At 46.7% G+C, this 70,891-nt stretch overlaps 2 protein-coding genes and 1 pseudogene across 4 annotated transcripts in view; 2 read left to right on the top strand and 1 right to left on the bottom strand.

Annotated features, from left to right (window-relative positions):
• The window catches only part of DUSP26 (dual specificity phosphatase 26), an 8,751-nt gene extending 8,151 nt beyond the window's left edge, over window positions 1–600 (top strand). For both annotated transcript variants that reach the window (XM_001169283.8, XM_009455170.5), the window contains exon 4: window positions 1–600. This exon is cut by the window's left edge and continues 284 nt beyond it. The gene's annotated coding sequence lies outside the window, so the exon portion shown is untranslated.
• Window positions 601–24,741: 24,141 nt separating this feature from the next.
• Window positions 24,742–44,235, top strand: RNF122 (ring finger protein 122). 2 transcript variants are annotated; one of them, XM_001169238.6, is made up of 6 exons: window positions 24,742–25,237; window positions 33,186–33,342; window positions 40,569–40,614; window positions 40,873–40,914; window positions 42,487–42,569; window positions 43,120–44,235. In XM_001169238.6, the coding sequence occupies exons 1-6, from the start codon at window positions 25,213–25,215 to the stop codon at window positions 43,232–43,234; spliced, it is 468 nt and encodes a 155-aa protein (XP_001169238.1). In that variant the 5' UTR covers window positions 24,742–25,212; the 3' UTR covers window positions 43,235–44,235. The 2 variants fall into 2 exon arrangements, with proteins under 2 accessions (XP_001169238.1, XP_009453444.1); XM_009455169.5 differs by lacking the exon at window positions 24,742–25,237 and adding an exon at window positions 25,557–26,356.
• A 7,623-nt stretch (window positions 44,236–51,858) lies between these two features.
• On the bottom strand, window positions 51,859–51,979 carry LOC112204281 (small nucleolar RNA SNORA70; annotated as a pseudogene).
• Window positions 51,980–70,891: the final 18,912 nt, after the last annotated feature.

The following is a 70,891-nucleotide window of genomic DNA, read 5'->3' as shown; positions in this document are numbered from 1 at the left end:
AGGAGGCCCAGATCACCCATCCTCCCCTGGGGTCAGGAGAGGCCGAGTCCCAGGCCACTGTCACTCTTTGTGGGAGGGGACGGGGAGTGAGGTTGGGCAGTGTGGTGGATGGGCACCCAGGAAGGGTTGACCAGGGAAGGAGGCAGCTAGGCTGTAGATGGCAGATGGTCCTGGGATTCGAACACTGCTGGGATCTGGCCAGGGTGCTCTCTGGGATTCACAGTCCCTTCCCTTCTTTGTGCCCAAGTGTTCCCCTCTCTCCCTCACCAAAACAAAAGGGCCATCTCTGCCCTGCACTTGTGCAGAAAGTCAGGGATACGGCAAGCATGAATGCAATGGTGTAGAGTTGTGTGAAACCCCTAGCATAGAGACAGACAGCGAAGAGATGGTGTGAAAAGCTTGCAGAACCAGAGAGAGAACCCCACAGACTTTCCACTCCAAGCACAGGAGGAGGTAGCTAGCATGTGAGGGTTGGCACTAGGCCCACGGCTGCTTCTTGGGGCCAAAAACATACAGAGGTGCATGGCTGGCAGTCTTGAAATTGTCACTCGCTTACTGGATCCAAGCGTCTCGAGGATAAATAAAGATCATGAAAAAGAAGAGAGTTTCTTGAAGTCATTGACAGTTTGAAAGAGTTCTAGGCCTCTCTCCTGGGAACCCCAGCCTTGCTGGAGAAAAGAACAGTCCTGACTCCCTCGTATCCTCCACCAGCCTTCAAACCTCCACCAGTTCTTCTGGTGCTATTCTCCCAAGTCCAATTTCATGCTCCTACAGCGATATATTGGGCTGTTGTTTCCAGGTAGTCCACAAAGGGGCAGCAGAGGACCAGAAAGTTCAGGTTTGCAACAAGCTCTGCTGCTGTTCAGAGGGCACACCCTGTACCTTCCCAGCTTTGAAGAAGTCTCTAGACCAGGCGCAGGGGCTCACGCCTGTTATCCTAACACTTTGGAAGGCCGAGTGGATCACCTGAGGTCAGGAATTCAAGACCAGCCTGGCCAACACGACGAAACCCCATCTCTACTAAAACTGCAAAAATTAGCCGGGCACGGTGGCTCACGCCTGTAATCCCAGCTACTTGGGAGGCTGAGGAAGGAAAATCGCTTGAACCTGGGAGGTGGAGGTTGCAGTGAGCCGAGATCGCGCCACTACATTCCAGCCTGCGCGATGGGAGCGAGACTCCATCTCAAAAAAAAAAAAAAAAAAAAAAAAGAGGTCTCTATTCACACACCTGGGTGTTAAGAAATATAATACCGCCAGGCGCGGTGGTTCATGCCTATAATCCTAGCACTTTGGGAAACCAATGCGGGCCAATTGTTTCAGCCCAACAGTTTGAGATCAGCCTGGGAAACATGGCGAGACCCCATCTCTATAAAAAAATTAAAAATTAGCCAGGCGGGGTGGAGCAGGCCTGTAGTCCCAGCTACTTAGGAGGCTGATGTGGGAGGATCGCTTGAGCCCAGGAGGTTGAGACTACAGTGAGCTGTGACGGCATCAAGGCACTGCAGCCTGGGCAACAGACCAAGGCCATGTCTCAAAAAGAAAAGAGGCTGGGTGCGGTGGCTCATGCGTGTAATCCCAGCACTTTTGGAGGCTGAGGCGGGCGGATCATTTGAGATCAGAAGTTCGAGACCAGCATGGCCAACATAGTGAAACCCTGTCTCTACTAAAAATACAAAAATTAGTTGGGCGTGATGGTGCACACCTGTAATCCCAGCTACTAGGGAGGCTGAGGCAGGAAAATCGCTTGAACCCAGGAGGCGGAGATTGCAGTGAGTGGAGATCACGCCACTGAACTCCAGTCTGGGAGACAAAGCTAGACTCCATTTCAAAAAAAAGAAAAAGAAAAAGAAAAAAAGAAAAGAAAATACAGGGGGACCAAAAAAAATCACTTAATATAGCTGTATATCCAGTCCCAAAGTATAGAACTCAGAACATTAAAGTTGGTAGGTGCCTTCATAGATTATCCATTTCCACTCTCCTCAGTCATGGTCTTGCTCTGTTGCCCAAGCTGGGTTGGGGTGATCTCGGCTCACTGCAACCTCCGCCTCCTAGGTTCAAGCGATTCTCCTGCCTCAGCCTCCCAAGTACCTGGGATTACAGGCGCCACCATGCCTGGCTAATTTTTGTATTTTTAGTAGAGATGGGGTTCCACCATGCTGGCCGGCTGGTCTCGAACTCCTGACCTTAGGTGATCTGCCCACCTCAGCCTCCCAAAGTGCTGGGATTACAGGTGTGAGCCACTGCACCTGGCCACTTATTCAGTATTTTTGATAACAGTCATCAAGCATTTGCTCGAACATCTTTGAGAATAGGAAACCACTACATAATTTCCACACCATCCCACCAGCTCTAAATTTTAGAAAGCTCTGCCTTGCATGCACATAATGCAATCGTGTTATGGTGGTGCTGAGAGGAGGTTGAAAGATCTGACCAGTCAGGATTCCTGGGCTGACTGTAGCACACGCCAATTAGGGGAGGTGACTAAGTCACTTACTTCTTCCCCCTCTGTTTACTGGCAATTGTACAGCAGACTTCCATGGGATTGTTGTGATCATTTAATTACATAAGAGGCTGGGTGTGTGGTGGCTCACGCCTGTAATCCCAGCACTTTGGGAGGCTGAGGTGGGCAGATCACTAGAAGTCAGGAGTTCAAGATCAGCCTGGACAACATGGTGAAACTCTGTCTCTACTAAAAAAAAATACAAAAATTAGCTGGGCATGGCGGCAAACACCTGTAATCCCAGCTAGTCAAGAGGCTGAGGCAGAATTGCTTGAACCCAGGAGGTGGAGGTTGCAGTGAGCCGAGATGGCACCACTGCACTCCAGCCTGGGTGACAAGAGTGAGACTCCATCTCAAAAAATATATATAATATAAAATAGATAAGAGATATAAAGCCCAAACACATCAGTATTTCATAAGTGTTCTTTCACTAGTTCAACTATCGTGGAAGACAGTGTGGCGATTCCTCAAGGATCTAGAACTAGAAATACCATTTGACCCAGCCATCTCATTACTGGGCATATACCCAAAGGATTATAAATCATGCTGCTATAAAGACACATGCACACATATGTTTATTGTGGCACTATTCACAATAGCAAAGACTTGGAACCAACCCAAATGTCCATCAATGATGGACTGGATTAAGAAAATGTGGCACATATACACCATGGAATACTATGCAGCCATAAAAAATGATGAGTTCATGTCCTTTGTAGGGACATGGATGAAGCTGGAAACAATCATTCTGAGCAAACTATCTCAAGGACAGAAAACCGCATGTTCTCACTCCTAGGTGGGAATTGAACAATGAGAACACTTGGACACAGGAAGGGAAACATCACACACCGGGGCCTGTCGTGGGGTGGGGGGAGGGGGGAGGGATAGCATTAGGAGATATACCTAATGTAAATAACAAGTTAATGGGTGCAGCACACCAACATGGCACATGTATACATATGTAACAAACCTGCACATTGTGCACATGTACCTGAGAACTTAAAGTATAATTTAAAAAAAAAAAAGAGTGTGCATCGAAAAAAAAAAATGTTCTTTCTCTTCTTCCCTCCCCATGACAGCCCTTCCCATGGTTTGAAGCCAGCTGTCAGGGTTCTCCTGTGTCCTCCTACTTTTAGCCTAACAGCCATGATTGTTTTCAATCGCCTGCATTTGACATATTTTAAGTTGCCAACATTGGCATTCTTTTCCAACTACGGCAACTGAAATTCCAGATCTCACAGAGTGTATAGTTCTCAATGCTCCAGGCTAGACCTATAAGATAGGAGGCCAGCAAGATCTATTTACTGGCTGTGATCTCAAAATGTGGTCTTGGTTAAGGGACACATTTATTAACTGGCATTTAAAAATGCCAGTTATCTAAGGGAGAGAGTGAGGCCTTCATTAGAAATGTTGAGTCTCGGTCGGGCACGGTGGCTCACGCCTGTAATCCCAGCACTTTGGGAGGCCTAGGTGGGTGGATCACTGGAGGTCAGGAATTTGAGACCAGCCTGGCCAACATGGCAAAAACCCATCTCTACTGAAAAAATACATATTTATATGTAAGTTTGGCATGGTGGTGCGTACCTGCAATCCCAACTACTCAGGAGGCTGAGGCAGGAGAATCACTTGAATCAGAGAGGTGGAGGTTGCAGTCAGCTGAGATCGCACCACTGCACTCCAGCCTGGATGACAGAGTGAAACTCTGTCACAAAAAAAAAAAGAAAGAGAGAGAGAGAGGGAAGGGAAGAAAAAGAAAGCAAGAAGGAAGGAAGACAGAAAGAGAAAGAAAGAAAGAAAAAGAAAAAAAGAAAGAGAAAGAAAGAAAGGAAGGAAGAAAGGAAGAGAAAGAAGAAAGAGAGAAAGAGAAGGAAGGAAGGAAAGAAAGAAAGAGAAGAAAAGAAAAGAAAAGAAAAGAAAAGAAAGGAGGGAGGGAGGAGAGAAGGGGAGTGTTGACTCTAATTAAATGCTTTGATTCGCTGTCAGACCATGGGCCAAAGGACTTAAGTATAACTAAAAAGAGCCCTCAAATCACTCAGGCTCTTAGAAGGACTGACTGTAATTATGATCTCACCTCCTTTTTCCTATTGCTCTTTTTATTTTTTTAGAGATAGTCTTGCTCTGTCACCCAGGCTGCAGTGTAGTGGCGTCATCATAGCTCACTGCAGCCGTGAACTCCTGGGCTCAAGTGATCCTCCCACCTAAGCCTCCCAAAATGCTGGAATTACAGGTGTGAGCCACCATGTCCTGCCAGTTCTCATTTAGAAAATATATACTTACTAATGTAACCTAACAGCCATAACAATATCTATCCAGTCTGAATGGTTTTAGACTCTTTGCATGCTGAATAACTTCAGAATTTAATTCTAACTTCTAGTAGGGAAGTATTGCTACTAAAGTATATTTGAGGCCTGGCGCAGTGGCTCATGCCTGTAATCCCAGCATTTTAGGAGGCTGAAGTGGGCAGATCACCGGAGGTCAGGGGTTCAAGACCAGCCTGGCAACATGGCAAAACCCCATCTCTATTACAAATACAAAAATTAGCCGATGTGGTGGCACAAGTCTGTAATCCCAGCTACTCAGGAAGCTGAGTCACAAGAATTGCTTCAACCCAGGAGGTGGAGGTTCCAGTGAGCAGAGATCACACCACTGCACTCTAGCCTGGTCAACAGAGTGAGACTCCGTCTCAAAAAAAAAAAAAAAAAAAGTATATTGGACCAAAGAACAACTTCCAGATTATCCTCATAAAACAGTTTATACATTTTTATTATTTAACAAAGACATATTATGGCTATGCCCAGGCATTCTTCTGTCTTTATAGATATCAACTCATTTAATCCTCATAAAAGCCCTGTGAAGTAGGTATAATTGCAATTGCTTAGGAATGGGCAGTTAAGTTTGCCTAATTTGCCCAAAGACACAAAATAGTAAATAGAAGAGCTAGGATTTAAACTTGGGTTCTCAGACTCCAGAATATATATATAAATATATATATTTATATGTATTTATATATATTTATATTTTTATATATTTATATTTCTATATAATACATAAATTATATATATATATATATAATCATCCTACTATGCTTTGCCTTCAACTCCACCATCTCAAGTTGTATTTGTGGTGTGTGTGTGTGTGTGTGTGTGTGTATTGGGGGAGGGAGAAGAGGACTTGCTACTCAGACTTCAGACTGGGAAGCCCCACTCTTACTAGCTCCGAGAGCTTACATCTGGAGATATCAAGTGACTGAAGATTTCCCTATCTTTTCTAGAGATTGCCACTCTTCTAGAGGGATCTATGTAGTTCAAGGGGAAGAACTGAGAGGCCACAGCCTGGATGTCACATAGATAGAATCAGTCCTATCCTTCCAGGGGGCCAAGGGTGACACCTGTCACAAATGAGTCTTACTCCCCCCTCCAAAACCAAAATTAAAAATCCAGCCAGCCTCCCCTATCCTGCTCTTGAGCAGTTAATCATTTGATCCCAAACTTATTAATAGGAATAAATGTGCTCTTGTATTCAGCCTGTGCTTCCAGCCCATGGAGCCTCAACGCTCCAAAATTGAGATCCAAGTCAATCTTGTCATCCTACCCCTTCTTCTCTTATCACCTCCAGCCACCAACTCTGCAGTGTTCACTCAAATCCTTGAGCAGACCCCTGGAGCCTTTGCTTTCTCTGGGGAGGTGGAGGGATGTTTGCCCAGTCCTTCACCCCTGTAACTAATCCCAGCTGGGAAATTCCACAGGGATGCAGCTAAGGGAAAACTACTGATTCTGAGCCCCAGTGTGGCAGATGGAGCTGGAAATACACAGGTAGGCAGCTCAGAATTATGCTGGCTATAGTGGGTTCAGCATTGCTGCACCAAAAGGCCCCTGCTAGAAACGGATCCCTTAAAGAAAAGGAGGACTGAATAGAAGAAAAATGGTCCAGATTATAAGGAAAGATAAAGCCTGTTTATCATAAGTTTCTGTCCTTATTACTTTTTTTTGAGTGGGATGAAGAGGCAAGAGATTCAAAAGTTTATGAGAAAGCCCTGTTCACACCCAAATCCCTAGAACTTGCGAATCTGTCCCCTTAGCTGACCAAAGGGACTTTGCCCTTGATTAAAATGACAACCTTGAGATGAGGATATTACCCTGGAGTATCTGAATGAGCCCAATCATAGGAATCCTTCAAAGTAGAGAACCAGCTGGGTGCAGTGGTTCATACCTGTAATCCTATCACTTTGGGAGGCCAAGGCACGAGGATAGCTTGTGGCCAGGAGTCTGAGACCAGCCAGGGCATCTCTACAAACAAACAAACAAATAAACATTTTAAAAATTAGCCAGGCATGGTTTTAAAAATTAGCTAGGTTAAAACTATTCCTGGCTAATTTTTAAAATGTTTATTTGTTTGTAGAGAGGGGTCGAGTCTCCCAAGGCTGAGGTGGGAGGATCACTTGAGCCCAGGAATTCGAGACTACTGTGATCTATGATCCTACCACTGCACTCCAGCCTGGGCAACAGACCAAGACCCTGTCTCTATAAAAAAAATAAAATTAAAATTAAAAAGTGGTGAACCTGTTCTGTGGTGAGAAGTTTGATGTGAGAAGGGCTGGACCCCCATTTGCTGGCTTTGATGAAGAAGAGGGGCAGTGGCTCACACACATAATCCCAGCACCTAGGCTGAAATGATCTGTCTGCCTTGGCTTCCCAAAATGCTGGGATTACAGATGTGAGTCACCTAGGCTTACCTAGGCCCCATTTGCTGGCTTTGATGAAGAAGAGGGGCAGTGGCTCACACACGTAATCCCAGCATGTTGGGAGGCTGAGGCAGGTGGATGGCTTGAGCCCAGGAGTTCAAGACCAGCCTGGGCAACATGGCGAGACCCTGTCTCTATGAAGGAAAAAAAAAAATGTTGTGCAATGGAATACTCTTCAGCAATTAAAAATGAATTATTTAATAAAAAAGAAGAGGGGCATAAACTAAGGAATGTGGGTGGCCTTTAGAAACTGGAAAAGGCAAGAAAGTGGATTCTTCCCTCAATCCTCCAGAAAGGAACACAGCTGAGATCTAAACTCTAGCCTTTTTCCTATCTTGCCCAAATTCCTTTCCCTTTTTTTTTTTTTTTTTTTTTTTTTTTTTTTTTTTTTTTTTTGAGATGGAGTCTTGCTCTGTCACCCAGGCTGGAGTGTAATGGTGTGATCTGGGCTCACTGCAACCTCCACCTCCCGGATTCAAGTGATTCTTGTGCCTCAGCCACTCAAGTAGCTGGGACTACAGGCATGCGCCACCATGTGCCACCACGCGAGGCTAATTTTTTGTATTTTTAGTAGAGATGGGGTTTCACTATGTTGGCCAGGCTGGTCATGAACTCCTGACCTCAAGTGATCCACCCGCCTCAACTTCCCAAAGTGCTAGGATTACAGGCGTGAGCCACCGCGCCCAACCCCAAATTCCTTTCTTAGGGGCCCCAGGATTCACCTTCTACAAATCGTAAAATCTCATCAGGTGGGTTTTATTTAACCCTATATAACATGGCTTACTTTCCAACCTGACTCTGGCACAACATCACATGAAAGGCAAAGAAGGAAACAGTCAGGTGCAGAGGCTAACGTCTGTAATCCCAGCACTTTGGGAGGCCAAGGCAGGCAGATCGTTTGAGCCTAGGAGTTTGAGACCAGCCTGGGCAATATAGGAAGACAAAAAATACAAAAATTAGCCAGGCATGATGGCGCATACCTATAGTCCCAGCTAGTTGGGAGGCTGAGGTGGGAGGATTGCTTAAACCCAGGAGGCAGAAGTTGCAGTGAGCCAAGATTGTGCTACTGCACTCCAGCCTGGTCAATAGAGTGAGGTGATGTCTCAAAAGAATAATAATAAGAATAATAATAATCTCTATTAACTAGATCTTTCCTCTTCCAGACCCTCCCAATCCTGAAGAGATTAGCTAGAGTGTAGCATCTTTTAAAGGTCTAAATAGGAAACATTTGTCATTTATTGTCTCTAAGGGCAGCCACCTATGAGACTTCATCTACATAATAACTCTCATCTCTGCACACCCTTACCTATACTCAGACACCACTTTCTGTTGATTCCAGGTCTTTAGATAATAACTCTTTCAACCAACTGCCAATTATAAAATCCTTGAATCCACCTGTGACCTGTAAGCCCTGCTTCGGGTTGTCCTGCCTTTCCAGACTGAACCAATGTGTACCTCACATATACTGATTGATGTCTTATGTCTGTATAAATCCAAGCTGTAACCCAATGACCTTGGGCACATTTTCTCAGGAACTCTTGAGACTGTCCCTTTGGCCATGGTCATTCATATTTAGCTCAGAATAAACCTCTTTAAGTATTTTACAGAGTTTGACTCTTCATCAACACAGCCCTACTGACAGGCTTGATTTTAGCCCAGTGAGATCTGTGTCAGACTTCTGACCTACCTAATGAAGAGAATAAATTTGTGTTCTTTAAGCCATTAAGCTTGTGGTTATTTACTACAGCAGCAATAGGGATCTAATATGAGCCCCTTGACTAACCATGAAGACCTTTCTCCATAGAAATCTAGACAAATGACAGAGCTCATCTCTAACATGGTTTGAGAAATTGGTCATTGGTGAAGCAAAAGTACATGGAGAAGGATGTATCTGGCAAAGGCTTTAAACCAGGGGTTGCAAACGAAAAGCCCAAGAGCAAAGCCTACAGAAGAGGGTGTTTTGTTTTCTGTACACTGCTTCAATAACTAGAAAACTTAATATGAAATTTGGGGTTCTGGTTTCTCTTAAAAAGCTGAAAGGGAGGCCAGGTGTTGTGGCTCATACCTGTACTCCCAGCACTTTGGGAGGCCAAGGCAAGAGGATCACTTGAGGCCAGGAGTTCAATACCAGCCTGGGAAACAGAGACTCTTGTCTCTACAAAAAACAGAAAAATTAGCGGGCATGGTGGCACATGCCTGTAGTCCCAGCTACTTGGGAATCTGAGGCAGGAGGATGGCATAAGCCTAGGAGTTAGAGGTTGCAGTGAGCTGTGATCAAGCCTCTGCACTCCAAGCTGGGTGACAAAGCAAGATCCTGTCTCAAAAAAAAAGTTATTCATCTTAAGAGTTCATCTGAGTTCTTCATCTTAAGAACTCAGGCTAGGCCAGGTGAAGTGGCTCACCCTATAATCCCAGCTCTTTGGGAGGCCAAGGTGGGCAGATCACCTGAGGTCAGGAGTTCAAGCCAGCCTGTCCAACATGGCGAAAACCCGTCTCTACTAAAAATACAAAAATTAGCCAGGCATGGTGGCACACACCTGTAGTCCCAGCTACTTGGGAGGCTGAGGCATGAGAATCAATTGAACCCAGGAGGCAGAGGTTGCAGTGAGCCGAAATCACGCCACTTCACTCCAACCTGGACAACGGAGTGAGACTCCACCTCAAAAAAAAAAAAAAAAAAAAAAAAAAAAGGGAACTCAGGCTAGTTCACCTTCTCTCATCTTCTCCCAATCCCCACTCCTCTCCCAGCCATTCTAGGAATGCTCTTAGTTTTTGGACAGTGGTTTCTGGACTTCAGAATGGCCTAAGATTTTGTTTTCCCTGATACAGCAGACACTTAAGCCCCCAGCTGGATTCCCACCCAGCAACTGGAGCCAGGCTGGGAGAAGGTAGCTAACACAGGCAGGCCACTCAGGAAGGAACTTTGGAAACAAGTGGATAGAGGCCAAGCCCTGTCCTTGGGAACCAGAGAGGGAGATGTGTTTATCAGTTCCCAGGCAGGCTTCTTTCTGAAGGTCTGCCCAGGAAAAGGCCGAATGCCCCCTCCTCCTGGGTAACCTTCCCTGAAGCAGTTTGTGTTCTGGAGAGATACCGAGATGAATTCAGGCCCCTCCTCTCTGGCCTCCGGAGTTTACTCACAAACTGAGTTTGGGCTGGGTAAATTCATATCCTCAGTCTATAGCCTTGACGGAGCCTGAGCTCTTGATTCCAGTCCAAACCAATGGCAGCCTACAAGAGGACAAGGCCAGAGGGTGAGTAAAAACATTAACCTGGGGAGAGAGGCAGAGTCTGCTCCAACAATCTGCAAGTCCAACACGAGGAGAGAGGTGCAGCGCAGAGGTCGGTGGGGGCATGCATACTAGCAACCCACAACACTCCATCCCAGCCCCACCGCACTTTGGCCCCTGGTCCCAGAAGGAAGGGGACCCTCGCTTGCATTAGGAGAAAGGAGAGGTATGCCCCTTCCTCATGAGGGGTGAAAGGAAGTGACGTGAGTCTGGACAGCCAGAGCATTTTCCTCGGCCAATGCAGGCCAAGTACAAAAAGCTCACAGCAGCCAAGCAAGACAAGGCTGTGATCCAACCCAGTTCAGGGCACACAGGTGAATGATCACAACCTCAAAAATACCAGAACTGGAAGGAATCCAGGAGAACTTCTAGTTTGGTGATTTTTGGACAGTGCTTGGCAGAGCCCTAGTATTTTAAATAACTTTCAAAGGGGCCACTGATGTGGAATGGGGACAAAGAGAGAAATCCCACTGTGATTCAAACAAAGCAGCTCTATTTTTATTTTTTACTGTATTTTTAAAATTATTTTAGAGACAGGGTCTCACTTTGTCACTTCGGCTGGAATGGGAGTGCAGTGATATAATCCAAGCTCACTGTAGCCTTGACCTCCTTGGCTCAAGCAACCTTCCTGCCTCAGACTGCCAAGGAGCTGGGACTACAGGTGCTCACCACCAAACCCAGCTAATGCTTTTATTTTTGTAGAGATGGGATCTCACCAAGTTGCCCAATCTGGTCTCAAACTCCTAGCTCAAGCCATCCTTCTGCCTCAACCTCCCAAAGTGCTGGGATTACAGGCATGAGCCACCATGCCTGGATATTTTTATTTTTTATACATACAGTTTATACATTTCACCTCAAATATTTAAATAAGTTAATTAAATTAACTATATTACTGCACATGAGCCGGGTGCAGTGGCCCATACTTGTGTCCCAGCTACTCAGGAGTCTGAGGTGGGAGGATTGCTTGAGCCCAAGAGTTCTAGGCTGCAGTGCGCTATGCCAATTAAATGTCTACACTGAATTTGGCATCAATATAGTGACCTCCCAGGAGCTGAGGGCTATCAGGTTGCCTAAAGAGGGATGAACTCACCCAGGTCAGAAACGGAGCATGTCAAAACTCCTGTACTGATCAGTAGTGGGATCATGCCTGTGAATAGCCACTGCATTCCCGCCTGGACAACATGTTGAGACCACACCTCTTTTTTTAAAAATGACTGCATTAAAAGACTAAGCTACAGGTCATGCGTAGTGGCTCACACCTGTAATCCCAGCTCTTTGGGAGGCCGAGGGAGGCAGATCACTTGAGGTCAGAAGCTCAAGACCAGCCTAGTCAACATGGTGAAACACCATCTCTACTTAAAAAAAAAAAAAAAAAAAAAAAAAAAAAAAAAAAAAAAGGCCAGGCGCGGTGGCTCACACCTATAATCCCAGCACTCTGGGAGGCCGAGGCAGGCGGATCACAAGGTCAGGAGATCGAGACCATCCTGGCTAACACAGTGAAACCCCCGTCTCTACTTAAAAAAAAAAAAATACAAAAAATTAGCTGGGCATGGTAGCAGGTTCCTATAGTCCCAGCTACTCGGGAGGCTGAGGCAGGAGAATGGCGTGAACCCGGGAGGCGGAGCTTGCAGTGAGCCGAGATCGCGCCACTGCACTCCAGAACTCCAGCCTGGGAGACAGAGCCAGACTCCGTCTCCAAAAAAAAAAAAAAAAATTAGCTGGGCATGGTGGTGGGCACCTGTAATCCCAGCTACTCTACTCGGGAGGCTGAGGCAGGAGAATCGCTTGAACCAGGGAGGTGGACGCTTCAGTAAGCCAAGATCCCGCCATTGCACTCCATCCTGGACAACAGAGTGAGACTCCATCTCAAAAAAAAAAGGTTAAGCTGGCCGGGCACGGTGGCTCACGCCTGTAATCCCAGCACTTTGGGAGGCCAAGCCGGGTGGATCGCCTGAGGTCAGGAGTTCAAGACCAGCTTGGCCAACATCGTCTCTACTACAAATACAAAAATTAGTGGGGCATGGTGGTGGGCGCCTCTAATCCCAGCTACTAGGGAGGCTGTGGCAGGAGAATCGATTGAACTTGGGAGGCAGAGGTTGCAGTGAGCCAAGATGGCACCATTGCACTCCAGCCCAGGCAACAAGAGCAAACTCCATCGAAAGAAAGAATGAAGAAAGAAGGAAGGAAGGAAAGAAGGAAGGAAGGAAGGAAAGAAAGAAAGAAAGGGAGAGAAAGAGAGAAACAAAGAAAGAAAGAAAAAGAAAGAAACAAAGAAAAAGAAGAAAGAAAGAAAGAAGAGAGAAAGGAAAAGGTTAAGCTACAAAAAAAAAAAAAATTGAAAATCACCAATCTTATTCTTCACTTTATAAATGAGAAAACTGAGATACAGAGGCGAATAACTGGAAGTCACAGAGAAAGTAAGCAAACCAGGACTCAAGTATGGAGAAATTTCTAGGCATCCACCAGATTCCATTCTCCCCTTCTTCCTTTTATTGAAACACCTGCCCCAGGCTTTAACCAGACACATAACTATTGGGCTAGAGACCACAGTCCACAGCCTCCTTTGCAGTGACTAAGTTCTCAGCAATGTGAATAAAAATAATGCTCTGTTTCTTATAAGGAAAATGCTGTTTCTTCGCTCTTTGGTATCCTTCCTTTGGGTTGGGACATAAGATATCTAACTGTTGAGATAAGATAAGACCTTATGAACAAGGAACACGTCTCAGGACACACCCACATAGAAAAAGAACCTGGATCTCCCGAAGGCTTTGTGAATCAGAACCACCTCCTTGCCCTGCACTTTCTACTTTCTTTGGAATATTTATGAGACAGAAATAAACTGGATTGTTGGAGCACTCTGGTATTTTTACGTCTCTTTGTTACAGTAGCTATATCATTTATCAATTGCTAAGTAACAAATTACCCCACAACACAGTAGTTTGAAACAAAAAACATGGGAGGTCCAGGCAGGAGGATCACTTGAGGCCAGAAGTTCAATGCCAGCCTGGGCAACATAACAAGAACCCATCTCTTCAGGAAAAAAAAAAAATTAAAAATTAGCTGGGCATAGTGGCTTGCACCTGCAGTCCTAGCTACTCAGGAGGCTGAGGCAGAATGTTTGCTCAAGCCCAGGAGTTTAAGGTTGCAGTGAGCTATGATCACACTAATATACTCCAGCCTGGGCAACAAAGTGAGACCTTGTCTTAAAAATAAAAATTGGCCAGGCACAGTGGCTCACACCTGTAATCCCAGCACTTTGGGAGGCCAAGGCAGGTGAATCACCTGAAGTCGGGAGTTCGAGACCAGCCTGGCCAGCATGGTGAAATCCTGTCTCTAATAAAAATACAAAAATTAGCCGAGCGAGGTGGCAGGTGCCCGTAATGCCAGCTACTTGGGAGGCTGAGGCAGGAGAATCGCTTGAGCCTGGGAGGTGGAGGTTGTAGTGAGCCCAGATCGTGCCACTGCACTCCAGCCCGGGCAACAGAGCAAGACCCCGTATCAAAAATTAATAAATAAATAAATAAAAATTAGGCCTGGTGCAGTGCCTCACATCTGTAATTCCAGCACTCTGGGAGGCCGAGACTGGTTGATCATTTGAGGCCAGTTCAAGACCAGCCTGGCCAACATGGTGAAACCCTGTCTTTACTGAAAATACAAAAATTAGCCTGGCACGGTGGTGCATGCCTGTAGTCCCAGCTACCTAGGAGGCTGAGACATGAGAATCGTTTGAACCCAGGAGGCAGAAGTTTCAGTGAGCTGAGACTGAACCACTGCACTCCAGCCTGGGCAACAGAGTGAGACTCTGTCTCAAAAATATAAATTATACAATTAATTAAAATTAAAAAAATTTAAAAACATTTCTTGTCTCATAGTTTCTGTGGGTTAGGAACTGAGGAGCAGCTCAGCTGCCTCAGGATCCCTTCTGAGGCTGCAGCCAGAGTATTGGTGGGGACCACAGCCATCCAGAACTGCTAGCTCAGAACTAGAATATTCACTCCCACGTTCATCCACTCTGGCTGCTGTCAGGGACCGCAGCTCTCATCACGTGGCTTCTCCACAGGTGAGTGTCTTTATGAGGCGGTTCTTGGCTTCCCCCGGAGCAAATGACCAGAAATAAGGAGTGGCCCAGAAGGAAACTGCAGTGCATTTTTATAACCCAGTCTCCAGTCCCAAGTCAAGCACTGTCACCTCCCTTTCATTCTATTTGCTAGAAGAGTCGCCAAGTTCTTTGTAATCCCATCACCTTGGGAGGCCAAGGTGGGAGGCCAGGAGTTCAAGACCAGCTGGGCAACATAGCAAGACCCTATCTCTCCAAAAATCAAAACAAAATAAACAGCTAGGCATGGTGGTACACACCTGTAGTCCTTGCTACTCGAGAGCCTGAGGTGGGAGGATTGCTTGAACCCAGAAGTTGGAGGAAGCAGTGAGCTAGAATTGAGCCACTGCACTCCAGCCTGGGTGACAGAACGAGACACTGTTTCAAGAAAAAAAAAAATTAAAATTAAAAACAAAAAATACGGCCGGGCACCGTGGCTCATGCCTGTAATCCCAGCACTTTGGGAGCCTGAGGTAGGCAGATCACTTGAGGTCGGGAGTCCGAGATCAACCGACCAAAATGGAGAAACCCCACGTCTACTAAAAACACAAAATTAGAGGTTGCAGTGAACCAAGATCGCGCCATTGCACTCCAGCCTGGGCAGCAAGAGCGAAACTCCATCTCAAAAAAAAAAAAAAAAAAAAAGAAAAGAAAATTAAAAAAAATTAAAATAAATTTCTTTTTTAAAAAAGAGTCACCAAATCCTGCCCAAGCTCAAGGGGGTGAGAACTAGGCTCCACTTTTTAAAGGGAGGAGTATCAAAGAATATGTGGACATATTTTAAAACTACCATAGTGGCTCAGCCTGTATCCTAACTATCATTATTATTTTTAACTCATCGATTTTTTTTATTCTTTTTTTGAGATAAGTTCTGGCTCTATCCCCCAGGCTGCAGTACAGTGGTGCCATCTTGGCTTGCTGCAACCTCCACCTCCCAAGCTCAAGCGATCCTCTCATCTCAGCCTCCAGGGTAGCTGGGGCTACAGGCGCATACCGCCATAGCCAGCTAATTTGTGTGTGTGTGTCTTCTTTTGTAGAGATGGGGTTTTGCTATGTTGTCGTCTGGATTCAAACTCGTGAGCTCAGCTGGGTGCAGTGGCTCACACCTGTAAGTTCACCACTTTGGAAGGCCAAGATGGGCGGATCACCTGAGGTCAGGAGTTCAAGACCAGCCTGGCCAACATGGTGAAACCCTGTCTCTACTAAAAAAAAAAAAAATACAAAAATTAGCCGGGCATGATGGCGGGTGCCTATAATCTCAGCTACTCAGAAGGCTGAGGCAGGAGAATCGCTTGAACCTGGGAGGCAGAGGTTGCAGTGAGCCGAGATCATGCCACTGCACTTCAGCCTAGACAACAAGAGCAAGACTCCATCTCAAAAAAAAAAAAAAACAAAAAACCCACACACTGATGAGCTCAAAGCAATCCACCCGCCTTGGCCTCCCACAGCACTGGGATTATAAGGATGAGCCATGGTGCCCAGCCTAATCCATAACTTTTACAGAATTTTTTTTATCCTGCATCCTAATTAATACGCTAAATCTACCAACTCCTATCCCAGTGCATATTCTGAGCCATAATGCTTCATGATGTAGTTCAAGGACAATAATAACTAACATCACTGGGGGCTTTTTATGTGCCAGGCACATGCCAAGCATTTTCAAACATTTTGTCCCTCATGAGAACCTCTGTGGTAGATTCTATGACAAGCCTTAATTTTTTTTTTTTTTTTTTTTGAGTTTCAGCCCAGGCTGAGTTCCAGCCCAGGCTGGAGTGCAATGGCACGATCTCGGCTCACTGCAACCTCTGCCTCCTGGACTCAAGCAATTCTCCTGCCTCAGCCTCCTGAGTAGCTGGGATTACAGGCATGCACTACCATGCCTGGCTATTTTTTTATTTTAGGTGGAGACGGGGTTGCACCATGTTGACCAGGCTGGTCTCAAACTCCTGACCTCAGGTGGTCCACCAGCCTCGACTTCCCAAAGTGCTGGGCTTACAGGCGTGAGCCACCGCGCCCTGCCGACATGCCTTAATATTATAGGTGAGGAAACAGGTTTAGCAGAGTACATACCAGCCCAGGCTCCTACACCTTACTTTGTCTCAAAAAAAAAAAAAAAAAAAAAAAAAAGTCTCACTGTGTTGCCCAGGCTGGAGTGCAGTGGCATGATCTTGCGTCCGAAATTGGTGGGTTCTTGGTCTCACTGACTTCAAGAATGAAGCCGTGGACCCTCACAGTGTGTGTTACAGCTCTTAAGGTGGCGTGTCTGGAATCTGTCCCTTCTGATGTTCAGATGTGTTCGGAGTTTCTTCCTTCTGGTGGGTTCGTGGTCTCGCTGGCTCAGGAGTGAAGCTGCAGATCTTCGCGGTGAGTGTTATAGCTCTTAAGGCAGCGCGTCTGGAGTTGTTCCTTCCTCCCGGTGGGCTCGTGGGCTCGCTAGGCTCAGGAGTGAAGCTGCAGATCTTCGCGGGGAGTGTTACAGCTCATAAAAGCAGTGTGGACCCAAAGAGTGAGCAGTAGCAAGAATTTATTACAAAGAGCAAAAGAACAAAACTTCCACAGTGTGGAAGGGGACCGGAGCACGTTGCCAATGCTGGCTTGGGCAGCCTGCTTTTATTCTCTTATCTGGCCCCACCCACATCCTGCTGATTGGTAGAGCCGAGTGGCCTGTTTTGTCAGGGCGCTGATTAGTGCGTTTACAATCCCTGAGCTAGATACAAAGGTTCTCCACGTCCCCATCAGATTAGTTAGATACAGAGTTTCCACACACAGGTTCTCCAAGGCCCCACCAGAGCAGCTAGATACAGAGTGTCGATTGGTGCACTCACAAACCTTGAGCTAAACACAGGGTGCTGATTGGTGTATTTACAATTCCTGAGCTAGATATAAAGACTCTCCACGTCCCCACCGGACTCAGGAGCCCAGCTGGCTTCACCTAGTGGATCCCGCACTGGGCTGCAGGTGGAGCTGCCTGCCAGTCCTGTGCCGTGCACTCGCATTCCTCAGCCCTTGGGTGGTCGATGGGACTGGGTGCCGTGGAGCAGGGGGTGGCGCTCGTCGGGGAGGCTTGGGCCGCACAAGAGCCCATGGAGTGGGTGGGAGGCTCAGGCATGGCGGGCTGCAGGTCCCGAGCCCTGCCCCGTGGGAAGGCAGCCAAGGCCCGGCGAGAAATTGAGCGCAGCGCCGGTGGGACAGCACTGCTGGGGGACTCAGTACACCCTCCGCAGCCACTGGCCCGGGGGGTGCTAAGTCCCCCATTGCCCGGGGCCAGCAGGGCTGTTTGGCTGCTCCGAGTGCGGGGCCCACCAAGCCCACGCCCACCCGGAACTCCAGCTGGCCCGCAAGTGCCGCACACAGCCCCGGTTCCCGCTCGTGTCTCTCCCTCCATACCTCCCTGCAAGCTGAGGGAGTGGGCTCCGGCCTTGGCCAGCCCAGAAAGGGGCTCCCACAGTGCAGTGGGGGACTGAAGGGCTCCTCAAATGCCACCAAAGTGGGAGCCCAGGCAGGGGAGGTGCCGAGAGCAAGCGAGGGCTCTGAGGACTGCCAGCATGCTGTCACCTCTCAATCTCACCTAGCTACAACTTCCACCTCCCAAGCTCAAGCAATTCTTGTGCCTCAGCCTCCCAAGTAGCTGGGATTATAGGTAGCTGGGATTATAGGCACCTGCCACCATGCCTGGCTAATTTTTGTATTTTTAGTAGAGACAGGGTTTTTTCACCACATTGGCCAGGCTGGTCTCAAACTCCCAGTGGGTGATCCACCCACCTCGGCCTCTCAAAGTGTTGGAATTACAGGCATGAGCCACTGTGCCTGGTCCCAAGCCTTACTCTTTTTTTTTTTTAGATTTTTTAAAAAAATTATTATTATACTTTAAGTTCTGGGGTACATGTGCAGAATGTGCAGGTTTGTTACACAGGTATACATGTGCCATGGTGGTTTGCTACACCCATCAACCCATCACGTATATTAGGTATTCCTCCTAGTGCTATCCCTCCCCGAAGCCTTACTCTTAATCACTGAACTAGTGCTGGGGAAAATGTGTGCTTTATGGAGAGAGACTGAGATTGGCTGGAATTCTGGCACCAACACTTAAGAATTATCTGATTCTGGGCAGGGCATCGTGGCTCACACTTGTGATCCCAGCACTTTGGAAGGCTGTGGTGAGTGGATCACCTGAGGTCAGGAGTTCAAGACCAGCCTGGCCAGCAGGGTGAAACCCCATCTCTACTGAAAATACAAAAATTAGCCGGGCGTGGTGGAGGGCACCTGTAGTCTCAGCTACTTGGGAGGCTGAGGCAGGATTATTGCTTGAACCCAGGAGGTGGAGGTTGCAGTGAGCCAAGATGGTGCCATTGCACTCCAGCCTGGGTGACAGAGCGAGACCCTTTCTCAAAAAAAGAAAAAAAGAATTATGTGATTTTTCTTTCTTTTATTTGCTCATCTTTGTTAGGCAAGAATTATGTGATTTTTGGTGAAACCTAGTCTTCTTGGGCTTTGATTTTACCTTATAGAAAAATAGAAAAAAGATAATCCCTTAATGGTTATGATAAGGAATAAATAAAACTATCCAAAGACCTGAGCACAGGGCTTGGCACAGATAGGGGTGGTCAGTAAAAGGTGGTCTTCTCCTCTCCTTCACTTTTTTCTCAAATCTCCACTCTCATTCATACATGAGATGGTTCAGCTGTGGCCAGACTGTTGGCTTCGTTCCAGAAAGCAAAACGTAGCAGGACTATGCGGAATTCCTGGGAAACCAGGTACGCCTGAACTCCATAGTCTTTGTTTCCTCCCAGCCTCTGCTGACACTTAGGAAAAGTATCAGAGCATTCCCTAAAGAAATGCTTTAATTAATAAAAGCCCCTGGCACCATCCCAGAACTGCCCCAGCTTCTGGAGAGAGAAAGTGTTTTCCTCCTTAGTCACACCAATGCCTTTTTCTCTGATTGCACTTTCCACGTGGTTTTCGAGCTGACAGGAAGGGTGGGAAATTGCTGCTTTGCTTTCCTGGAGAACCACAGACTAGGACCTGGGGGCATTGCTGGGTAGATTATGAACACCTTTGGCCAAGAGTTGCATCAATCCCCTAAAAAAACCTAGGTACTGGCCAGGCGCGGTGGCTCATGCCTATAATCCCAGCACTTTGGGAGGCCGAGGCGGGCGGATCACCTGAGGTCGGGAGTTCGAGACCAGCCTAACCAACATACGAAAAATACAAAATTAGCCAGGCGTGGTGGTGCATGCCTGTAATCCCAGCTACTCAGGAGGCTGAGGCAGGCGAATCACTTGAACCCAGTAGGCGGAGGTTGCGGTGAGCCGAGATTGCGCCATTGCACTCCAGCCCTGGGCAACAAGAGCGAAACTCTGTCTCAAAAAAAAAAAAAAAAAATTCCTGTTACTGAGACTTCTAGGGTATCTGGACAGAGGAAGGCTAGATTTTCTAAGAATAAAAATTGCAGCCGGGGAGACAGAGCAAGATCCTGTCTCAAAAAAAAATTAAAAAAAGAAGAAGAAAAAGCGAAGGCTTCATTTGCCCAATATACAATGCACGACTCTCAACACCTTCAAAGAATTACATGCTCCTCCCATGAAAACGCTTCTTTTTTTTTTTTTTTTTTTTTTTGAGACGGAGTCTTGCTCTGTTGCCCAGGCTGGAGTGCAGTGGCGCGATCTCGGCTCACTGCAAGCTCTGCCTCCTGGGTTCACGCCATTCTCCTGCGTCAGCCTCCCAAGTGGCTGGGCCTACAGGCGCCCGCCACCACGCCCAGCTATTTTTTTGTATTTTTAGTAGAGACAGCATTTCACTGTGTTAGCCAGGATGGTCTCGATCTCCTGACCTCGTGATCCGCCTGCCTCGGCCTCCCAAAGTGCTGGGATTACAGGCGTGAGCCACCGTGCCTGGCCTGAAAATGCTTCTTATACAAAATTTAAAAGTTTGGGAAAATATTGTGACAATTTGTCTAATTCTGAAACATGACATGTTTACTTGGGGTTATTTATCGGTTTTTTGGTGGGGGGGCAGGGAACTGGGTCTCACCCTGTCACCCAGGCTGGAGTGTAGTGGCACAGTCTCAGCTCACTGCAACCTCTGCCTCCCAGGCTCAAGCCATCCTCCTGCCTCAGCTTCCTGAATAGCTGGGACTACAAGTGCACTCCACTATGCCCAGCTAATTTTTGTACTTTTTGTAGAGATGGGGTTTTGCCATGTTACCCAGGCTGGTCTTGAACTCCTGAGCTCAAGTGATCTGCCTACCTTGGCCTCCCAAAGTGCTGGGATTACAGGCATGAGCCATGGCCCCCAGCCATTTATCATTTTTTACAACCATCCATGGTTAGCATTCTCTGCTACATTATCGGGTCACACTTGGAGGCCCATGAAAGAGGATGTCTTACTAAAGATGAAAGGAGGTGATTCAGGCCTTTTCCCCCATGCACCTCCACAGAATTGACTGCTTCTCTCCAGAGTGTTTCTCTAATGTTCACAAGGCCTTAAAATGAGGGGGTTCACGGAGTGTCTAAGAGGAAGCTGGAGTCAGGCAGTGGGAATAAAAAGAATCCCTTGACTCCTCAGAAGCTTTCCTAGGCCAGGCACGGTGGCTCCTGCCTGTAATCCCAGCACTTTGGGAGGCCAAGGCTGAGGGATTGCCTGAGTTCAAGAGGTTGAGACCAGCCTGGGCAACATGGTGAAACCCCAGAAAATTAGCCAGCCATGGTAGTATGCGCCTGTAGTCCCAGCTGGTCGGGAGGCTGAGGTGGGAGGATCGCTTGAGCCTGGGAGGTGGAAGTTGCAGTGAGCCGAGATGTCACCACTGCACCACTGGGTGACAGAGCAAGACCCTGTATAAAAAAATTAATTAATTTTAAAAAAAAGTTTTTCTGGAAGTTTAGTATTATTTTTTCCCTTTCCATGGAAGATTTTAAAACATATTTCTTTCTTTTCTTTTGTCTTGCTCTGTTGCTCAGGCTAGTGTCTAGTGGCACAATCATAGCTCACTGCAGCCTTGAACACCTCAGCCTCTGGAGTAGCTGGGACTACAGGCATGTGCCGCCATGCCCAGCTGATTTTTATTTTTTGTAGAGATGGGGTCTTGCTATGTTGTCCAGGCTGGTCTCCAACTCCTGGCTCAAGCTCCTTCACCTCAACCTCTCAAAGTGCTGAGGTGTGAGCTACCACACCCATCCTAGAAACATATTTCTACCTCATATTTATCAAGTAGCTTTGAATATATGGCCCATCATCTTCTTTACTGTTTCAGTTTCTTCCTCAATAAACCAAACTAGTCTTCCTGACTCATGTGGAGCTGAGTCACCTGGTGGTGAGGGTGGAGGAGTGAGAGATCTAAATTTGGTTGACATGATGTGAGAAATCAGCTTATCTTTCATAGAACCCTTCAGTCCAGGAAAATGCTGGGACTGAACCAATCATTTCAAAGATGCCCAGAACCAAAGCCCTTCTACCAACATATAACTCCCAATGTCAGCCATCAGTTGAGGTCCTGTGGCCACACTGGCCAGGAGGGACGAAGGGAGGAGAGTGTGAAGGGATACACCAGTTTTTCGAAATTGGAGTCCTTAAGTGCCTCTGGAGATCTTATTGAATGCTTAAAATATCAGGCTTAAAATATAAATTGTTGCACCTGTAATCCTAGCTGCTCAGGAGGCTGAGGCAGGAGAATCACTTGAACCTGGGAGGCGAAGGCTACAGTGAGCTGAGATCAAGCCACTGCACTCCAGCCTGGGCAACACAGAGCAAGACTCCGTTTCAAAAAAAGAAGAATTTCCATCATTCCTACCTTTAAGGGTGTTTTCCTTCCAAGAACCTCTAGTCCAAAGGAGAGTGGGACGGGAGGTGTTCCTCACTTCCCATCAACTTTCCCTTCAAAGGCTCTCCTTCTTTCACAGTCTGGTGCTGGAGGCAGTTAGCAGGAGAGCCTTAATAAAATTAGGATTACCCATCACATCTCTCCCCTGAGCCAATGAATAGAAAGAACAATAGTTACCATTATGCACACTTTTTTTTAAAGACTTTATTTTTCAGCGTAGTTTTAGGTTAACAGCATAATTGAGAAGAAGGTACAGAGTTCTGATACAACCCCAGCCCCACACATGTATAGCCTCCCCCATTAATCCCAGCACTTGGGAGGCTGAAGCAGGCAGATAGCCTGAGCTCATGAGTTTGTGACCAGCCTGGGCAACGTGGCTAAACCCAGTCTCTACAAAAAATACAAAAAAAAAAAAAAAAAAAAAGTTAGCCGGGCATAGTGGTGAGTGCCTGTAGTGCCAGCTACTCAGGAGGCTGAGGTGGGAGGATGGCTTGAACCCAGGAGGTGGAGGTTGTAGTGAGCCAAGATCATGCAACTGCATTCAAACCTGGGCAACAGAACCAGACCTTGTCTCTAAATAAATAAAAAAACAACAAAAAAGAATATACACAGCCTATGTTCAAGGAAGAGTAACAACAAAAAGCTTCATGGCTGATGAATAGTGTGTGGTGAAGGGGAGTATTTGAGTATGAGGAAGACTGAAACAAATAAGGCTAGACTGAAACACTTTATTTTAATAGTTTTTTCTTTTTTCTTTTTGAAACAGAGTAGTCTCATTCTGTCGCCCAGGCTGGAGTGCAGTGGCACAATCACAGCTCACTGCAGCTGCATCCTCGACTTCTCGAACTCCAGTGATTCTCCCACCTCAGCCACCAGAGTAGCTGGGACCGCAGGTGCGCACCACCAGGCCCAGCTAATTTTTGTATTTTTTTTACAGGTGGCTTCACCATGTTGCCCAGGATGGTCTCAAACTCTTGAGCTCAAGCAATCTGCCCGCCTCAGCCTCCCGAAGTTTTGAGATTATAGGAGTGGGTCTAGACTGAAACATTTTGAATGCCACACTCTAGTTTACAGAACTTTATTCTGTAAACACTGGAGACCAACAAACGTTATTAAACAAAGAAATGTTCAGATTTACATTTTACAGAGATAATTGTGACCAGAAGGGATAGACTTGAGAGTGAAATCAGAGCACTGTTTCTTTCAATAGCCGCATGAGAATTTGAGGGGTGGGGAAGACAAGGCACATTAAAATGAAAATTTCTGGGTCCACCCTTTATTGAATCAGAATCTCTGGGTTCAAGGCCTGGGAATCTGCATGTTACATCTCAAACATAGGAGTGATTCTTGTAGGCTCTGAAGTCTGAGCTATAGACTAGAATCAGAATGGCCAGTTAGGAAGCTTTTGCAATTATCCAATTAAGAAATGAAATGTCCTGGGTGCCATGGCTCATGCCTGTAATCCCAGCAATCTGGGAGGCTCAGGCGGGAGGATCACTTGAGTCCAGGAGTTTGAGACCAGCCTGAGCAACATAGTGAGGCCACTCATCTATACAAAACAATTAAAAAGTAGCTGGGCTTGGTGGCAGGCACCTGTGGTCCCAGTTTCTTGGGAGGCTAAGGTGGCAGGACTGCTTGGGCCCAGAAGTTGGAGGCTGCAGTAAGCTATTATTGCACCGCTGCACTCCAGCTGAGTGACAGAGCAAGACTCTAACTCAAAAAAGAAAAAGAGGGCCGGGAGCGGTGGCTCACGCCTATAATCCCAGCACTTTGGGAGGCTGAAGCAGGAGGATCACTTGAGGCCAGGAGTTCGAGAACAGCCTGTCCAACATGGCGAAACCCCGTTGCTATTAAAAATACAAAAATTATCTGGGCATGGTGGTAAGCGCCTGTAATCCCAGCTACTCAGGAGGCTGAGGCAGGAGAATCACCTGAACCCGAGACGCAGAGGTTGCAGTGAGCTGAGATCGCGCCGCTGCACTCCAGCCTTGGCGACAGAGGGAGACTCTGTCTCCAAATACATAAGTAAATAAATAACAGATCTGTAGGCGGAAAACAATGTGGCAGTAATTGTTCCTTTGCCTTGGTGTCCCTGAGCAAAAGGCAGGCCCCCACCCCGGGGCATCGCAAGTCGCCGCTCCATTCTCTGCAGACCGGAGTTTCCCCAGGCCTGGGAAGACTAAGTGGGAGGCACCCACCGTGCGAAGATCCTCCCGGCTTCCAGGGAAGGGAGGCTGGGCCTGCAAATAATAGCCGGGGGCAGGAGAAAGGCTCCGATTGGTCGGAGGGAGGGTGACGAACAAGGGGCGGAGTTTTCCTGGGGGGCTGGTGGGGGAAGTAAAAGGGAGGGGGTGTTCACCGCCGGGTGTCAGTTTCGGAACCCCAGCCAGCTCACCTCTGCGCCGCTGAACCCGATCCGAGCCTCCGGCAAAGGTTTTTCCCTCCTACCCCGGCCGAGGGCTTCTGCCGCCCGGGCACCCCCGCCCCGCGGCGCCCCACATTCCCCCAGCCCGGAGCCCTTGGCGCGTGCGCTCCGTGCGGCTCTGCTCCGCGGGACTTTGTTTGTTTCCTCCTCGTCCCTCTTTGTTGGGCTGAACACCAGCCTCGTCAAAGCCCCCCACTCCGGAGGGAGTTCGGCTTCTCCAGCAGGGCGGCTGCAGCGCGCTGCCCCGACCCCGCCTGCGGCCCCTCACGCCGCTAGTGCTCCCACCCCGCCTTCCTGGCACCCCGCCTGCGTCCGTTCGCCCGAGGAAGCCAACCGCGACTTCATTGATGCACCCATTCCAGTGGTGTAACGGTGAGTCCCCGGGGCGAGGGCCGAGCCTACGTGGGGCTGGTGGGAGCCGCGGCGCGGGGTGCGAAGTCGGACAGCAGCGCGCTGGTCCTCCCTCGGGAACCAAGTTTCTCCTGAAATGGGACAGTCGAGAAGGCGTCCTGGCGCCCCACTCTGCTCTGCACAGCGCGGAATTTGAAACTATCCAGGTTTCCCTCCAGAGCCTGGAAGGGGCCTCCGGACGGGCGGCGGGCCGGGGGCGTGGGAGCCGAGGGGTTCCCGGCCTTTGTGTGGCGGCCCGGCTCTTCTACCCCCTTCCCCTGCCTTTGTGCGCTCAAACTCTGTTCTTTGTTGTGGTTGTTGGAGGAGAATTAAATCCGCACTCGGGCTGGGATCTCCTAGAGGGAGCTCAAGTTCCCGGCCTGAAACTTTGCAGGCTATTGTAAATATGTATACCGTGCAGCGTGCGGGACGGGGCGCGGGGGTAGCGTCCTCTGGCTTTGTTGGTTTCCCACGGGCTGCTGGCGTGGCTTGGGTGCTTGCGGAAGACTGGATTAAAGAGTCGCTTTCGGCCAGGCGCGGTGGCTCACGCCTGTAATCCCAGCACTTTGGGAGGCTGAGGCGGACGGATCACCTGAAGTCGGGAGTTCGAGACCAGCCTAACCAACATGGAGAAACTCCGTCTCTACTAAAAATACAAAATTAGCCGGGAGTGGCGGCGCATGCCTGTAAGCCCAGCTACTTGGGAAGCTGAGGCAGGAGAATCGCTTGAACCCAGGAGGCGGAGGTTGCAGTGAGCCTAGATCGTGCCATTACACTCCATCCTGGGCAACAAGAGCGAAACTCCATCTAAAAGCCGTTTTCCTGAGTTGATAAACCCTCGCAGAGAGCTCCGCGCCCGGCTGTCCCTGAGGTGCGAGGCTGGCCTGGCGGGAGCCGTGTTTCTGGCCCCAAGGCCAGATTAGGGTGTCTGCTCCTGAGCCCAAGTGAAGGCCACACCTCCAGACGCGACAACCCCTCGCCCCATTTCTCCCCAGGCCTGGGTGATGCTTCTAAGTTAGTTCATTTCACCTGAGGCTTTTTGGAGGTTCAGGTGATACTGGGTTAGGCTGGAGTCTGATTCCTCAGCGAGCTACCTGAAAGGTAGGTGTTTCTGAGCGGGACACTTCAAAACCTTGGATACTAATCGCCCCCCACCCCACCCGCTCCAGTCCTCCTGGGGTCCTAGTCTTGACCGCGTTGTTCCGATGCTTGGAGAGTTTCTGGGAGAGAGAGATGGGAAGCAGCTGGCCTTATCTCTCAGTATGGCAAGCGAGCTAGTTACAGGGGGAAAAAAATCATTCTTGAGAGTACACTCCTGCCAGATCTTGGATTAATTATGTCAAGAGGCTTTGTTTTGAGGCAGGGTTTGGGTAGCATGTATACCCCACGTCCCCCCACCCCGCCTTCCTCCTTTTGCTGGTCGGATCTCATTTCCTGAAAATGAACCAAGCCGTGTGTGATAGGCGGTTTTGTGGGAGAGGGGGCAGAGGATGGGGGTTGAGGAAGGCCCTTGCACCCTAGCATCTGGGAAAGATTCCCGTTGGCTGGGAAAGAGAAGCAGTTCCCAGATCCCCTGGTCTTTCTTGGCCAGCCCTTGTCTGACGTCATTCCTGCTCCCAGCCTGCCAGATGAGATGAGACATTCTGATGTCAGCGCTTTCATAGGTTGGCCGAGACAATGGAACAGAGACTTAGGGAGAAATGAGGCAGCTGTCAGTAACACTGCCCTTTCTGGGCAGCCCCCTTTCATATCAGATTTTAGACTTGCTGCTTTATTTTTTTTATTTTTTATTTTTTATTTTTTTGAGACTGAGTTTCGCTCTTGTTGTCCAGGCTGGAGTGCAGTGGTGCGATCTCGGCTCACCACAACCTCCGCCTCCCGGGTTCAAGCGGTTCTCCTGCCTCAGCTTCCCGAGTACCTGGGATTACAGGCATGTGCCACCATGGCCGGCTAATTTTGTATTTTTAGTGGAGAGGGGGTTTCTCCATGTTGTTCAGACTGGTCTTGAACTTTTGACCTCAGGTGATCTGCCCACCTCAGCCTCCCAAAGTGCTGGGATTACAGGCGTGAGCCACTGCGCCCAGCCTACTTTAATTTTTTTTTTTTTGAGAGAGGGTCTCACTCCGACAACCATGCTGGAGTGCAGTGGCACGATCAGGGCTCACTGCGGCCTCCAATTCCCAGGCTGAAGGGATCCTCCTGCCTCAGCCTCCCAGCATAGCTGGAACCATAGGTGTATGCAACCATACCTGGCTACTGGCTAATTTTTAATTAATTAATTAATCTACTTTTTAGGGATAGGGTTTCACTACATTGCCTATGCTGGTCTTGAACTCCTGGGCTCAAGCAATCCTCCCACCACGGACTCTCAAAATGCTGGAATTACATGCAGGAGCCACCTTGTCTGGCCCTCTTTGCACTTCTTAGAAAAGTGACTGAGAGATCCTGTCCTTTGACTCCTGTGAAGAAGCAACCCTTCCCTCACCCCTTAAGAAACTACCTGGAGCCCCTCTTTCCTGGGGCTGGTATTCTCTGTCCTTATACAGTTTTAAAGAAAAACTTACTACAGTGTCAGCTTTTGACCAGAAGACTATTTTGCCATTTCTTTAATAGTAACACAAGCAAATGAACCATCTCCTCTTGACTATGCTCTTCCCACCGACCTCTTTATCACGTGAAATACCAAGCTCACTGATTCAATCAGTGGGAGATAAAGGGGAAGCCTTTATCAGGCAGGATAAGATGGTTGGGATAAACTGATCAGAGGACTTGCGGGGACCATCGTGCTTGTGGAGTGCACAGATATCCTCTGTAATAGCTCTGACCAGGTTCTGCAAGTTCCCAGAACTGGAAACCAAAGGAGGTTTCAGCTCATAAAAGGTGCCTGGAAGAACTAAGGAAACGGGGGGTTAGACCCTCTTGTAACATCAAATAGTGCTGAGGAAGGAGGTGAGAAAACAGCTGGGAGCACCAGGTCTTGTTGGAAGGGAAGTCCTGAGCCCCTTTTCCAGCATAGACTGAAGTTTGTCACTTTAGCCAGTCTGCCATGATGTCCTCATGGAAAATTGTTCTTCTTTGACCCACAGAAAGTAAATATTTGGGTGGGGACTGGTGGTGAAAACCACTTTCTCTCTAACCCCTACTAGAGCCTAGACACAAGGGAATTCCTGTTGGGCACAGCAAAGTTTAGTAGCTAATTATTTCTTTCATTTCAACTTAATCAAAAAGTCTTTCACAACAAGAACTTTTACTTTCTGTTTTCCCACAATGTGTAGGTCAGTGCATAAAGCAAGCCCTCAATAATACTTGCTGGTTGACTGGTGATCCATTAGCGGAGGGCAGTTTCTGGGCAATTTTCCCAAACATCAGTCCTGCTGCTTTGAAGTGGGAGGTTTTGCCAAGGGGACCAGGTTATTTTAAGAAAATGGGGAATTATTTATCTGTTAACTAGTTATTGAGAACAAGCCAAACTCTAGGCTAGGCCGGACACTGGAGAATATACAAAAGTCCAAGTTGGAGTCAGCAAACCTAGGAGGGTTCAGGCTTTTTTTTTTCTTTTTTTCTTGAGTCTCACTCTGTCCCCCAGGCTGGGGCACAGTGGCGCCATCTCAGCTCACTGCAGCCTTTGCCTCAGCTCACTGCAGCCTCTGCCTTCCGGGTTCAACCAATTCTCCTGCTCCGGCCTCCCGAGTAGCTGGGACTACAGGTGTGCACCACCATGCCCAGGTTTTTTGTTTTGTTTTGTTTAGAGACGGGAGTCTCTCTCTGTTGCCCAGGCTAGAGTGCAGTGGCGCGATCTCCGCTCATTGCCACCTCTGCTTCCCAGGTCGAAGCAATTCTCCTGCCTCAGCCTCCCGAGTAGCTGGGATTACGGGTGCCAGACACCACACCCAGCTAATTTTTGTATTTTAGTAGAGATGGGGTTTCACCATGTTAGCCAGGTTGGTCTTGAACTCCCGACCTCAGGTGATCTGCCTACCTCAGCCTCCCAAAGTGTTGGGATTACAGGCATGAGTCACTGCACCTGGCCTGAGCCTCACTTTCTATGGTGAAAATCTTTGTGTCTTTTTTTCCTATGTGGTAAGATCATCAGATCATCTAATCTTTTTTTTTTCTTTTCTTTTTCTTTTTTTTTTTTTTTTTTTTGAGACAAGGTCTTACTCTGTGGCCCATGCTAAGTGCAGTGGTGCAATTGTGGCTCAGTGCAGCCTCGACCTCTCAGACTCAAGTGATTCTCCCATCTCAGCCTCCCAAGTAGCTGGGATTATAGGCACTTACCACCACACCCAGCTAATTTATCATTATTATTATTTGTAGAGGTGGGGTCTTACTATGTTGCCTAGGTTAGTCTTGAACTTCTGGCCTCAAGCGGTCCTCCTGCCTCAGCCTCCCAAAATGCTGGAGTTACAGGTGTGAGCCACCACACCCGGCCTGTGCTTTCTTTTAATAGTACTTACCATATAATCAATGCTTAATGCACATTTGAGTTAAAGTAACTTAATGCTAGGAACGATGTAAGACAGTTAACTGAGTAAGCAGGGGCCAGAACAAATGATGGAGGTCATGAGTGCTGTAGAATTCAAGGAAGAGAGGTTATTGGACTATCACAGGCTTGATGGGCCTCAGAGAGAGCGTTTCAGGCAGGGAAAGCTGTGTAAACAAAGACAGGGAAGCAGGCAAGGACAAGGTTGTACAAGAAATAGTGAAAAAGACTGGCCCACATGGAGTAGTATTGGAGAACTTTTAAGTAGGAAGTTGTGAAGGGACAGGGTGAATGTTTTAGGAGGACTTGAAGCCAGTCATGAGTTTGTAAAATACAAGATCAAAACGACAAGGAGAGGGCGGGGCACAGTGGCTTATGCACTGTAATCCCAGCACTTTCTTGGGAGGCCAAGACGGTTGGATCACTTGAGGTCAGGTGTTCAAGACCAGACTGTCCAACATGGTGAAACCCAGTCTCTACTAGAAATAGAAAAACTAGCCGGGCATGGTGGTGTACACCTATAGTCCTAGCTACTCAGGCAGCTGAGGTAGAAGGATCACTTGAACCCGGGAGGCAGAGGTTGCAGTGAGCCAAGATAGTGCCACTGCACTCTAGCCTGGGTGACACAGCGCAAGACTGTCTAAAAAAAATTAAAAAAAAAAAAAGGCAACTAGGAGGATGTGTCAGGCGTGTGGGGTAAATGAGAGAAGGAACTAGAAACAGGGATGACATCAACTAGGAAACAGTAGGAGGTGATGAGTGTTTACAATAGGGCTGTGGCAGTAGAATTGGGCACAGCCTGAAAGAGGTTTGAATGGAGGCTCGTTATATAGTCATCAGTAAGGGATGAGGAGGACTGATGTCCAAGTTGACTTCCAGTCTTTCAAGCCACCTTCTGCTGAGTTGTAGTAGCACTGGTTATTAGCATATAGAATTCTGTGGCATGTGAATGCATCCTGGCTCCTAACCAAGATGTCAGGAAAGTGCCTAGAACCCAAGGCCTGGGTACAGAGAACCCTTTGGAGCTGGGCTTTCCTAGCTGTTTGACTGTGGGCGAGTTACTAAATGATTGAGTCTTTTTCCCATTGGCGGGGGAAGTAACCTTTACTGTGGCAGTACAAAGATTAAATTGATAGCATGAGAATGTGCTTAGGATGCAGCAGGTGAACAGCAAATTCCAGCTCTCCCTTTCATCAAGGACTCCCCTCTTTCCCTTTCCCTTCTGCCATCCTCAGCCATTTGACTTTTTTTGTTTTGTTTTTGTTTTTGTTTTTAGATGGAGTCTTGCTCTGTCTCCAAGGCTGGAATACAGTGGCACGATGTCAGCTCACTTGCAACCTCCACCTCCCAGGTTCAAGTGATTCTCCTACCTCAACCTCCCGAGTAGCTGGGATTACAGATGTGTGCAACCATGCCCAGCTAATTTTTTAATAGAGATGGAGTTTCACCATGTTGGCCAGGCTGATCTCAAACTCCTGACCTCAAGCCATCCACCCGTCTCGGGCTCCCAAAGTACTGGGATTACAGGCGTGAGACACCATGCCTGGTCAAGCATTTGACTTTCTACTGAGCTGCTCTTTCCAGCTACAGCTTGGCTATCACAATTCTAGGTGTCTCTGAGAGACATGACCCCCCTCACAAAAAAAAAAAAAAAGGAAAAAAAGAACCTGCCGGGTGCAGTGGCTCATGCTTATAGTCCCAGCCCTTTGTGGGGCTGAGGCAGGAGGATCTCATTGAGGCCAGGAGTTGGAGGCTACAGTGAGGCATGTTTACACCACTGCACTCCAGCCTGCAGGGACAGAGTGAGACCTTGTCTCCAAAAACAAACAAGCAAAGTTCCTTTTCCAGCAGATCTCTTTGTTTCTTTGCTCAGAACCTGGTCACGTACCCACCTGAACACCAAATACTGGCAAGGGGGGAAGGGAGAGGTGACTATCATGATGAGTAGGCCAGTCAGTATTTATCCCTGAGTCCTGTGAGAAGGGATGCATCTAGTGGCTGGCCAGTGCTTTTCAAACTGAATGTGCAGGGGAATCACCTGAGGAGCTTGTTAAAACGTAGGTCCTGGCTAGGTGCCGTGGCTCATGCCTGTAATCCCAGCACCATGGGAGGCCAAAGTGGGTGGATCGCCTGAGGTCAAGAGTTCGAGACCAGCCTGGGCAACATGGTGAAACCCCATCTCTACTAAAAATTCAAAAATTAGCCGGGCATGGTGGCGTGCGCCTATAATCCCAGCTACTCGGGAGGCTGAGGCAGGAGAATTGCTTGAACCTGGGAGGCAGGGTTTGCAGTGAGCCAAGATCACGCCACTGCCCTCCAGCCTGGGCGACAGAGCAAGACTCTGTTTTTAAAAAAAAAAAAAAAAAAAAAAAAAACAGTGTAGGTACTGATTCAGTTAGGTAGGGATGGACCCGAGAGTATATGTTTCTAAAAAGCTCCCAGAGGATGCTGCTGCCATTGGTACCACACATTGAGGCTTTGAGGAGAAAGAGGGAAGGTGACCACAGTAAGGGAAGTTGCAACCTCCTCCCCACCCCCATCGCCACTTTCTGGAATGCTGGCCCAGGACTTGGAGTGAACAATTTCTATTCTAGTCCTGGCACGGCTTGTCTTCTGGAACAGGTGGCTTAATAATGACAAATGACCTTTGCAATTGTCCTTTGCAATTTACAAAGCATATTTTCTTACACGCTCATTTTCATTCCTCTCTCTATTTTGCTTGTTTTCATATAACAAAGTGAAGCTTAGAGGTAATTTCTTAACGGTCATATGGCTAGCTAGGGATGGGGGAGTTGGAACCCAAATAATATTTTCTCAGCTAAGGCAATATGGGCTCCTACCTAATGGAATTAAGCTCTCCAGTTTCTGCCCATTGCCTAAATTCTTTTTTTTTTTTTTAATTTTTAAAAATAGAGATTGGGTCTCACGCTGTCACCCAGGCTGGTGTGCAGTGGTGTAATCACTACTCATTGCAGCCTTGTACTCCTGGGCTCAAGTGATCCTCCCACCTCAGCTTCCTGAGTAGCTGGGACTACATGGTAGTACATGCGCTACCATGCCCAGCTAATTTTTCTATTTTTTTTTAGAGATGGGGTCTTATGTTGGCCAGGCTGTTCTTGAACTCTTGGCCTCGAGATCACCTGCCTCAGCCTCTCCAAAGTACTGGGATTACAGGCGTGAGCCACCATACCCAGCTTGCCTGAATTTATTGTCCCTTAGATGGGGATATTGTTTTAAGTATTTTGGATAGTATTCAATTTTGTAGATCAGATTTACTCAAGATTACATAGCTAGTAAATGTTAGAACTAGGATATAAAACTGGAGCCACTGAATCTGAGGCTTAGGTGCCCAGAGCCTGCCAGTTATTTCTATCCTGCTGACACAGTGCTATCAGCCCAGCAGTAAATTTCCAACCCTAATGATTTTTTTTTTCTCTCCCTTTGCAGGGTGTTTCTGTGGCCTGGGACTGGTTAGCACCAACAAGTCCTGCTCGATGCCACCCATCAGTTTCCAAGACCTTCCGCTCAACATCTATATGGTCATCTTCGGCACAGGCATCTTTGTCTTCATGCTCAGCCTTATCTTCTGCTGCTATTTTATCAGGTGCGTGGATCCCTGGCTGACCGGGGTGGGAGTCCAGCAGGAGGGAGAAGACCAGGGTTGTGGGGTAAGCTGAGCGAGGGTCCCACAGCAGAGTCAGCAGTCTTATACTGGAGCCACCGCTTTGAGGACACAGCTGAGCCTGCCCTTCTCTAGGCCTCTGAGGATCTGGTGTTTCTATTTACATTAGCCTATCAAGTTGTTCCTGAGCATATAAGGTCACCACGGGTTGGGCTGCATCCCACCTCCTCGCCAGTTATTCTAAGGTTGCCTAGAATTACTGTGTGACTGAGTAATAAAGTTAGTGGTCCCTTCCTTGTCTGTCTGTCTCTATTCCTACTCATGCCCTTTGGGTGGTCGGGAACAGGTAGGCATCAGTTATGCCAGCGTCATGTTCCTTTGCCCTCCTGGGACCTGTTGTCAGCCCTCCAGATACTAATATTAGGAAGCAAGCCGGTGTCTAGAGAGCTACTTGGTTTTTGTTTTGTTTTGTTTTTTTGAGATGCTCAGGCTGGAGTGCAATCTCAGCTTACTGCAACTTCTACCTCCTGGGTTCAAGCAATTCTCCTGCCTCAGTCTCCCAAGTAGCTGGGATTATAGGCGCATGCCACCATGCCTGGCTAGTTTTTGTATTTTTAGTAGAGATGGGGTTTCACCATGTTGACCAGGATGGTCTCGAACTCCTGAGCTCAAGTGATCCACCCACCTCAGCCTCCCAAAATGCTAGGATTGCAGGCATGAGCCACCATACCCGGGCGGAGCTACTTGTTTATTCCGCCTTATAAGCTCTTATTTTTGAGAGTGGAAAAAACCAAAACCAAAACAAACCTAAAAAACTGTCATTTATTCTTGATTGCTTAGGGATCCAAGAGAAGACCTGGAGTTTGGCAGGGCTCGCCACACTCCAGGAACGCTTTCTCTTATCTCTTGCTGAAGGACATGGGGACTGGTGGCTGTTTTCTTTTTACTTTTTCTTTCTTTCCTTTTTTTTTTTTTTTGAGACGGTGTCTCACTTCATCACCCAGGCTGGAGTGCAGTGGCATAGCCTTGGCTCACTGCAACCCCTGCCTCCTAGGTTAAAGCGATTGTCCTGCCTCAGCCTCCCTAATAGCTGGAATTATGGGTGCATGCCTAGCTAATTTTTATTTTTGTATTTTTAGTAGAGACGGGGTTTTGCCACGTTGGCCAGGCAGGTCTCGAACTCCTGACCTCAAGTCATCCACCCGCCTCGGCCTCCCAAAGTGCTGGGATTTCAGGCATGAGCCCTTGTGCTCGGCCTCTGGTGGCTGTTTTCTATAAAAAATTTTGAGCATGACTGGTATTTAGAATGGGAATCAAAGTAGTAGTGTTTCTGACTGGGGTTTACTGTTGGCATTGACAATTCCTCATTGTATGGGACTGTTCTGTACATTGGAGAATATTGAACATCCCTGGCCAGTAGGGCATGCTAGTAGTCTTTAGGGCCATTGTGGCCATTAGCTGTCTCCCCCTCCACCCACACATTACCAAATGCTTGGGTAGACATCAGCTGTGGTCTGGGCTGGTGACTAATCAAATAATTTAAGAAGATTAAATTAAGATTAAGGAAAAGGCTTTGCTGGCTTTATTCCTAAGATGCCCTTCTGGGTTTGAGTGCTTTGCTAGAAGGCAGCTAAAGAGAGGCAGGTACTAGTCCATCTTCTCCAAGGCTGGAAGAGCTCCCTCTAAGAAGGGGAAGTGCCCTCAGGCACATCTCCCCACCACTCCCAGGTGCTACCTTGGACCTGTTCTTTCTCAGAACTTTTCACACAGATCCCTGAAACTAGAATTTTCCACATAAAAATCTATGCAGAGGAGATACTGGTTTATCTTCCCTCTTGTACAGTTGGGTCTGAAGATTGCATCTAACCATTAAGCGGAGGTGAGGGTAGATTTCTGGTATCTCTCCTCTCTTCCTGTCTCCTCCCCTTTCCTGAAGCCTGTTTTTTTCCTTGAATTCTTCCTGACCACCAACCTGCCCACTCCCGCACACCCGTGTTAAGCAATTCACACTTAAATCCTGGAGACAGGGATGAAGATACACCAAATACCAAAGATTTCTTTATGATGAGGCTAAGAGGGGTTTGTAAAACCAACTCTCCTTGGTCCCTTTCCTCCCTGCTCCCCCTGCCCACCACACACACAGAGAAGCATACACATGCCAAGCGGCAAAGGGCTTCAAGAGACCATCTAGGCCGGGCACCATGGCCCTTGCCTGTAATTGTAGCACTTTGGGAGGTCAAGGCAGGAGAGTCGCTTGAGTCCAAGAGTTTGAAACCAGCCTTGGGAACAAAACTCCATCTCTACAAAAATGACTTAGAGAAAACTACTCTAGGCTAGGAAGTGGGTGACCAGAGTTCATTTCGTAAATCAACCAATAATAGGTGTGACCTTAGGTTTTCTTTTTTTTTTTTTTTTTTTTTGAGACAGAGTCTTGCTCTGTTGCCCAGGCTGGAGTGCAGTTGTAAGATCTCGGCCCACTGCAACCTCCACCTCCTGGGCCCAAGCCATCCTCCCAACTCAGTCTCCCGAGTACAGGTGTGTGCCACCATGCCCAACTAATTTTTTAATTTTTTGTGGATAATTTTTATATTTTTTGTAGCGATGAGGTTTCACCATGTCACCCAAGGTGGTCTCAAACTCCTGAGTTCAAGCCATCTGCCTGCCTCAGCCTCCCAAAGTGCTGGGATTACAGGCGTGAGCCACTGTGCCCGGCCTTTAGCCACTCTTTACTAAGGGCTTTCCATAGGCCAGGCGTTGTGGTCAGCATTTGAAAAAACATTTAGCTCGCTTAATCCTTAGTATAGGTATTGACCCACTTTATAAATGAGGAACTTCATGCTCAGACTGTTCAGGATCTGCCCAAGGTGATACATAGAGGAAGATACAGAGGTGGACAAGTCTGGTAGCAATGAGCTAGGGTCTTGCCGAATCCTTCCGAGTGTTTGCCTTTTGAGTCATATTCCTTGAAGTAGAGGAGCCGCTATAGGCTCCACGACCACCCCCTTGCAGGTCAGGGTCAGTTCTTGCAGAAAGACAGGTTGGAGAGCTGTGAATTGCTGATTTCTTTTTCTTTGGCTGTGGTCAAAGAACAGAACAGGGCCAGGCGTGGTGGCTCACGCCTGTAATCCCAGCACTTTGGGAGGCTGAGGCAGGTGGATCACCTGAGGTCAGGAGTTCGAGACTGGCCTGACCAATATGGTGAAACCCTGTCTCTACTAAAAATACAAAAATTAGCTGGGTGCTGTGGCAGGCACCTGTAATCCCAGCTACTTGGGAGGCTGAGGCAGGAGAATCACTTGAACCCAGGAGGTGGAGGTTGCAGTGAGCTAAGATCATGCCATTGCACTCCAGCCTGGGCAACAAGAGTGAAACTCCCTCTCAAAAACAAAAAAAAAAAACACAAAAAAACACAAAAAACAGAACAGTAACCACATGATGCTAAAAGCTGACCCCACTGTGGTGCTACTGAGCACCACCTGTTCCTTTAGTAATCTCCTTCGTCACCCTGCCCTGGTCTGTAGCCTGCCTGAAGCCTGCTGACCCTGGAGTTTCACAGTCTCAGAGGCCCACTGGTACATGGTAGCCTGTGAATGTCTATATATAGAAAGACACACAGGCGCAGAAGCCACCACTTCCTCTCCCTGCTTCTCGGTTTCCTCCTCAGCCAAAATAGGCCCCACTTCTGACCTGGTGAGCTCAGCGGCCAAGGCCAGCCCCTCACTCATTCTTCCCCCTCTCTCAGCGCTGACCTCTGCCCTACACAGGAATGGAGGGGCCGGGGAAGTACAAATAGGCAGGAAGGGAAACATTATTTTCAGGACCTGGCTGCATTGTTTGTTCTAAAAGGGAAAAGAGGAAAGGGAGAGCCCACTGGCAGCGGCTAGAAATGGTCTCATTGAAATCAGGGTATTTTTAGTTGCTGCGTTCACCCAACAGCTGAGAAGGCCACCTGTCCAGACTGGTTGGTACTAGGTCCCCAGCTGGGATTGCCCAGGGTTTTTGCTTTTTGCTCTGTTTTCCTTGCAAGCTTTTCGGCCACATTTCATCATGATCTCATCCTTTCTGAGCTGAAATCTATATGCAGGATGAGGGGGCAGCTCTGAAGCCCTTCCCTGTTCTGAGTTTTGGAGGATCCCTGGGCAAAACCACTAAAGGATCCAGCCAGACAAGAGGCATGATGGGTGGGGAAGTGGTACTCTAGGTGCCTGGGGTACAGAAAACAGAAAAAGACAGCATCTGCTACATAAGTATAGCCACATTGCAGGTGAGACATTGGTGCCTCAAAGATGCATAGCAATCACTCATTCCCCAGACAGTTAAAAACACAGGCTTTTCACCACTTCCTTATTTACTCTGCACGTACCTCATAACAGAGCAACAGTGTCTTTCTCCCTCAAGGCCGCTGTGAGCTCCCTGTCCATGGGAACACTTCCTTCCCACCTCTGCTGAACCCAGTGTCAGTCAAGCAACAGTAGCCACCTAAGCGTTGGGTATGTCCTGCCCTGCTCATTTGGAAATTGGGACAGAGACACATGTGTATGTATGTACAAAGACCTTTTCTGGACCAAGGAGCTCTCTGCAAAGTGAAGGATGAGACAGTGGGAGCCTTGGTTAGGCCTTTAGCCCAGCCCTGCCTTAAGCAGAAAGGATATTGTGGGGAGAGGGGGGAGGGGAGGGGACGGTGGATGGGCTGCCCCAGCGCCCAAGCCCGTGGCATGAGTCCACTTGGACTGGAGCTCTCAAGAGGCTCCAGGAACATGAACCTCGCCAGGTCACCTGACTTCCTATCAGGAACAATGGAGGAGGCTGGCAGCCTGATCTTATCTGCCCTGCACTGTGCTGCGGGCCTGGCTGTGCCCCCGTCTTCTGCCTCTTCCATTACCCAGGGAGCAGCTTCAGCTTCTCACCCCACCCCCTTCCACTGGGGCTGTTTGTGATTGGAGCCTCCCTTTTATTGACTTGGGTCAGTCATCCATCTATCCACTCATTTGTTTATTTATATTAATTATTTATTTTAAAAAAATTTTTTGCCAGAGTCTCACTCAGTTGTCCAGCCTGGAGTGCAGTGGGGACAATCCTAGCTCATTGTAACCTCTGAACTCTTGGGCTCAAGTGACCCTTCTGCCTCAGACCCCCCAAGTAGCCAGGACGACAGACATGCACCATCATACCTGGCTAATTTTCTTTTGTTTATTTATTTTTGAAGAGACAAGTTTTCACTGTGTCACCCAGGCTGGTCTCAAACTCCTGGCCTCAAGCAATCCACCTGAGTTGGCATTATTCTTTATTTCTGTTTTCAACCATTTAAGAATAAAAACCACTCTTAGCCTCTAGACCCTGCAAAAACAAGTAGTGAGCTGGATTTGGTCCTCAGACTAAAGTTTCCTGCTTCTCCTGGCTTGCTGGGTTTCTATGTTTCCTTCCAAATAACCCAGGACTGTGTTAAGAAGTGAAAACCAGGAAAAGCTCCATAAGGTTCCCCCATAGCACACATACAGGAGGCATTCTTTTTTTTTTTTTTTTTTTTTGAGACAGGGTCTTGCTCTGTCACCCAGGCTGGAGTGCAGTGGTGCGATCTCTGCTAACTGCAACCTTCGTCTCCTGGGTTCAAGCGATGCTTATGCCTCAGCCTTCTGAGTAGCTGGGATTACAGGTGCATGCCACCATGCCGTGTGAATTGTCCTGTGAATTTTTGTACATTTTGTAGAGTTGGGGTTCTGCCATGTTGCCCAGGCTGGTCTCAAACTCCTGAGCTCAAGCAATCTGCCCACCTCGGCCTCCCAAAATGCTGGGATTACAGGCATGAGCCATCCCACCCAACCCACATACAGGAGGCATTCTAAAGCTACCTGCAGAGTTCAGCATGTAAGATCCTCCATCCCTTCCTTGAAAATAATACGGCAAAAAATCCACTGTATAATTATGGTCTCGGCCATTTGCACAGCAAGCCATTCAGAGTTGTAAACTTAATAAAAGGTAGGGTGTGTCCCAAGACCAGATCATATTCTCAGGACTATGATGTATTCCACCTGATTAGGGGAACAGACCACATTATATGGTAAAGAGCTTGGACTCTGTCATCACACCAACTTTGATTCAAATCTAGACTCTGCTACCAATTAGCTCTGTGATGTTTAGGCAAATAAATTCACTTCTTTGAGCTTCATTTTTCTTTTTCTTTTTCTTTTTTTATTTTTATGAGACAGAGTTTTGTTCTTGTTGCCCAGGCTGGAGTGCAATGGCGCAATCTCGGCTCACTACAACCTCTGTCTCCTGGGTTCAATCGATTCTCCTGCCTCAGTCTCCCAAGTAGCTAGGATTACAGGCATGCACCACCACACCGGCTCATTTTGTATTTTTAGTGTGACGGAGTTTCACCATGTTGGCCAGGCTGGTCTTTAACTCAAGTGATCCACCTGCCTCGGCCTCCCAAAGTGCTGGGATTACAGGCATGAGCCACCGCACCCAGCCAGGCTTTATTTTTCTTATCTATAAAAGCGAAGGTATCTCACTCTTGGAGTTTGGAATCATTAAGAACATATATGAATATGTTAAGTGTCCCAGCGACATATAGCAAGTACTTCATAACCATTATATTATGCTATTGCCATTAGTAACGGCATGCCATGTTTTGGCCATTGAGAGTCAGCCCGTTTGCAGGCCACCAGCTTAAAATGAAAAGAAGAAAACAAAGGAGGCATCGTCTGTGTTGTCTGGCACAGTGAAGGGAAGAGTGTGCTTTGGTTCCAGAATACTTATGTTCTCCGGGTGGAAAATTCCCCAGGGTCAACAGAGACTTATTCTGCTATCCTGGCTTAACAGAAATAACCCTTTTATGCATATCTGTCTAACTTCCGCACACTCAGTAAACACAGTGTTGATTTCTATATAGTTTGGTGACTGAAGGAATTTGCCGACCAGAAAAAGGCAGGGTGAGTGAATGAGCTTTTGGGGATACTGTGCTGGAGGGTCCCCCAATCTGTGTATGAGACCTGGTGGTGAATTTTGAGGCTGTCAAACCCGAGTAAGAGTCTTAGTCCTTTATCAACCCTTGTTGGCTTGCATAGGTCCAAAGTATGCCCTGTGGTGTGTATGGGACAAGCACCCCTCCCTGCCCTCGGAAGAATGCCCAAGCAGCCAGCCAGCCTCTCCTGCTTTGAATTGTTCCATTTAACCTGCTTTCTCTAATTTTTTTCTCTTTCTCCCAGCAAACTCCGGAACCAGGCACAGAGTGAGCGATACGGATATAAGGAGGTAAAGTGCTGCGTGTTTCCCAGAAGCTTCCTTCTCTGCCTGACCTGATAGGAAGAGGCAAGGAGGGCAGGCTCAGGTTCTCCTGGGCAGGAATCCCCCTGGCCTCACCTCTGGGTCTCCCTGAGGCTAAACCCCTTCAGTGTCTGAAGTCCGGCTTGCCCCAGGCAGTCCAGGGGACTCCCTTCATTGGTTGATACTGCCTGGCTGGCCCCAGTGGTTGGTTCTTCTTTGGACATCATGCCTCCTCTTTCTTTTCAGGTGGTGCTTAAAGGTGATGCCAAGAAGTTACAATTATATGGGGTAAGTGTGCCAGGAAAGTGTGCAGGAGGGCCCCAGCAGGTGAGGCAGACAGCACCTTGCTCCAGTTCTCTGCCTGGACGCTTTTCAGAAAACTGCTTAGTCCATGCCTTCATATCTCCTTTGGCCAAATAATGGAGACACATCTCAGCAAGTAATTAATATGTGGAATTGATTACACCTGGAACAGCCTCAGGCAGAAGACATGAAGGGATCACAGAGGGGTTTAGATAAGTAGTGCCCCACGGCTCCAGGAGTCCCACAATACATAATTTTTACCAGGAGGATGGTCGTACCCTTTCATGCCATAGACAGAATTCAGCTAACTTTCCCTATGTTCAGCCCCTACATCCTGGTTGTTATCATAGGAAATGAGGTCCTTTTACTTTTGTATATACCCCATCTTAACAGACTAGATCTGACTAGTGTGTTCATTCCTGTGGCTCTGCCATTTCTCTCCCACCCCACTCCCACCCATACACCAATTCCTTGAGTCCCCTCAACTCTGACTTGAGGAATTAGTCATATCCTCTTCCTTTCCTACCTATGCCTCTAAGGTCACCTAACCCATTTCCCAAGGCTCCTGTTCATGACCACAGACACTCCTACTCAGAGCATGTTTGTGGTTGTCTGGGAGCAGAGAGGATCACAGTTCCACTAAACATGAGACTGCCTAGACGTGGCCTCATTTTGTCTATTACACCTCTGCAAGTGCTGATGTTTCCCAAGCCTTTCTCTCAGAGAATAATTCAACTGAGATCAAGGGAGTTAATATGTAGGGATGTGGGAAGTCTGGATTTAAAGAATGTAACTGGGCCAGGTGCGGTGGCTCATGCCTGTAATCCCAGAACTTTGGGAGGCCGAGGTGGGTGGCTCACCTGAGGTCAGGAGTTCGAGACCAGGCTGACCAACATGGTGAAACCCCATCTATACAAAAAATACAAAATTAGCTGGGTGTGGTGGCACATGCCTGTAATCCCAGTTACTTGGGAGGCTGAGGCAGGAGAATTGCTTGAATCTGGGAGGTGCAGGTTGCAGTGAGCCAAGATTGCACCATTGCACTCCAGCCTGGGCAACAAGAGTGAAACTCCATCTCAAAAAAAAAAAAAAAACATAACTGATCACATATACCATGCCCTCATCCTTACCTCTAGTTGGTATTAAGTGCCACATCACCAAATGTATTGGGCAAGAAAGGATTGAAAACCATTCTTCTAGGACAGTACTTTCCAGTGCAGTGGAAACTTCTGTGATAATAGGAATGTTCTATATCCATGCCATTCAATATGGAAACCATGTGGCTGTTGAGCACCATGTGGCTGTTGAGCACTTGAAATGTGGTGAGTGTAACTAGGGACTGAATTTATAATTTCATCTAATTTTGGTTAATTTAAATTTAAACAGCCACATATGGTTAATGACTACCATGCCATCAATACAGTTTTGTAAAGGATGGCTAAAAAGTTTCTCTGCCTGGTAGAACAGACTAGGCTAGAGCTTAGTTTTCTTGTCTGGGGTTGAATGAGTGAGATGGTTCCCCCAGTTCCTCACACACCTGCTCTTTTCTCTCTGCAGCAGACCTGCGCAGTCTGTCTGGAAGACTTCAAGGGGAAGGATGAATTAGGCGTGCTCCCGTGCCAACACGCCTTTCACCGCAAGTACGTGGGAATGTGTCCAGGGTGCCCATCGAAGGAGAAATAATCAGGGAGCATCTTTTGGAAACTTCCAGTCTCTGCCACTTTCTATTTGCCCCTTATCCATGATGCCCCAGGTCCTACGTGAACACCGAGCAAAGCCCAGAGGGATTAGGTTGGGACAGGGGTAGGGATATTCTTCTTCTTTTTTTTTTTTTTTGAGTTGGAGTTTTGCTCTTGTTGCCTAGGCTGGAGTGCAATGGCGCGATCTCAGCTCACTGCAACCTCTGCCTCCCAGGTTCAAGCGATTCTCCTGCCTCAGCCTCCCAAGTAGCTGGGATTACAGGTGTCCACCACCATGCCTGGCTAATTTTTGTATTTTTAGTATAGATGGGGTTTCACCATGTTGGCCAGGCTGGTCTCGAACTCCTGACCTCAGGTGATCCACCTGCCTCAGCCTCCCAAAGTGCTGGGATTACAGTTGTGAGCCACCACGGGATATTCTTGTTTTGAGAGACAACTGGAGCAGCGTGGTCTGTCTTGTTAGAGATTACCATTCCTCATTTGTTCTCAGGTGTCTGGTGAAATGGCTGGAAGTTCGCTGTGTCTGCCCCATGTGTAACAAGCCCATTGCTAGTCCCTCAGAGGCCACGCAGAACATTGGGATTCTATTGGATGAGCTGGTGTGAGTGCTGCCGCTACACCGAGACCTGGAGAAGACCTCTTGCCTCATGGATGTCTGGTCCCTCTGCACAGCTCCAACCAACAGGACTGTAGGGTGATGACGATCACTTTCCCAGTGATGAGAAGGGTGGTCTAGGGCTGGGCTTCTACCCTCAGTGCAAGACCAGTGCCAGATGTGCCCCCACTTCCTGCCTCCTGAAGCCTTCTTCCCTGCTACTCCATGCTGGTGGCCTCACCCATCAAGACCACTGTCTCCTGGTACTGGACTACCTACCTGCCTTGTCCCTGTTCTGGGGGAAGGTGTCCACCCCGATCAAGAACATGGAGAAAGTCCTCTTTCAAGGCTCCCATTAGGAGGATGAGCTGCCTTGACCCAGAAGGGATGAGACAGGCTCTTACCTCTCTACAACCTTCCCTCCCCTTCCCACTCCTTCCAGAGTAAGGTTAGAAGGGAAGGAAGGAAAGATCAAGGAACCAAGCGCCTCCACGGGAGGCGAGGGAGGCTCTGTATGAAACAGAAGAGCAGGGACATAAAGGAAAATGTCAGTGTTTACATGGGACCTATGGAAACAAAGGCTGGCCGGCGCCAGCTGACTCCAGAGTAAGAGAGGGCCCTTCCCCTGCCAGGACCCACGGTGCTATCCATTCAGTCTCTTCCTCAGTTAATCTCGGAGCTTCCTATTCCATGTTGAGGTTTGTGGGCCCCTCTAGAGGAGGGCTAGTTCTATACTTAAATTGATTCCCAGGGGCCTTTTTTTTTTTTTTTTTTTTTTTTTTCTGATCAAAAGGGGTGTGGGGATGGGGGTGTCTACGGTTAAGCAACAGATACCTCCTTCCCTTTGTAAATAGTATTTTTATACTTCATCCTCGCCTCTCAGGCTTTAGATACGAAATCTCCAGAATGGAAGGGGGTGGGGATTTTCTGTTCCTCCCTGGAGTGGGTGAGGGTGGGAGAAAGTTACGTATTTAAAGAAAAATAAATTTAATAACAAGTTTCTCTAACCTACTTTTGCTTGTGGTTGTGGCTGCCTGGCCCTTTTCTGCCAGTAGAGGGAAAAAAGTTCTCAAACTGCCTCTTCTCACTTTTCCATACCCAAATCAAACACACACACGTACACACACACACACGTTCCTGATCCTTTTTAAATGTCTTTACTTTTATCTTTCTGAGGCAGGGTCTCACTCTGTCATCAAGGCTGGAGCATAGTGGCATGATCACAGATCACTGCAACCTCCCTGGCTCAAGTGATTCTCCCACCTAACCTCCCGAATAGCTGGGACCACAGGCGTGCGCCTGGCTAATTTTCTAAAATTTTTTGTAGAGACTAGATCTCCCTATGTTGCCCAGGCTGGTCTTTAACTCCTTGGCTCAAGCAATCCTCCCACCTCAGCCACCAGAGTGCTAGGATTACAGATGTGAGCCACTGCGCTCAGCCTAAAAGTTCCTAATCCTTAGGAACAAAAATCGATCTTAGGTTATTACCTGAACAATATATGTTAGGATTAACACCAAGGTACATTAAGACCTTGCTAAACCAGGCTCCGTCTGATCTCTAGCATATTTTTAAAGGAAGTTGATATTTTCAATCACAGCATTCCGTCGACTAAGACTTGAAACTAAGAATTCTACTTGTAATTTAAGCAATTGTCAGTGCCCTTAACACAACTAGTCACAACTAAAAAGGTCTACCTTTTAGTTATACCATAGAGGTTGCTACCATAGAGGCTCTGATCTCTCTTTTTTTGTTTGTTTTGTGGTGACAGAGTCTCTGGAGAGCAGTGGTGCAACTCTGGCTCACTGCAACCTCCACCTCCTGGCTTCAAGTGATTCTCCTGCCTTAGCCTCATGAATAGCTGGGACTACAGGCATGTGATACCACACCCAGCTAATTATTTGTGTATAGTAGAGACAGGGTTTTACCATGTTGGCCAGGCTGGTCTTGAACTTCTGGCATCAAGTGATCCATCTGCCTTGGCCTCCCAAAGTGCTGGGATTACAGGCCTGAGCCACCGTGCCCACCCCCTTTATTTTTTTTTATTTTTTTTATTATTTTTTTATTTTTGAGACAAGATTTCACTCTGTCACCCAGTGTCACTGGAGTGCAGTGGCACAATCATGGTTCACTGTGGCCTCAAACTCCTGGGCTCAAGCAATCCTCCCACCTCAACCTCCAAGCAGCTAGGACCACAGGCACACACCACCATGCCCAGCTGGGTTTTGTATTTTTTGTAAAGATGGGGTCTCACTATGTTGCCCAGGCTGGCCTCAAATGCCTGGGCTAAAGTGATCTGCCCACCTCAGCCTCCCAAAGTGTTAGGATTACAGGGGTGAGCCACTGAGCCCAGGCCTCTTATTTTTTCTTAGCTAGTAGCTGCAATTGCTGACAATTGCTGCCACCTCTAGCAATGTTGCATGTTGATGCTTTATGGTCCTATGTGCACTCAGACCTTGCATCCATGCCCTCCAGCTTTGTTCTGTCCATGTCCCAAGGAAGCACTGAGTCAGCAGGGGGCATGCAAAGTGCATTAAGAGTGTTGGGAATGGCCTGTAATACCAGCACTTGGGGAGGCCGAGGCAGGCAGATCACTTGAGATCAGGAGTTTGAGACCAGCCTAGCCAACATGGCAAAACCATGTCTCTACTAAAAATAGGAAAATTAGCTGGGCATGGTGGCGCACCCCTGTAACCCCAGCTACTTTGGAGGCTGAGGCACAAGAATCACTTGAACCTGAGAGGTGGAGGTTGCACTGAGCCAAGATTGCACCACTGCACTCCAGCCTCAGCCACAGTGAGACTCTCTCTCAAAAAAAAGTAAAAATGTTGGGAATGATTTTCGTGACCATAATAAGCATGGAGCAGCTGGGCCTATACTGCCCCTATGTGTTGAACACAGAGCGTTTGCTGAATAAGTATACTGTTCTGGTGTCATAGGTAAGCAGGAGATGCCCATGAACCCAGAGGTTCCAGGCCCCACAGGTAGGTGCGATGCCTTCTCACCCCTGTTGTTGCACCATGGAGGCTGTCAGCACAGTGTGTGCTCATGCTGGGCAGTCCCAAGGTGCAGCTGGGGCACCTGGCAGTCCTGGTGCAGTTGTTGATACCTGTCTTGATGGAGTTCTTTGCCCAAGGGTACACCTGTTCTTACCACCTATTTTTCCCTCACAGAGAGGTAACCCCTGCTCTTCCTTGAAGCCACCAGCTCCAGCTTGCTGCTGCCAACCCTATGGAGCCTGATCCTTTCTTTGTTGGGGGTACCGCATCATCTCCCAGCAACCCTCAGCTTGCTTTAATGTGGGAAATAAAATGTGTTTCCTAAGCAAAACACAGAGCCTTCCCTCCGGCTCCTGCTGCAGCCTCATGGTAGATGCATTGCTGGGATCAGATGGGGAAAGAATGATCAGTAGGTTGGCTTCAACTTTCCTGCCTCAACCGTCTCCCCTTCCTCTTAAGGAAAATTTATTGGTGTTGAATTCATCAGATTAGCATAATTCTGATTGAATTTTATTCTTTTTTTTTTGAGACAGTCTTACTATGTCACGCAGGGTGGAGTGTGGTGTTGCGATCTTGGCTCACTGCAACCCCCACCTCCCAGGTTCAAGTGATTCTCCTGCCTCAGCCTCCTGAGTAGCTAGGACTCCATGCCCGGCTAATTTTTGCATTTTTAGTAGACACGGGGTTTCACCATTTTGGCCAGGCAGGTCTCTAACTCCTGAACCTCAGGTGATCTGCCCACCTCAGCCTCCCAAAGTGCTGGGATTACAGTCATAAGCCACCATGCCCAGCCAATTTTGATTAAAATATTAGCACTAAATTGTCTGTGTTCACAAATTTGAAAATCAATGTCCTGAAGTCAAGAGGACAGGGGAAAAACTTCCTTGTATTATTTCTAGTGCTTCCATACGGTTAGGTAGAATGCCATGATGGAGCACCGAGAAGGGAAAACTGGATATTGTTTAGCTGATCAGATATGACTTGGCAGCAGCTGAAAACAAGTTAAATAATCATGAATCAACTTGTAGTCATTAGTGTTGTCTTGTGACTCAGTTCAGTGTTTCTAAAGAACCTACTACCTGGGCCAGGTGCTGAGATAGGATAGCTCCTGCCTCATAAAACAGTGTAAGCAGTGTATTTTAGGTGAGCAGGCTGGTATGGCAGAGAGACCCTTAGCACCACTGCTCTGAAAACTGTGAGGGTACCTGCCGGGATATGACATCTGAGTCTCGAGAGCAGTGTGGGCAAACTCACACAGGATAACAGCCTGTTGGGTACCAGAGAATGCAAACTGTAGAGAATAAAGTTGAGGTGGGCGAAGGCTGGAGAAGAGAAGTCTTGGGTGGGGCCAGACACCTGGGACTTGATAGAGTGAGAATTCTGAAGTTTCTTTAGGTTGGGCTTTTTAAAAATTTGGGCACCACTGGGCCAGGAGCAGTGGCTCAGGCCTGTAGTCCCAGCACTTTAGGAGGCCAAGGTGAGTGGATCATGAGGTCAGGGGTTCGAGACCAGCCTAGCCAACACGGCAAAACCCTGTCTCTACTTAAAATACAAAAAATTAGTTAGGCGTGGTGGCGGGCGCCTGTAATCCCAGTTACTCAGGAGGGTGAGGCAGGAGAATCGCTTGAATCTGGGAGGCGGAGGTTGCAGTGATTCAAATTCGCACCACTGCACTCTAGCCTGGGAGACAGAGTGAGGCTCTGTCTCAAAAAGAAAAAAAAATTGGGGCACCATTTGGGAGCTAAGCACATAATTTTCCTCTCTGTTCATGAGATGGCCATGGGCAGCTACAGTGTACTTAGCTCTATTCTCATTACTGAAGGATAATTTGTACCCTGAATGTGTTTCATGGGTGAAAAACTGGGCCAAGCGCGGTGGCTCACGCCTGTAATCCTAGCACTTTGGGAGGCCGAGGCAGGTAGATCACTTGAGGTCAGAAGTTTGAGACCAGCCTGCCAACATGGTGAAACCCTATCTCTACTAAAAATAAAAAAATTAGCCAGACATGGTGGCGGGTGCATGTAATCCCAGCTACTGGGGAGGCTGACGCAGGAGAATCGCTTGAACCCGGGAAGCCGAGGTTCCAGTGAGCCAAGATTGCACCACTGCATGCAGTCTCAAAGTAAATAAATAAATAAAAATAAAAAGGTAAAAACTGAAGGAAGCTGGGTGATAATCATAGGTACCAGAATTCCAACTTCAATGATCTTATCTGTGGCAAACAAACACCAATCAGTCAAAGATAATAAGCATTTACCCACCAAGTTGTTTCACAAAATGCATTTCCTGCTTCCCCCCGCCCCGCCCCCACTGCCATATATATCCCTCTGAGTTTCGGATTAGGAAAGAATGTTGAGAAAAGCAACAGCTTACTTGTGACTACACAGATAATAAGCATCAGAGTCAAGGCACAAACCCAGGTTGTATGGATCTAAGTTTGCTGCCACATGTAGCTTCAGAAGCAGATAGCTCTCTGCAAAGATAAGAAAGCGGCAGGTGCTATTAATGCCTGGACTGATGCAATCCGGGAAGACAAAAACCCCAGAAAATTGTCAAGTGATTTGTGTGCTTGTCATTATCTAGGGCCATGGGGTGTGAGTTTTCTTTTTGTGCTATTTGTAAGTGTTTTGGGGGTACATGTGATATATGTTGCATGTACGGAATGTGTAATGATCAAGCCAGGGTATTTAGGGTATCCATCACCTCGAGTATTTACCACTTCAATGTATGGAAACATTTCAAGTCCTCTCTTCTAGCTATTTTGAAATATACAATATATTGTTGCTAACTTGAATCATCCTACTCTCCTGTGGAATATTAGGACTTATTCCTTCTAACTACATGTTTCTCTCCATTAATCAACCCCTCTTTACACTCCCCCCACATACCCTTCCCAGCCTCTGGTATCTATCATTCTACTCTCTACTTCCATGAGATTTTTTTTTTTTTGAGATGGAGTCTCACTTCGTCGCCCAGGGTGGAGTGCAGTGGTGCGATCTCGGCTCACTGCAAGCTCCGCTTCCTGGGTTCACGCAATTCTCCTGCCTCAGCCTCCCAAGTAGCTGAGACTATAGTTGCCCGCCACCACGCCCGGCTAGTTTTTTGTATTTTTAGCACAGATGGGGTTTCACCGTGTTAGCCAGGATGGTCTCGATCTCCTGACCTCATGATCCACCCGTCTTGGCCTCCCAAAGTGCTGGGATTACAGGTGTGAGCCACCGCACCCGGCCGTTTGTTGTTTTTTTTAACTCCACAGTGGATTACTTCTTTTAAAGAAATCTGTGTTTGTTTGTTTGTTTGTTTCTTTTTTTTTTTTTTTTTTTTGAGATGGAGTTTTGTTCTTGTTGCCCAGCTGGAGTGCAATGGCGCGGTCTCTGCTCACTGCAGCCCCCGCCTCCTGGGTTCAAGCGATTCTCCTGCCCTAGCCTCCCAAGTAGCTGGGATTACAGGCACCCATAGCCACACTGAGCTAATAAGGAATCTATGTTGAAGAAGCATTTATGAAATGAGTAATTGGAGCGTGGATGAGAATATGAAAACTCCTGACTGATAGACTGAAACAATGGGTCTCTTCAAGGACTGTGCCCTCCCATTCCTCCTTATTCCCTCCCATCAGTCTTTTGTTTTTGTTTTTATTTAAAGACAGGGCCTGGCTGTGTCACCCAGGCTGGAGTGCAGTGGCACGATCTCGGCTCACTGCAACCTCTGCCTCTCAGGTTCAAGCAGTTCTCCTGCCTCAGCCTCCCAAGTAGCTGAAATTATAGGCACTCACTACCATGCCCAGCTAATTTTTGTATTTTCAGTAGAGATGGGGTTTCACCATGTTGGCCAGGCTGGTCTCCAACTCCTGACCTCAAGTAATCCACCTGCCTTGGCCTCCCAAAGTGCTGGGATTACAGGCGTGAGCCACTGTGCCCGGCCCCTCCCATCAGTTCTTACTTCTGCCACCCATCCCTCAACAGGGCTTTTCCCATTCTCACCTGGGGTTCTTATGTTTCCCCAGTTTTGCATATTTTCCCCACTAAGGTAGGATGCAACCTCTGCCTTCCATTCTACCACCGTCTTCTATCTTTGTGGGTGTCAGAGTAATATCCTGCATGCTCTTGACTCACTCAGAGGGAGTCTTCTGTTGAAGCCATATGCACAGGTTCAGAGGGACAGATGTGATCAAATTAGAGACAAGGACAGACTGACCAGTAATGCAGGCATGTGTGGCCAGTGCCATTCACGGAAAAAAAATCAAGCTGTTTACAACACCCCAGTCAGCACTGGATTCCTACCTATCTTATTTTTAAAATCATGCCCATTTAATTCCTTTTCTAATAAACTAGTCAGCCAGGGAAGCAAGGAGGACCTGACCAATGTCACTTTTGTGCATGGGCACGACTTCCTATTCTGTTCCCATGTGAAAGTCTCAGTAAGAAACCAGGGCAGGCTGGGCACAGTGGCTCACACCTGTAATCCCAGCACTTTGGGAGGCCGAGGCAGGTGGATCACAAGGTCAGGAGTTCAAGACCAGCCTGGCCAACATGGTGAAACCCCGTCTCTACTAAAAATACAAAAATTAGCTGGGCGTGGTGGTGGGTGTCTGTAATCCCAGTTACTTGGGAGGCTGAGGCAAGAGAATCGTTTGAACCTGGGAGGCAGAGGTTGCAGTGAGCCAAGATCGCGCCACTGCACTCCAGCCTGGGAGACAGGGCGAGACTCCATCTCAAAAGAAAAGAAAGAAAAAGAAAAGAAACCAGGGCATGTGCTCTGTAGAGGAGGGAGAGCGCCAGGAGGACTAGAAGATGTTTTTGATGGCTACTGAGCACACTTTCCCATCTTCGGCACCTCTCTGGTGCTAAACATCAGCACTTCTTTCTTTCTTTTTCTTTTTTCTTTTTTTTTTACCTGGACAGGAAGTAGCATTTATTGGTGGGTATTAAGAGGGGGCAGAGGCCGGGTGCAGTGGCTCACACCTGTAATCCTAGCACTTTGGGAGGCCAACACGGGCGGATCACGAGGTCAGGAGTTGAAGACCAGCCTGGCCAACATAGTGAAACCCCATCTCTACTAAAAATACAAAAAATTAGCTGGGTGTGGTGGCAGGCACCTGTAATCCCAGCTGCATGGGAGGCTGAGGCAGGAGAATTGCTTGAACCCGGGAGGTGGGGGTTGCAGTGAACCGAGACCGCGCCATTGCATTCCAGCCTGGACAACACAGCGAGGCTCTGTCTCAAAAAAAAAAAAAAAAAAAAAAGGTAGGGGGTGGGGAGCAGCACAGTGGAAGCCCTCACCAGTGCCGGACCTGCCACTTGTCCAGAGGGCCATGACTGGGGATGTACTTGACCCTGCAGCCATCTGGGATAAGCTGCTTCTCAGCCACTATGTCTTCTCATTCATCCACATTGAACTTGGTAAAGCCCCACTTCTTGGAGATGTGGATCTTCTGGTGGCCAGGGAACTTGAACTTGGCCCTGCATGGCGCCTCAATCACATGCTCCTTGTTCTGCAGCTTGGTGCAGATGGACTTAACTTGGCCAATGTGAACCCTGGCCACAGTGCCCTGGGGCTTTCCAAAGGCACCTTGAATGCCTGTTTCGAGCCTACATCGGGGGTAGTGCAAGGTCAGAGACATGAACGTACATTTGAAAGGCCTGTCTCCAAGGACCCTTAGAGCAACCCATACAAGAAACAGGCCATGTACACCACCAAGAAAGCTGCTGTTTGCAGCCATTGCACACTGGGATCAGAACTTCTTTCTTATCAATCTCATCTCCTCTCCCATTCATTTTTTCTCCCTCTTCCTTTCTTTCCTCTTTTTTTCACCTTTCATCGCAGTCTAGTCTCTATCATGGCTGAGAACGCCAAGCCATTGCAAAACCCCTCCTGATGGGCTACGATAGTCATGAATAGTTCAAAGGATACACAGATTACTAAGAGTACACCCAAACGGTTTAACCCAAATGTGGGTTTAAGCACCCACAGCAACCAGCTCTGAGTTTCTGAATGTTTACTTATATATGTCTATTATTTCTCAAGATGATGCTGATATCCTCAAAGACAGGAATAGAATCCATGGCGACTTTGATGCAATGTGAAGGCGGCCATCAAATACCAACCTAAATGAAGAAAAAACTAGATTTGCTTAAGTGTAGGAGAAATTGATTTGAAAGCATAGTGGATGTCAAGTTGGTCATAAGGCAGAAAAAAGTCAAAATGAATCCAAAATGCAATAGCACAATTATAACATGCCGAGAAGTCCTTTCTGCCTTCAATACTGACCAAATTTCTATTGGATTCCTTTACTCTCATTTTACATCTGCAGAAAAACAGGGAGGCTGTAAAAAGTGCCATGAGGGGCCAGGTACAGTGGTTTACACCTACAATCCCAGCACTTTGGGAGGCTGAGACAGGAGGATCGCTTGAGCCCAGGAGTTTGAGACCAGTCTGGGCACTATAGTGAGACCCCAGCATATATATATATATATATATATGCTGCCATGAGGAAGAAATTGAAAGAGTATTTTTAAATCTGGAGGGACAAAGACCAAGAGACAAGCAAGTTGGTGGTCATCAGTATTATGTTGTAAGCATGAATCTCCATTGCAAACTCAGATATTCTAGAAATTACAGTTTTCCTCCCATTAAATTGATGCTGAGCTACCAACCTTCTGAGATCATGGGAAATCCATACCCTGTCTGCAATGCTGTCTTTCTTTCCATAAATATTCATGTACCTCAGAGTCACACGGATCAACACTACCCAGCCATCCTTCTGTACACACCATTTAACCACTAAGCTGCTGGTCTCCTGGGCACCTTTTCTGGCCCCGCCCCTATCTGTCACCCTTCGTGCCTAATGTCAAGTGCAGGAAGCTTACTGAAGTGTCAAAGGCACAGACACTGGGTGACAGTGCGAGACCCTGTCACAAAAAAAAAAAAAAAAAATGCATTTCAAAGCAGATACCAGTAAGCTTCTTATATTAACTTGTGCTGCTAGCTTCTCTTTTTGTGAGTTAACTGAGGATGACTAGAAATCTGCCTTGAATATGAAGATGAGCAGAGAACTTGCTGACAGATTTTTGAAGAGTAGCTCTGACTTCAGGGTGGTTTCAGGAATAACTCAGCTATATGGCTGGGTGTGGTGGCTCCCGACTGTAATCCCAGCATTTTGGGAGGCCAAGGTGGGAGGATCACTTGAGCCCAGGAGTTTGAGACCAGCCTGAGCAACATAGTGAGACCCCCATGCCTGCAAAAAATTTAAACAAAGGTGAGCTGGGTGTGGTGGGCCCATGGACCCAGCTACACAGGAGGCTGAGATGGGAGAACTGATTGAGCTCAGGAGGTCGAGCCTACAAGTGAGCTATGATCACACCACTGCACTCCAGCCTGGGCAAAAGAGTGAGACCCTGTCCCAAAAAAAAAAAAAAAAAAAAAAAGGAATAACTCAGATATGAAATCACTTCATATTTATGTATTTATTTATTTATTTGGTATGGCAGGGACAGAGTTTCACTCTTGTCACCCAGGCTGGAGTACAATGGCGTGATCTCAGCTCACTGCAACCTCCGCTTCTTGGATTCAAGCGATTCTCCTACCACAGCCTCACGAGTAGCTGGGATTACAGGCGCCTGCCACCACACCCAGCTGATTTTTGTATTTTTAGTAGAGACAGGGTTTCATCATGTTGGCCAGGCTGGTCTCGAACTCCTGACTTCAGGTGATCCACCCATCTTGGCCTCCCAAAGTGCTGGGATTATAGCCATGAGCCACTGCACACAGCCTATTTCATATTTAAAATGTGGTGGCAGTGACAAAGAGTTGACTGCCTCACTTAGCTTTTCTTTTTTTTTTTTTTTTCGTTGAGACATGATCTGATATGGTTTGGCTGCTCCCCCACCTAAAATCTCATCTTAAATTGTAACCCCTATAATCCCCATAATCCCCGTGTGTCAAGGGCAGGACCAAGTGGAGGTAATTGGATCATGGGGGTGGTTCCCCCATGCTGTTCTCATGATAGTGAGTCTCACGAGATCTGATGGTTGTTTAAGCATCTGGCATTTCCCGTGCTTGCACTCACTCTGTCCGTCCTGCTGTCCTGTGAAGAAGGTGCCTGCTTTTCCTTTGCCTCGTGCCATGATTGTAAGTTTCCTGAGGCCTCCCCAGCAATGCAGAACTGTGAGTCAATTAAACCTCTTTCCTTTATAAATAACCCAGTCTCGGGTATTTCTTCATAGCAGCATGAGAACAGAGTAACATAGGGTCTCACTCTGTCACCGAGGCTCTGGAGTGCAGTGGCACAGTCATGGCTCACTGCAGCCTCGACCTTCTGGGCTCAGGTGATCCTCGCACCTCAGCCTCCCAAGTAGCTGGGACTACAGGTTTGTACCACCACAGCCAGCTAATTTTTTAATATTTTTTATCGAGACAGGGTCTTGCCATGTTGCCCAGGCTGGGCTCAAGCAGTTCACCTGCCTCGGCCTCCCAAAGTGCTGGGATTACCAGGATGAGTCACCACGCCTGGCCCTCATTTAACTTTTAACCTTGATAAATTGTATGTTGTATGTCAAGGCAAAACGGAAGTGGGGGGGAGGGGGCAGAGGCAAGCATCAGGTGGGTAGAATACCCTCCCTTTATCACACATATTAACATTCCTTGCACAATTACCCAGTGAATATTCTCATTTTGGACTTTTTCCACACCCTAAATTTAGTAAGCTAGAATTATCTTTATTTATTTCTCTCTTTTTTTTTTTCCTAAGTCACTGTGTTTTAGGATAGAATTATCTTTTAAGCACCACTTTAAGCAACCTTTTTGGAAGGAAGAATGCTGACAAGGAGGAGATCTGTGTTTCCTTGTGGTTAGAATGCAATATCCTTAACTTAATCATTCTGCCAAGAAGCTGAGTCTCTTTATATGCTGACAATAGAGCAAAGACAGTAATCCAACACATTCATTACAGGTTTGTAAGATTAAAAATTTATACATTCAGATTGGAAAACATGAGAAACAGACTTGCTGCCAGACCATTAATTCCGGGCATCTCTGCATTCTGTGTTCTGGAAGCTGTGCACATTGAATTGAATAATTGCCTGAAACATGCCAGGGGTTTTCATTATCTAAAGAAGTCTATGTCGAGCCTTTTTACAACTAAAACCTCTCTAAAATGAGACTTAAGGAGTTTTTTACTTAATTTATAGACTTTAAAACACTAAGATCTGCATGTAAATAAGTTTAAGTGAGATGTGCCTATAGAATAAAACAATTAGAAGTAATTTCTTTGGTTTTCTTCTTATTATTATTTTTTAGTAGAGATGGGGGTCTCGATTTTTTGCCCAGGCTGGTGTCAAACTCCTGGCCTCAAGTGATGCTCCTGCCTTGGACTCCCAGATTGCTGGGATTACAGGCATAAGCCCTTGCTCCTGGCCTAGAAGTAATTTATTTAAAGTCTTGTTTACAAAGAGAAATGCACGAAGCACGTACAGAGGAAGAAAGAACAGTTCCAAATGAATGATTTTTGTTCCTAGTATTTGAGGAACAAAAGGTTCACTGACAAGAGTCAGTGATGAAATGTGGCTGTGTTTGGGAAAACATGGGATCTTTCCCTTCCACGCCTCATTATGAGATTAATTTGTAGTGTGGAATAAACAAAGCTAGCCCTGGAATTCAAAGAATGGGTTTTAAACCCAGCTCTGCCTCTAATTAGCCAGGAGACCTCAGCCTAGTTCCTTAATCTCTCTAAGCCTCCTTTTTCTCCTCTGTAAAATGGAGATATAGTAACTGCCTCAGAGTGTGATTAAGAAGAGTACATAAAAAAGTGTATATGAAAGACTTGAAGTCATGCTATTTTTGTTTCTAAAGTCACAGGGGGCAGGGCGCAGTTGTTCACACCTGTAATCTCAGCACCTTGGGAGGCTGAGGCGGGTGGATCACAAGGTCAGGAGATCGAGACCATCCTGGCCAACATGGTGAAACCCCGTCTCTACTGAAAATACAAAAACTAGCCGGGCATGGTGGCATGCGCCTGTAGTCCCAGCTACTCAGGAGGCTGAGGCAGGAGAATCACCTGAATTTGGGAGGCAGAGGTTGCAGTGAGCCGAGATTGCACCAGTGCACTCCAGCCTGGGTGACAAAGCGAGACTGTCTCAAAAAAAAAAATGAATCAATAAAATAAAATAAAAATAAATAAAATAAGGTCATAGGAAGCCATGCAACTAAACAAGGGGACTAAGTGAAAAGTCTGTAAGAAATAAGGAAGTTTGTGTGTATCCCTCCCCTGCCATTATCCCAATTAATACAGCTGTCCCTTACTGAGCCTGTACTAAGTCACAAGCACTGCATTCCGGGTTTGCTTTCTTTCACTGGGCAGAGCTGATGCCCACTGAATATACAATTTGTAGAGAAGTCTGATGTGGATGATTGTACTTAGAATCAAACTTCTCAAACTTATTAAACAGCCAACACATATTGAGTGCCTACTACATGCCAGGCATTGTGCCAATGAGCAAGACCAAAATGGCTCCTAGTCCCAAGATGTTTACAGTCTAATGGGGGAGATGAAGCCTAAACAAGCATACTCATATATTTAATACATGGACCAACCATCGTAAGGTATCCAGTGACTACCTTCGTAAAACCAGAGGAGAGGGATGGACAAGGAAGGTCTTTCTGAGCAAGAGACATTTAAGCTCAGAGCACAAGAATGACAAGAGGTAGGGAAAGGCCAGACAGAAGAGTGTATGTAAGAAATTGAGGAAAAAAAAAAAAGAAAGAAATTGAGGGCCAGGGGTGGTGGCTCACGCCTGTAATCCCAGCACTTTGGGAGGCCAGGCGGGCGGATCACCTGAGGTCAGGAGTTCAAGACCAGCCTGGCCAACATGGCAAAACCCCATCTCTATTAAAAATACAAAAAAATTAGCCAGGCGTGGTGGCAGGCGCCTGTAGTCCCAGCTACTCGGGAGGCTGAGGCAGAAGAATCGCTTGAACCTGGGAGGCGGAGGTTGCAGTGAGCCGAGATCACACCATTGCACTCCATTCTGGGCAACAAGAGCAAAACTTCATCTCACAAAAAAAAAAAAGAAAAGAAAAGAAATTGAGAGAGAATAGAGCTTGGGCTGTTGGTGAACACATCCCATGTAATTAAGCTTAGTGAGAGATAGGGAAGGGAGGTACAAATGAGGTCAAAGAGACACAGCAGCAGATCAGGGAGGGCCTAGTAGCCATGTTAGGGAATTCTAACTTTTGATAATAGGACTGTAGCAGAAAAGTGACATTATCTGGGTTAAGTTTTTATTGGAAATGGAATTGTGTACAAGAATGGAAAATAGGCCGGACACAGTGGCTCATGCCTGTGATCCCAGCACTTTGGAAGGCTGAGGCAGAAGGATCGCTTGAGGCCAGAAGTTCAAGACCAGCCTGGGCAACATGGTGAAACCCCTATCTCTACAAAATATACATATATATTTTATATATATATATATATATATATATATATATATATATATATATGGTACTAAAAATTAGCCAGGCATTGGGCCATGTGCCTATAGTCCTAGCTACCCAGGAGGCTAAGGTAGGAGGATCGCTCCCTTGAACCTGGGAGGTCAAGGCTGCAGTGAGCCATGGTTGCGCCACTACACTCTAGTTTGGACAACAGAGTTGTTACTGGTGGAAGGTATCCGAGTCACATGGCACCAAAATATGTTAGACAAGGCCAATTTGTAGGGGTCTGCAGCAACCTCAAATCTTGCTTCCTCAGAAGAAAGAATTCAACCGAGGGACCTAAGGCAAAAGGAGAAACCAAGGCAAGTTTTAGAGCAGGAGTGAAAGTTTATTGAAAAGCTTTAGAGCAGGAATAAAAGGAAGGAAAGAACATACACTTGGACGAGGACCAAGTGTGTGACTTGAAAGACAAGTGTGCGGTTTGACCTTTTGACTTGGGGTTTTATACGCTGGCATGCTTCTGCGGTCTTGTTACTTCTCCCCTGATTCATCCCTTGGGGTGGGCTGTCTGCAGGCACATTCCTGAGCCCACTTGCCCAACCCCTGAGGTCTTCTCAAGAAGCCACTGATCACATTTCATGTGTTTTCCATGTATTAGGACACTGCCTTTCCCTGGCACTGGCTGTGACCAATTACTATTTTAGAAAGACAGTTAACAACTGCCTGATCATCACCTGATGGTTGCCTGACATTCCTGATATTTGTGTGTGTTGGGCGGAGCCCTCTCCTGCCCTGCTCATGCCTGACCAGCTACCTACTGTAACAAAGTAAGACTTTGTTTCAAAAAAAAAAAAGAATGAGCCGGGCAGGGCGGGCGCATTTTCTCATGCTTGTAATCCCAGCCCTTTGGAAGGCCCCGGTAGGCCAATCACCTCAGGTCAGGAGTTCAAAACCAGCCTGGCCAACAGGGTGAAACCCCATGTCTACTAAAAATACAAAAATTAGCCAGGTGTGTGGTGCACACCTGTAATCCCAGCTACTTGGGAGGCTGAGGCACGAGAAGTGCTTGAACCCAGGAGGCGGAGGTTGCAGTGAGTCGAGAGCATACCACTTCACTCCACTGAATTTGGCAATGAGGAGGCTACTGGGGGCCTGAGCAAAAGCAGTTTTGCTGGATTCATGGGGTGAAGGAAAAATTGAGTGTGTTGAACAGTGAATGAGCAGGATACACTGGCTCATGCCTGTAATCCCAGCACTTTAGGAGGCTGAGGCAGGAGGATCACTTGAGACCAGGAATTCAAGATCAGCCTGGGCAACACAGCAAGACCCTATCTCTACAAAGAAAAATAATAACATATGAGAAGAGACAAGCCATTCCTAGAAAATTGAAAAGAAACAAAAATGCATATAAACGTATATCAAGGTCCTCACATAGCCATTGTATAAGTCAGAATTTTCCAGATAGGTAGATAAGAGGGGATTTATTAGGGGAACTGGTTCACATGACTATGGAGGCTGAGAAGCCCCATGATATACCATCTGCAAGCTGGAGAACCAGGGAAGCCAGTGGCATAATTCAGTCTGAGTCCGAAGGCCTGAGAACCTGTGGGCCCCTGGTGTAAGTCCCAGAGTCTGAAGGCCTGAGAAGCTAGAGTTCATATGTCCAAAGGCAGGAGAAAATGGGTGTCCCAGCTCCAGAAGACAGAGTGAATTAGACTTTCCTCTGTCTTGTTATCCTATCCAGGCCCTCAACAAATTAGATGATGCCTGCCCACATCAGGTAGCTCTTCCTTACTCAATCACTGATTCAAATGCCAATCTCTTCCGGAAACACTCTCACAGACATAACCAGAAATAATGCTTTCTGGGTATTCCTTGACCAGCTATCTGGGTATTCCTTGACCCAGTTGAGTCGACATCTAAAATGAATATCACAGCTATATAGAAAAGAAGCCTATTTCAAGTAACTTGAAACATAGCATTTGATTGAAATTATTATTATTTGAGACAGGGTCTCGCTCTGTCACTCAGGCTGGAATGCAGTGGCCCAATCATGGCTCAAGCAGCCTCAACCTCCTGGGCTCAAGTGATCCTCCTGCCTCAACCTCCCAAGTAGCTGGGACTATAGACATGTGCCATCTCACCTGGCTAATTTTACTTTTTGTAGAGATGGTGGGGGTGGTCTAGCTATGTTGCTCAGGCCGGTCTCAAACACCTGGCCTCAAGCAATCTTCCTGCCTTGACCTTCCAAAGTGCTGGGATTACAGGAGCGAGCCACCATGCCCAGCTGATGGCAATTATTTACTCAGTGTACCCTAAAGACAAAAACAAATATCAAAGAAGTCTTAAATTATATTCAATAATCTCATGTTTTTTTCTTTCTTTCTTTTTCTTTGAGTCGGAGTCTCTTTCTGTCACCCAGGCTGGAGTACAGTGGTGCGATCTTGGCTCACTGCAACCTCTGCCTCCTGGGTTCAACTGATTCTCCTGCCTCAGCCTACAAAGTAGCTGGGACTACAGGCACATGCCATCACACCTGGCTAATTTTTGTATTTTTAGTACAGGTGGGGTTCCACCAGTGTTTGCCAGGCTGGTCTCTAACTCCTGACCTCAGGTAATCTGCCCACCTCAGCCTCCCAAAATACTGGGATCACAGACATGAGCCACCACGCCCAGGTAATCTTATGTTTAGTAATAACAATATTGCTATTTTAATACCTTTATGTGTATATTTTAGAATAAAGCAAATAAGTAATTACATTAATGTTATTATGAATCAAGATTTTTGGCCGGGCGCGGTGGCTCACACCTGTAATCCCAGCACTTTGGGAGGCCAAGATGGGCGGATCACAAGGTCAAGAGATGGAGACCATCCTGGCCAACATAGTGAAACCCCGTCTCTACTAAAAATACAGAAAAAAATTAGCTGGGCGTGGTGGCACGCTCCTGTAATCCCAGCTACTTGGGAGGCTGAGGCAAGAGAATAGCTTGAACCTGGGAGGCAGAGGTTTCAGTGAGCCGAGATTGTGCCATTGCCCTCCAACCTGGGCAGTAAAAGAGAGGAGAGATACAAGTCTCATTTTAAAGAAGTATAAGCCTGAAATCTTAAATCTGAATTGGAAATATTAATACAAATTTATGATTTTTTTCTGCTTTTAAAGAGCATATATTTCCTAGATGTGTAGTCCACCGAGACCTAGAAAACTAAAATCAATACGAATTCAAGAGCAATGGCATCTCACTCTTCAAATTGTAGCCCTTAAATAGCCTTTCCCCTTACAAGGAATTAGGGATCCTTGGAGACATGGTTGCTTCAACCTTGCCATTCTAGAAAGGAAAGAAGCAATCCATGACTACTGAGTCATGTTAATAGGACACAGAAGCCAAAATGAAAAGACCCCCATTGGCAAAAGATGGGACGATTTGAGTATAACAAGAATAATTACAATGGAATAAAACTCATTACATGTATAAAATTCCTTAAGATCATATAAAACTAGTAAGAATGGGCTGGGTGTCAATGGCTCATGCCTCCCAAATCCCAGCACTTTGGGAGACTGAAGTGGGAGGATTGCTTGAGCCCAGGAGTTAGTAGACCAGTCTGGGCAACATAGTGAGACCCTGTCTCCACAAAATAAAAATAAATAAAATAAAATAAAAACTAACAAGAACAACCACCAAATATCAGGTATTCATTGAAGGTCACTAAGGCACTAAATTCATTATTCTAAAAACTGGCTAATGAAAGGAAAAAATCAAGCATTTATCCTGCTTTTCCTGTGCAAATTGTATTCAGGGTGATCAGATAACTGGTTGCTGGGGGAAAGTTCTATTTAAAGCAGAGTTCCAGGTAAAGATGCAAAAGGAAATAACAGAATTAGGAAATTGCCATTTTGTAACTCTAATGAAGTAACAAAATTAAGCAGTGATTATTCATGGCTCCTGTAGCCACCAGGGGAAAGATTGATGGAGACTTTTGTAACAGATCAATCTGTCTTATCATTAGTAAAAGTGGGACAATCAGACATCACATGCCTCCTGTGATACAGTAAGAAGTATACAGCCCCACCCCCAAGGCTGATCCTAAATTTCATTTTATCTCTAGATCCAACCACCCCTTTACAGGAAATGGGTTAGATAGAGGAACAAATTAAAAATAACATCAAGAGCACCTGTAATCCCAGTGCTTTGGGAGGCCAAGGCAGGCGGATCACTTGTGGCCAGGCTGGCCAAGACAGTGAAACCCTGTCTCTACTAAAAATACAAAACAGTAGTCAGGAGTGGTGGCACATGCCTGTAGTCCCAGCTACTTGGGAGGCTGAAGTGTGAGAATTGTTTGAACCCGGGAGCTGAAGATTGTAGGGAGCAGATATTGTGCCACTGTACTCCAGCCTGTGCAACAGAGTGAAACTCCACCTCAAAAAATAAATAAATAGCTGGGCGCAGTGGCTCACACCTGTAATCCCAGCACTTTGGGAGGCCGAGGCGGGAGAATCACCTGAGGTCAGGAGTTTGAGACAAGCCTGGTCAGTATGGTGAAACCCCATCTCTACTAAAAATACAAAAAATAGCCGGGCATGGTGGTGTGTGCCTGTAATCCCAGCTACTCGGGAGGCTGAGGCAGGAGAATTGCTTGAACCCAGGAGATGGAGGTTGCAGTGAGCCAAGATTGTGCCATTGCACTACAGCCTAGGCAACAGGAGCGAAACTCTGTCTCAAAAAAAAAAAAAAAAAGAATATTTTTACAAGTGTTTTTGATTAGGGTAGATAATACATTATCTAAGAACATCTTACCCAAAGGATAAGACCACACTTTTTTACTCTAGTGCTCCAAAATGTTCAATTTCATTGTTGAAATTTTCTATATGCCATATTTCTCTCCAGCAATTGCTATTTCTCTGCTCAGCAAAATGTCTTAAAACAAAAACAGGCTGGGCTCAGTGGCTCATGCCTATAATCGCAGTGCTCTGGGAGGCCAAAGGAGAAGGGCTGTTTGAGCCCAGGAGTTCAAGACCAACCTGGCAATCAGGGAGACCCCATCTCTACAAAGTAAAAAGTATTCACTGTGCATGGTGCTGCACACCTGTAGTCCTAGCTACTTGGTAGGCTGAGGTGGGAGGATCACTTGAGACCAGGAGTTAAAGGCTGCAGTGAGCCATGATCATGCCATTGCACTCCAGCCTGGGTGACAGAGTAAGACCCTCTAAAAAACAAACCAAAAAACCACAACAAATCCACACCTGTTGTCCCCAATTATCCACTCATCTTTTAAAAATTTTTTATTTTTTGATGTTTCTTAAGTTTTCTTTTCTTTTTTTTTTTTTTTTTTTTTGGAAATTAGAGTTATCCTGGAATGTTTCTTTTTAAAATTGTTTTAAAAACAGAGACGGGGTCGCACTACATTACCCAGGCTGGTCTTGAACTCCCAGGCTCAAGGGATCCTCCTGCCTTGGACTCTCAAAGTGCTCGGATTACAGACATGAGTGTTTCACCAATGTTGGCCTCGAACTCCTGACCTCATGATCCGCCTGCCTCTGCCTCCTAAAGTGCTGGGATTACAGGAGTGAGCCACCGCGCCCGGCTAAATACTTGTACAAATATTAAACTGAAAACATAGAATGAAAAGGAAGCTAGCTGGGCGTGATGGCTCACGCCTGCCAACCCAGCTCTTTGGGACGCCAAAGTGGGCAGCTCTGTTGAGGCCAGGAGTTTGAGACCAGCCTGGCCAACATGACGAAACCCCATCTTTACTACAAATACAAAAAATTAGCCGGGCATGGTGGCAGGTGCCTGTTAATCGCAGCTTCTAGGGAGGCTGAGGCACGAGAATCGCTTGAACCCAGGAGGTGGAGGTTGCAGTGAGCCGAAATCATGCCACTGCACTCTAGCCTGGGCCACAGAGTGAGACTCTGTCTCCAAAACAAAAGAAAAAAGAAAAAAGAAAAGAAAGAAAAGGGAAAAGGAAGCTAAGCAATCCTATCATTGTAGAAGGAGTAAGGGAATGTTAGCAATGTGATGTGTTTGTATCAAAGTCAAAGCAGACACCTGGAGTCAAATGTTCAGCATGGATATGACTTTTGTTACTTTGATGACTATTTTGTATTTACAAGATTTTTTTGTTTATATAGCTGTCTACATTGTTTGAAAATATTTTGGTTTCACTTGGTGCTTGTTCTACAAATTTAAAAACATGTTACGCCTGTAATCCCAACAATTTGGGAGGCCGAGGCGGGTGGGTCATGAGGTCAAGAGATCGAGACCATCCTGGCCAACATGGTGAAACCTCGTCTCTACTAAAAATACAAAAATTAGCTGGGTGTGGTGGCATGCACGTGTAATCCCAGCTACTCGGGAGGCTGAGGCAGGAGAATTGCTTGAACCCGGGAGGTGGAGGTTGCAGTAGGCTGAGATCACGCCACTGCCCTCCAGCCTGGTGACAGAGTGAGACTTTGTCTCAAATAAATAAATAAATAAATAAATAAAAATAAAATGTTTAGTATATTAGAATATTCTTTAAAATTATTAGTATATCCCTGAGCCTAAACTAACCTTCATAATCCACGTTAAAAATTTTGTAGGCTGAGCGCAGTGGCTCATGCCTGTAATCTCAGCACTTTGGGAGGCTGAGGCAGGTGGCTCCCTTGAGCCCAGAAGTTTGAGACCAGTGTGGGCAACATAGTGAAATCCCACCTCTACAGAAAAATATATATATTAAATTTTTATTTTAAAAAATTTTATAGCCTCATATGCAAAAGAATATAGTGGTTCCCTCAATCTTAGCAGGCATTCAAGGATGATAAATATTGTAATATTATTTTTCCATTTGGCCTATAATCAGAAAAGTAGCTCTGCTGCAAGCAGTAATTATCTTACTGTGTGTTTATTTTTTTAGTTTTTGAAACTGAGTCTCACTCTGTTGCCCAGGCTGGAGTGCAATGGCACAATCTCGGCTCACTGCAACCTCCACCTCCTGGGTTCAAGTGATTCTCCTGCCTCAGCCTCCCAAGTAGCTGGGATTACAGGCGTGTGCCACCACGCCTGGCTAATTTTTGTATTTTTAATAGAGACGTGGTTTCACCATGTTGGTCAGGCTGGTCTCCAACTCCTGACCTCGTGATCGGTCCCCCTTGGCCTCCCAAAGTGCCGGGATTACAGGCGTAAGGCACCGCAGCCAGCCCTTACAGTGTGTTTCAAACTCCTATTATTAACCATGTTTAGACCACATGAACCTTGAAAGCTCTGGTTGGTGTATTTGTCACGCTTCAATTCCAATAGTTTGTTATTCGTAGAATGAAGGGGAGCAAATACTTCCTTTTTTACTTTCTCTCACTTTTGTTTATCCTTATGAAGAAATCTTCATCTAAAATTGTTGATCATATGGTCTTTGGAAAGCTAAGACGTATTGCTTACCATTTAGTCATCAATTCCCGGGAATTTATTTCAGCCTTCCATTTCTTTTTAAAGGAAATACTTTAAAATGTAATCTTTATCATAATCACATTCATACATAATTTTACCTAACTACGTAATTATAGTAACATATATGCTTTGTAAAAAAAAAAAAAAAAGTGCTTTTTTTCCTTTCCTTTTATTTGTTTTGCTGAGCCCCCCATCTTCCTCTCCTCCTCCCTTCCCCTATGTCAACACCATTTGCCCAAGGTCACCCATCCACATCGAGAACCTGGGATGTATCCTCCCATATTTCCTCTTTACTCAGGTAATCTTATACCTACACATATATATGAGTCTACACATACAGAGCATTCACTTCTTTTTGGGGGGGAGAGGGAGGACAGAGTGGCTCTGTCGCCCAGGCTGGAGTGCAGTGGTGCGATCTCAGTTCACTGCAACCTCTGTCTCTCAGGCTCCAGCGATCCTCCCACCTCAGCCTCCCAAGTAGCAGGGATTATAGGTGCATGCCACCATGCCCAGCTAATTTTTTGTATTTTTGGTAAAGACAGTATTTTGCCATTTTGGCCAGGCTGGTCTCAAACTCCTGACCTCAGGAGATCCACCCGCCTTGGCCTCTCAAAATGCTGGGATTATAGGCGTGAGCCACTGCACCCGGCTGAGCAGTCACTTCTTAAATCATAGTTTTGTAAACAAGCACTCATGGTATCTTTATTATTTATTTATTTATTTATTTATTTATTTATTATTATTTTTTGAGACAGAGTCTCACTCTGTCGCCCAGGCTGAGTGCAGTGGCACAATATTAGCTCACTGCAACCTCTGCCTCCCAGGTTCAAGTGACTCTTGTGCCTCAGCCTCCCGAGCAGCTGGGATTACAGGTGTGTACCAACACGCACAGCTAATTTTTGTATTTTTAGTAGAGATGGGGTTTCACCATGTTGGCCAGGCTGGTCTCGAACTCCTGACCACAAGTGATCCACCCACCTCAGCCTCCCAAAATGCTGGAATTACAGGCATGAGCCACCACACCTAGCCTGTTAAATCTTACATTCACCATTTAACAATACCTTATCGAAACCTCTCCTTGACATCTGGCTTAGCTCCATGTCATTCTTAAAAAAAAAAAAAAAAAAAAAAGGCTGGAGAATTCCCCAGTGTGGATGTGCCATCGATGAGCAAGCTTTCACTGTTTTCACATTTCTGCATTATGAATAGTGATGTGATAAACCTACTTCTTTATCTTTATGGCCTTGAATCCATATCCTTACATATGGTTATTTGCATTTGCTAGTTACAGGAGAGTTGCCATTGAATTTATTCTTTTTAAGAGATGTTGCTTTCCAAAACCTTGAGGAAGAGAGTCAAGAAAAGAAAGGCAAACTTGAATAGAAATGCCTACTCCATGAATTTTTTTCTTTTTTTTTTTTTTTTTGAGACACAGCCTCACTCTATCGCCCAGGCTGGTGTGCAGTGGTGTGATCTTGGCTCACAGCAACCTCTGCCTCCCAGGTTCAAGCAATTCTCCTGCCTCAGCCTCCCAAGTAGCTGGGACTACAGGCACTCACCACCATGCCTGGCTAATTTTTATATTTTTAGTAGAGACGGAGTTTCACCATGTTGGCCAAGCTGGTCTCGAACTCCTGACCTCAAGCAATCCGCCTATCTCGGTCTCCCAAAGTGCTGGGATTATAGGTGTGAGCCACCCCGCCTAGCCCCTACTCCATGAGTTTAAATTGTGAGGATTGAATGAGGACATAGGTACAGTGTAAAGACCAGCCTGGCTGATAATATTTTTTGTTCTCTAAAGACTGTGGGCTCCTTTAGGTCGCCAGCAGGGCCTCTGATGAGTGCCATTTATGTGGTACACAGTAACAGTGATGTTCCAGGATTGTGTAACTGAAAGGTTTAGAAAGAAAGGGTGGAGCCATGAAAAGCACAGGCTTTGGAGTCAACAAACCAAAGTGTAAGTTGCAGCTCTACCACTTTCCGCTGTGAGATCTTGGGCGAGTTACTCAACTTCTCAGAGCTTCAGTTTCCTCCTCTGCAAGATGGAGATAATGATGCGAGTCTGAGAGGGTTGCCTTGAGGAGGAAGTGCATGTAAGGCCCTCAGCAGAGTGCCTGGTGCTCATTAAATATGATGGGTTCTTTATCAGATGTCTTCCTTATAGTTCTTTCCAGCTATGTATCAGTTTCCCCTCGTCAGATGAAAACCTGTTGAATGCAGGAACTGTATCTAATTCATCTTTGCATCTTTACATATCCAGTCCCTAACTTGGTTTTTCCTCCTACCAACTACCTCCAGGTCTTTTGTTCTGCTAAATAAGCATTGATTGAAATAAGGGCAATAACAACAATTTTTTTGTTTCTGTTTTGTTTTGTTTTGAGACAGCAACCTGCTCTGTCACCCAGGCTGGAGTGCAGTGGTATGATTACAGCTCATTGCAGCTTTGACCTCCTTGGCTCAAGCGATCCCCACGCCACAGCCTCCCAAGTAGCTGGGACCACAGGCATGTGCCACTAACGCCCGGCTAATTTTTTTATTCTTAGTAGGGATGAGGTCTCACTATGTTGCCCAGGCTGGTCTCAAACTCCTGAGCTCAAGTGATCCTCCCACCTCAGCTTCCTAAAGTGCTGGGCTTACAGGCATGAGCCACTGTGCCCAGCTAATAACAACAATTTTTATTATGGGCAATTTCAGAGTTACACTAAAGAAGTGAGATTAACATAGAGGACATCTGTGATCCATCACCCAGCTTCTACAGTTGTCAAGATGTTGATAATCTTTTTCATCTAGCTATTGACCACTACTTCACCACCATCCCCTGTCATGGAGAATTTTATTTTTCAAGTTTTTAAACTTTTTATTTGCCTATTTTAAAAATTGAACCAGGCGCGGTGGCTCACGCCTGTAATCCCAGCACTTTGAGAGGCCGAGGCAGGTGGATCACCTGAGGTCAGGAGTTCAAGACTAGCCTGGCCAACATGGTGAAACTCCCGTCTCTACTAAAAATACAAAAAAAAATTAGCTGGGCATGGTGGCAGGCACCTGTAATCCCAGCTACTCGGGAGGCTGAGGCAGGAGAATTGCTTGAACCTGGGAGGTGGGGTTGCAGTGAGCTGAGATCGCACCATCGTACTCCAGCCTGGGCAACAAGAGCAAAACTCAGTCTCAAAAAAAAAAATTATGCATTTCCATAATTAAAATTATTTGAACAATAACCAAAAAAAATGGCACTCTGATTAAACTGCATTTTACAGCCTGCAGGATGCCTTGGGCCAGCTTGGTTTTATTCTAGATTTCACTGCTATCCTACCACACTTCTTCCTTCACCAAAATGCAAGTTCTTTCCTTCCCTGCCAGCCAGACAGGCGGATAAGAGAGGCTGGCACAGCCATCATCATCAGCAGTTCTTTGATGTGAAAGGGGCAGCACAGTCATTTAAACTTGATTTGACCTCTTTGCATCCTTCAAAGTTAAACAGCTAAAAGAAGTAAAATAGAAAGCAATGCTTTGTGGAATGAACAGTGCATATTGGCGATGCACGCCTCATTACGAAGCCTGCTTGCTTCTCCTGTTCGATCCATTCCTTGGAAGGCTGTGGATTTTTCTCTTGCATTTCTGTCTTCTTCAGTTTCGACTTATTGAATTTCTCGATCTCATCCATATTGGACTTGTCAGACAGTCACAGAGGAAGCTGAGCAATGCCCACTAGCAAGTGGAATCTGTCTGCTTAGTGTCTACTGCCCAGTGTTGGGAATTTTAAAACAAATCCCAGACATTGCATCATTTCAACAATTAATACTTGTATGTGTTTCTAATAATACTTCACAAAGTGTGGTCTGGATTCCTGGGACTTACCAAGACCCTGTCAGGCAGCCTGCTAAGTCAAAACTATTTTTATAACAATATTAATATATTGTTTATCTTTTTGTTCTCATTATCTCGTGTACAGCAGAATTTTCCAACACAGATTGAATGCAGCCACAAATCTGAAAATCCAGCTGTCTCCTATTAAACCAGATATGACAGAGTTGCAAATTTTTACAAATCTATTGACAAAAGTGTAAAACAATATCACTCGTCATGATGCTGTTTGAAAAATATACTTATTTTCATAAAAATAAGTCCTTAACATGTAATATGTTTATTATTACTATGTTTTTTTAAATTTTTTTTTTTTCTTGAGATGGAATCTTGCTCTGTCACCTAGGCTAGAGTGCAGTAGCGCAATCTCGGCTCACTGCAACCTTCGCCTCCTAGGTTCAAGCAATTCTCTTGTCTGAGCCTCCCAAGAAGCTGAGACTACAGGTGCTTGCCACCACGCCCAGCTAATTTTTAGTAGAGATGAGGTTTTGCTATGTTGGCCACACTGGTCTTGAACTCCTGACCTCAGGTGATCCACCCGCCACGGCCTCTCAAAGTGCTGGGATTACAGGCGTGAGCCAAAGCACCAGACCTGTTTTTAAAAATCAAATGAGTATTTAAAAATTTTTTTCAGTTTTAATTTCTAATGTAGAAAATAATCCATTTATCTGAATATTTACGCATCACACATAAAGAAAAGCTCTTTGGGGTCCTTAATACTTCTAATATATATAGAGAGAGAGTTGTTTTTTTTTTTTGAGATGGAGTTTTACTCTTCTTGCCCAGGCTGGAGTGCAATGGCTTGATCTTGGCTCACCGCAACCTCTGCCTCCCAGGTTCAAGTGATTTTCCTGCTTCAGCCTCCCAAGTACCTGGGATTACAGGCATGAACCACCACACCCAGCTAATTTTGTATTTTTTTAGTAGAGAGAGGGTTTCACCATGTTGGTCAGGCTGGTCTTGAACTCCCAACCTCAGGTGATCCGCCCGCCTTGGCCTCCCAAAAAAGTGCTGGGATTACAAGCACGAGCCACCACGCCTGGCCAATACTTCTAAAATATTTTTGAGATTTAATTCATAAACCACTAGATTCACAATTTTATTTATTTTTAATTATTTTAGAGTTGGGGTCTCACTCTGTCTCCCAGGCTGGAGTGCAATGGTGCAATCATGGCTCACTGCAGCCTCAAACTCCTGGGTTCAAGCAATCCTCCTGCCTCAGTCTCCTGAGTTGCTGGGATTACAGGCACGTACTGCCATGACTCAGCAGCTTCACTGTTTTAAAATGTACACCTCAGAAACAGAAAACAAGAAACACAAAAAATAAATAAAATATACACCTAATGGTTGGGCATGCTGGCTCACACCCATAATCCCAGCACTTCGGGAGGCCAAGGTGGGCAGCTCACTTGAGGCCATAAGTTTGAAACCAGTCTGGCCAATATGACAAAACCTTACCTCTAATAAAAAATACAAAAATTAGCCGGGTGTGGTGGCACAAGCCTGTAATCCCAGCTGCTTGGGACGCTGAAGCAGGAGAATTGCTTGAACTGGGGAGGCAGAGGTTGCAGTGAGCCAAGATTGCACCACTGCACCCCAGCCTAGGCGACAGAGTGAGGCTCTGCCTCAAAAAAATAAAAAATAAAGTGTACACTTCAGTAGGTTTTGGTATATTTGTAAGGTTGGGCAGCCACTGCCACTAGCTAATTCCAAAACCTTTTTATCACCCCAAAAGAAAACCCTATACCCATTTTAGTCCCTTTTTTTTTTCCTGAGATGGAGTCTCACTCACCCAGACTGGAATGCAGTGGTGCGATCTTGGCTCACTGCCACTTCTGCCTCCCGGGTTCAAGCGATTCTCCTGCCTCAGCCTCCCAAATAGATGGGACTACAGGCGCCTGCCACCATGCCCAGCTAATTTTTGTATTTTTAGTAGAGACAGGGTTTTACCATATTAGCCAGC

The sequence above is a fragment of the Pan troglodytes genome, chromosome 7 (assembly GCF_028858775.2).
Source record: "Pan troglodytes isolate AG18354 chromosome 7, NHGRI_mPanTro3-v2.0_pri, whole genome shotgun sequence".
Lineage (NCBI taxonomy): Eukaryota > Metazoa > Chordata > Mammalia > Primates > Hominidae > Pan > Pan troglodytes.
The sequence above is the reverse complement of the archived record's forward strand: the minus strand, read 5'-3'. Positions and strand labels throughout refer to the sequence as shown.

Coding starts and splice junctions, on each gene's coding strand:
- RNF122 (XM_001169238.6), top strand. CDS start 25,213: ATGCACCCATTCCAGTGGTGTAACG. Junction 25,238..33,185: donor CCCATTCCAGTGGTGTAACG/GTGAGTCCCCGG, acceptor CTCCCTTTGCAG/GGTGTTTCTGTGGCCTGGGA. Junction 33,343..40,568: donor TTCTGCTGCTATTTTATCAG/GTGCGTGGATCC, acceptor TCTTTCTCCCAG/CAAACTCCGGAACCAGGCAC.